The sequence below is a fragment of the Sminthopsis crassicaudata genome, chromosome 2, assembly GCF_048593235.1.
Source record: "Sminthopsis crassicaudata isolate SCR6 chromosome 2, ASM4859323v1, whole genome shotgun sequence".
Lineage (NCBI taxonomy): Eukaryota > Metazoa > Chordata > Mammalia > Dasyuromorphia > Dasyuridae > Sminthopsis > Sminthopsis crassicaudata.
Genome location: NC_133618.1, coordinates 282,923,658 through 282,995,746, shown reverse-complemented (window position 1 = coordinate 282,995,746; position 72,089 = coordinate 282,923,658). Strand labels below are relative to the sequence as shown.

At 35.7% G+C, this 72,089-nt stretch overlaps 1 protein-coding gene across 5 annotated transcripts; it reads left to right on the top strand.

Annotated features, from left to right (window-relative positions):
* Positions 1–28,984: 28,984 nt before the first annotated feature.
* On the top strand, positions 28,985–61,647 carry FOXG1 (forkhead box G1). 5 transcript variants are annotated; one of them, XM_074289597.1, is made up of 3 exons: positions 28,985–36,113; positions 55,814–55,892; positions 57,028–61,647. In XM_074289597.1, the coding sequence occupies exon 1, from the start codon at positions 29,253–29,255 to the stop codon at positions 30,762–30,764; it is 1,512 nt and encodes a 503-aa protein (XP_074145698.1). In that variant the 5' UTR covers positions 28,985–29,252; the 3' UTR covers positions 30,765–36,113; positions 55,814–55,892; positions 57,028–61,647. The 5 variants fall into 5 exon arrangements, 4 of the variants coding, with proteins under 4 accessions (XP_074145698.1, XP_074145696.1, XP_074145697.1 ...); XM_074289595.1 differs by having other exon boundaries at positions 55,814–55,982; XM_074289596.1 differs by having other exon boundaries at positions 55,814–56,013.
* Positions 61,648–72,089: the final 10,442 nt, after the last annotated feature.

Sequence of the window (72,089 nt, the reverse complement as noted above, 5' to 3'; positions counted from 1 at the left end):
GGTGATGTGGAGAGACCCATAAAGTGGTGAATGGAAGGGACCAGATAGGTTAACTGCCTGGGGGAGAGGATTTGCTTGTATGTCTTCAGATGAGAAGGAATCAGATGGGTGCCAATGAGTCGTATTTGCCTTGTCTATTGGAGAGAGACAGAAAAAGAAAAAGACCTCAAAACAAAGGAGAAAATCTAAGAAACATCTGACACTGAAAGAGCATGGCTAATAAGAAGACTGTTAAAGAACTTTAAAAACCAGCAGGAATCATTGGATTTCCTAACACAAGATGAGATTAATGGACAATGGACTTATGACATTTATAAATTCTCAATTTATGATTATTTGATCATGTTATTTGTTACATACTTCTAGCATGTGTTATGTTACTATGTTACTATGTTACTATGTGTTTATGTAATCTATGTAATTATGTGTAATGCCTCCCATATTGATGGATTTATATTTCAAGGTCATGACCACCCTATGTTCTAAATCAAAAGAAAGGGGGAGATGTTAGGTTCTTACTAAGTGCTAATGAGATCATGAGATATTAGGTTCTTACTAAGTGCTAAGTCGGTACTTGACAATTCTCTAGTTCCGGCCTTTACTGGGGAGGAGCTTGCATGCTTAGGAGGAGCAAGTTCATTGGTTGAAGTAATTTTTCCCAGAAGCCCTTGCATTATCCCATGCCCATTCTCTGGGAGGATAAAAGAAGGCAGCTCTGGAGGAAAAGGGAGTCTCTGATCTAGACCAGACTTGAGGCAGCTCTCTGTAGGAAGGGAAATCACTTCTCTGGACCAGAGTTAACAGCAACTATCTGGAGACAACGGTTCTCTACAGGAAGAAGAATCTGTCTGAGAGATTTGAGTTGACACAGCAGATCTCCTCCAAGAGAGCAATCGGCAGCTTCTGGAGACAACAGCACATTACAAGAACTGGAAAGTGAAAGATGCCCATCAATTGGGGATTGGCTAAACAAGTTGTGGTATGTGATCATAATAGTACCACTACTATAGTATAATAAATGATGAATTGGTTGATTTTTTTAAAATAGTAAGATTTGCATGAAATAATGAAGAGTAAAATGAGTATAACTTAGAGGCCATTGTATAATGTAGCATCAAAATTGTTCTAAGACTCCAAGAAAATTACCATTACAGGGGAGGGAGCCAGAGTCAGAAATCAAACAACAGTAAAAAGGGGAGGAATTAAAATTTTCAAAGATTTCAAGGGGAAAATATGCTCAAAACCTTTTAACATAAGCATATTGTTTAACAAGAAAAACATTAACAACAGAAGGAAATATGGCCTCCAGATCTAGTGAGAGTTCAGGCAACTATGAATAAATACTGAAAAACAAAGGAAAATTATTCCATACTTGACAAGACAGAGGGTCTTGTGGAATTTGAAAGGCACATGAGACTACAGCATGTGTTCCTTTGTGATTTAAAAGAGAAATGAGAATTCCCAGAGCAGAATTTATTTATTATCTACACTACAAAAATAATGGGCAAAATAGAAAGAGTAAAATCTGTATTGGCAAATCTCTCCAAAGAAACAAAAAAAGAGAACAATTGATTGGAAATGCAAGTACATAGAAAAGAAATCTAGAACAAGAGAAGTAAAAATCAATTATATTTTTAAAATATGTTTAAACATAGTAAAGTAAATAAAATATCCTGATCCCTAAGACAAAAGGTAGATGAATAAAGATCATAGTTTTCCCATAAGAACTTTACAGGGCGAAAACTTTAACACCAAAAATACAGGAAATAATAACAAGGAAACTACCCTGTGCTTCTGGATACAGAAAAAGAAATATGAATTGAAAGAATTCATAGATTTCCTTTTAGGACAGGGTGAATTTTGGGAGAGGATCACAAAGTTGCAAACTCCAAGATGCACAAAGACAATTTAACACAGAAATAATAGGTTCCATAATCAATCAGGAGAAAGACCTTCAAATATAAAGGAAAGAAAAATTAAATAACACAAAACTATTTTGCAGTCACCACAAAATGCAGGGGGGGGGGGGAAATGGAATAGTATGTTCTAAAGAGCAATGGAGCTCAGAATACAACTCAGTCACCCACCTTGCAAATCTGAGCTTAATCACACAGGAAAAGCAGAAAGACATCTAGTAAGAAAGATTTGAAATATTCTTAGAAAAAAAATCCAACTTGAAGAGATTATTTGCCTCGCATATATCCCAAACAACAGAAATATAGGTAGGGTAAATGAATGCAATGGTCAAGGAAAGTTACAGTAACAAAGTGACAGCAAAGAGACCAGTAACCAACTTCTTTCTAAATGTACATAAAGAGGTAAAGGTGGAAGCAGAAGTCAAGTGGAGGCACAATGAAGAAATAAGCCTACTGGACCATGGGCAGAAATTCTAGCTATACTTGAATCTGTGTGTGTGTGTGTGTGTGTGTGTGTGTGTGTGTGTGTGTGTGTGTGTGTGTGTGTGTAATGAATGAAAGGGTAAATAAAAGAGGAGTGAGGTCACCAGAGAAATAGGGATGAAGGTGTGATGTTCATGGGTCAATTAAAGAAAGGTGACCTCATAAAAATCTGAATAAGAGTGGTTGAAGAGGAGAAGAGAAGGATTGAAAGGGGGGAGAGAAATAAGAGAGACTTTTCTTAAGAGGATTTCACTGATGCAGACTTCTATGAGAGAAGAGAGATTTTTGTCAAAAGAAATGTGGCTTTTTGCTAGTTGTGGACTTAGGGATTTGGCATTTGGAAAGATCACTTGTCTTATCTCAGGAGGTAAGGAGTTGCATCTTTCAGGAGCAACTGATATTTAGGAGAATGGGAGAACATGAACTCAGAGAGATTTTGAGACAAATGGAAGAATGGAATTAGGAAGAAGGTATCAGTGGTGGGCTGCACAATCAGGAGAGAATATCCAATCTGCAGACAGTTTCTCTGTAACCTAAAGGAATTAGCTTTGTTCTATGTGGAAGCACAAAAGAAAAGGAAAATCCTAGAGACAAACTCCACAAGGCAGAAAGCAGAAACCTCCAAGAAGGGAGAGCCCAGAAGGAATACCTTGGAAGTTATACTTTCATAAGTTCACAGAATACAGGCAAAATAATTAGAGGGGTCAAGAGCTACAGAATGATAGTCTAAAATAATATATTAAAGAAGATAGATAATAAAGAGAGCAAGATAAACCCTTTTTGGAAGGGTATCAAATAATGAAACAAAAATGAAACCAACGTAGAAGACTACTCAAAGGAGAGAAGAAGAAATCTGCATCATTGAGAGGGGGAAAATGGGCAAAGAACTACATAGTCAATATTTTTTGTGCAACATGATAAATGCAGAAATATGTTTGAAAGAATTGCTTGGTGTCTAGAGGAGAGTGATGTGGGGAAGAGAGGAAGAAAAATTAGAGATACATAATAGTCAGAAAGACAAATCCCATGTGAGGCATTTAATAGTTAAGTGATCATGGGAACTTGATTTAGAAAGCATGGATTTCTCTCTGAGTCAAGTGACTTAGACACTGGATCATATGGATCAAGCTGTTCTTGTGCATTATGGCCCTTGTGAAAGGAGATGTATACCTTTTTTAGAAAGCATAATCTGTCATTAGATAACCAAGTTCTGTATATTTTAATAGTCTAGTTAGAAGAGTCTTTCCATGATGTAAGACAGAGAATAGATAGATATGTATATACATATATATATATTAATATGTGTGTATGAGGCAGTATAGGAACTATGATGGAGAACAGTGAACTGTTATTATTAGGGATCAGATTATAGGTTTGATGGCCTTAGGGATTTGGCACTTGAAAAAAATCATTTGTCTTACGTCAGGAGGTAATTCCTCAGGAAGCTCATGGCAGTTCATAAATAAGTGGATGAAGGAGATATCATAATTATGTCACTAAGATGCTTACTATCTAGCTTCAAAACACATTAAATTAGCTATCTGCCCTTTGGAAAATCATTTAATACTTATATCTTCTAGTACCTCATATAGAGGTAATTTTTACTTGTATGGTGAGCATATTTTTATATCTTGCTCTAGATTGTCTTTCATTTCCACATATTTGCATTTCTAATCAATTGTTCTCTTTTTTTATTTCTTTGGAGATTTCCATTGCAGATTTCCCTAGATCTTTGGCCATATTTCCTTCTGTTGTTAATGTTTCACCCACTGAACAATATGTTTATATTCAAAGGTTTGGGGTATATTTTTAATTAAAATATCCATTTCTCTCCCTAAAAGATTATATTCAGTTTTGCTAGGCAGGTGATTCTTGCTTGTAATCCTAACTCCTTTGCCTTCAGGTATATAATATTACAAACCCTCTAGTTCTTTATGTAGAAGCTGCTAAATACTATGTAATCCTGACTGTAGCTCCATAATTTTTGAATTGTTTCTTTTTATCTGCTTGCAATACTTTTTCCTTGATCTGTAAGCTCTGGGATTTGGCTATGATGTTCCTGGGAATTTTTATTTTAGGATCTCTTTCAGGCAGTGATAGGTAGATTCGTTCAATTTCTATTTTGCCCTCTTATTCTACTATATCAGGGAAATTTTCTTTTATAATTCTGGTGAGAGTTCAGTCATGTATGAATAAATACTGAAAAACAAAGGAAAATTATTAAGTACTTGACAAGACAGAGGATTTTGTAGAATTTGAAGGGAACATGGGACTACAACATGTTTTCTTGTGTGGTTTAAAAAAGAAATGAGAATTACCAGAGCAGAACTATTACCTACACTGCAAAAATAATGAGCAAAATAGGATAGAATTAAATAATCTCCTAGGTTTGTTTCAAAATTTAAGATCCATGATTGTGGGGTTCCATCATGCTCTTTGAGCACTTGTTACTTGCTAATTCTTACCATGTCATAATAGAAAGAACACAGAATTAGATTCAGGAGACCAGCTTAAGTTCTAATCATGACTCTGAAACTATGACTTTGGGCTTCAATTTCCTTCTAAAATGAAAAGATTGGATTAGAACATCTCATGTTCCTTATTATGCTAATTTTATATAGTTCTAGTCCAAACTTAACTTGTTCTCTAAATATGGGAGCTAGTACTGCAAGGATTCTTAACCTAGAATCCATGGTTACATTTCAGGGGGGTTGTGTACTTGAATGGTGAAAAAATAGATACATTTGCTTGGTTTCTTTTATAATTTCATGGATTCAAATTTCCAATTTTATGCATCTAAAACTGATATTCTAGAAAGGGTTCTATAGTTGGCACCTGACTAACAAAGGGATTTATTACACACACACACATACACACACACACACACACACACACACACACACACACACACACACACAGATTAAGAATCACTGTTGAACAGGGACCTTAGTATACATTAATATACTTCACATTTTTAGGAAATTGGTGTTTGTATTAAGCCAAAAATTGCTTTCCTGAAACTTTTACCTACAATTCTTCCCTCCTATTAGAGGGTATAGGGGAAATAAAAGGGAAAAGAAAAAAGAATCTGTACAAATTTGTTCAACCAAGGCTAAAATTAAGCACAGGTAAATTCCTCCACATGCTAAGACCCTACGCTATATATTGGATAATAGATGTTGTTTTTAAAATACAAAATGGAATTGAATCTGAATTATATTGTCAACCAATTTCCCTGAAGACAAAATATCAGTTTAGCTATAACTGGTTCAATGACAGAGTAGTAACTATGTAAGGAAGATAGAGCAAATGGTGGAGAAGGAAGCAGGATTACCAAGGGAATACAGATTTTTCATATTCAGAACAGTTTGATTCTGCCCATTAAGGCAGTTCCACTGTTTCTATCATTTTGGGGATTTGAATAGTGGTAAGATTCTCCCCCTTCTTATCATTTTGCCATTTGCTTTGTGAAGAAACAAATATTCCTTTATTTTAAGTAGGGGAAATTGCCATATAATATCACTCTTATTAGTTAAGAATTCATGATATGACTTTTTCTAAGGTGATTTCACTTTAAGTAGGTTGAACTAAGCAAATGTGACAAAATCTTAGCTACAACTTGATCATAGAGAAAGGTAAAAGGAATAGGATGGGGGTGTGAGTAACATAGGGAAAGGCTCTTAGGAGTAAAAATTACTTATTCCTAAGACATAGAAAAGGGAGGAAGGAATATTCTTACACATATGTCTGTAACACAAGATGACCTTTTTTATATGGACCCAAATCTTCGAAGATGAGAATGGTGAGGATTTAGTCATTAAATCAACAGATGAATATGTATAAATGGATTAAATTGCCCTAAAATGTGCTCTTAGTATATTTTATTATCTGCAATCACACAATTGATTTATCTGTTTGAATTAAGAATCAAATTCATGTCTTTCCCACTGAAGTCCAAATATTTATTGACTAATATTTGGATTTAATTTTTTTCTTTTTCCCTCTTAATTGTTAATATGTTTTACTGAAATCCACATTTGGTTGAAGTATATTAACAGGAGTTTTTAAGGAGAAAATGTTTGGATTGGTATGTGTGGCAGCACAACACTGAATATAGTGTTATACTTAGAAAGTCTACATTGTAGCTCTCCCTAATGAGCAGTATATCTTTGAATAAGTCATTTAACTTCTCTCTGTCTCTGTTTCCTCACTTTTAAGATGAGGATGATAATAATACTTTCATCACAGAGCTGTTGTGAACATGAAATAAAACCATACACATAAAGTACTTTAAAAATTTATTTAGATTTAGCCCTTATGAGTTGATGGAAATAAATGGTAAAGTGTGCATGTAGGTATGGACATGCTTGGGGTTACTTACCAATAACTTTTGAATTTCCTGTTAGCACTGATAAAGATTACAGAGCAAAATAGCAGCCAACTGATTCCAGGTGGGATTTAAAACTGTAGTCCAATCTTCTTTTCTTCTCAAAGCTGATAGACGATTTCTTTCCAGGTTTATATTGGATACTTTGTATTCTTCAATGAATTTTGTTCTCAAATTTAAATAAACAACTCTGCACTTGCTCAGAGACAGAGAACTTGAAAGATCTTTCTCAAGAGAGAATGTAGGCTATTTGAAGCCAAAATACCCTGGCTCTGTTTCCACAGAAGACTATGTTCACAGTGGTTGTGAAAATAATAATAACAAATAATCATCATCATGAGGAGATGGGAACATGTTAGAGAAACTCAAATACAGCTGGTTCAGCTTTGTGTTCAGTTTATTCCCTTCCCCACACTATGATTTTCCTGGAAGAACAGCAAGAGAGAGCTGAGTGCTTGCCAATGAGTAAAGAGTCTGAGTTTTCATTTGCATTGAAACCAAATACAGAGAAAGAGGGACAAAACATTGAAATGAATAAGGACTTCTTGTGTCCTTTTAGGACACCTAGCAAGTTGGCTATGACACGCTGATGAGACATCAATCATGAAAATGCAAAAGAAGACTACAATGGAGGTATGTAGGTTTGAGGAGGCCTTTGGAGTGAAGATAATAGAATGGAAGTTCCTTGAGGGCAACCATTTCATTATTCTTTGTATTCCCAGTGGCTGGCTTATAGTAGCTTTTGTTGAATATTAAATAATACATAAGTTAGCCCTTTCTTCAGTAGGAAGAAAGAAATAAAAATAGTAGTGAATGATTTAACACTCAAAAATAAAACAATACAAAAATTCATTTACTCTTACCAAAACTAGTTCTATATTTTTTCACCAATGCAGAGATTCTTAACTCATGTATGTATCTATATGTATATACATGTTCTGTGGCTGCCTTTGACAATCTGCTAAAATCTATAAATACCTTCTCAGAATAATGATTTTAAAACAATGGAAGAAAATACACATATTACGAAAGAAACCAATTATATATACATATATATTGTGTACAGTAGTTGTATGTAATAATATAAAAAGAAATATAATTACCAAATAATTAAATTCATGAACTTAGAATCCCTGCACTCATGACTTCTGGTCCCTCATCTTTCTTCTTCAGATACTTATTCATTAGAATTTTGTCACACAAAAAGGAAATAGACCACAGTTCATTCAATGTCCATTTGTTCTGTCTTTTTGTAGTATTACTGCCATTGAGAAACTCTTGAGTTCTTGCCTTGAAAAGAATGTATTTTGCCCTCTGCCTCTATAGCATCTGCAAAATGGATATAAAAACAGATTGTAGTAGAGTATTATAGAGTTGACTTTAGGATCAAATGTAAGCTGTAAAGTGGATAATCTTTATACTTTGTATAAATTCCATCTATAATTATACAAACATAATATGTACACATGTTTATGTAATATAGAATTATTATTATGTGAATTAGATTCATGTAGAAGATTAGGATGTGTTGAATTAGGGAAACTTCCCAGTATTTCTGATGACCAATTTTCTCACAGAATGAAAGACCCATTTTTTAACACCAATATTCTTTCAGTGCTGTTATATGGCTCTTATGTAATACCAATTTCTGAAAGAACTAAGTTATAGATCATCCAAAATACTAAGTGGCTTAGCAAGCTACAAAGGAGAAGCTGTGTAAAAAGATTTTGTAATGAAGATGTCAAAACATAAAAAGAAGTCAACCTTTCATTTATGCATAGTGAAGTAGGACTGATGATTTACTGTTATTCACATAATGTTAAAAGTTCTAGAAGAACCTTCCCTGGAACTTTCTCTGAATAACTGACACATTGAGTCAAATAAGATGAGAAGGAATGGGTGAATTGTGATCTTCATTGCTCAAAGGAACACATAAATTGATAGATTTAAGATGAATTAAAGTATAAAAATATTATTTTAACAGAATCAACCAATTTTCCTCTCAAAGCTTACACATGGAGATGATTTTTGGGGGGAAGGGGAAATATAAGCCATCTAGACCATATTTCTGGATTCTTCTGGACAGCTAAATTTGGCGATATAAAACATTTTAAAGGAAATATATTAACAGAGTTGCTGCAACCATTTATCTGTAGGTTTCTTCTATCTTGTGTTATGAAGAATAATATCCCTCTTAAATTTACCCAAAGATGGTTCTCTGGGAGGGCTGGATTCATTGGAAGATTAAGGAAAAATCAGCATCAACAAACTATCTTCCAATGCTTTTCAGCTCTTCGTTATATGTTGTCTTTTCCTTGATTTTTCCCATTATAATTAAAGACCCTGGAAGATAAAATGTATTCTTTTTGCTCATATCTCTAGTGCTTAGGTAAAAATTTGGCATATGGTAAGTGCTTAATAAATGCTCTATCTCTGTCATCATAATCTGTGTATCTCCATCATTTTTGTCTACTACTTTTATCATTACATCATGTATTCATTTGGAAATTCACTAGTAAAATTATTTTGTGCAAATATAATCACAAAATAAATGATACCAAAATTCTCTCTCTTAAAATAATAAAGCCATCATTGTTTTCTGTTTGCCCCCTCTGAAAACAATTATTTGAAAAGGCAGGCTACTAGAATGTTTCTCATCTTCTTATTTATTCACATTCTCTACACTTCTGACCTACTACTGCCTAGATATGTAGAAATGAAATTGCTTAGGATAGTGGAAAGGAGAATGTCAATCTTCATGCAAGCGAAGACCCAGCTTCCTTAGAAAACAAGGCCAAATCTCTGGTCAAATGCTCGGCCTTTTAACAAGAATCAAATGTCTTTACTTCTGCTATTGAGTAGAATGAACACTAGATGGCACTGCTGCCATTCTAATGAGATTCTGAAGTGGTGCTGAGGATTCTATTCAGAGTTAACAAAAAAACTTTACAAGTATTTTGTGTGTAACTGTCATCTCTCTAAATTTATCTGTCTGTCTGTCTATCCATCCATTCATCCAGCTATCTATCTACATCTATTTATTTATTTATAAATAGATATGTACATATATATATAGATAAGTATGTGCATATGTATGAATATTTTTGTCTACAACATGCATATATCACATGCACAAGCAGTTAGAATTACATGTGTATGTTTAAATGTATACATACATACATGTATACATACATATGTATTATTTTATTCACTATTGTGGAAATTATTTTGTATTCTCTCCTGGTCTGAATTTGGTCTTTTTCTTTGAAATAAGATTTCCTTTTAAGTTTAAAGAGTCTTTATCATTTTTTCTGGGTTTGACATGGAAATATAAGATTTTTGACAAAGGTCACCACTAATGTTTAAATATTGACTGATCAGCGAGTTGATAGAAAAGAAAAACTAATGGCCCTTTACCACCAACACATTTCCACAAAATGTAAAATAAGTGCTTCCCCCCAAAAAAGCAACCCAAATAGAACCCACAAAACCTATTATTCCAACAAAAAAAAGAGAAAAAAAGTGTGTTCTCCTTCAGAAATATTGAAGTGAAGTAAATTCCAAGGCTGCTTCTACAGGCTCAAGTTGAGGTCTGCATACAGAGGAAGGAAAGAAATAGGAAAAGTAAAGAGTTAGGGCTAGACTTCCGATGCCAAGATGGTGCATTGAAGAAGGAATCCTCTGAAGCCCTCTCAAATTCCCCTCCAAACAACTTGAAAATTGCCTCAGACTTGATGTAGGTGCAGGGTAGTAGCTTTCCAGCATAGCAGGAATGGTCTGTCACACTGGGATAGAAAGGAACAAGATAAGAGCAACAGCAACAGTTGCCAGCCTCACAGCACAAAGTCTGTAACAGAAGATTGATCCTGGGGCAATCCACTAGTGAGGTCCTACTCTCTGCAAACCAGCAGATTCCAGGCAAGTGAATAGTCTGTACAGCATAGTAAGGTCCCACCCCCAGCATAAACCACCAGCAAGACCTTGACTCATTGCTGAGCAGAAGTAAATCTCCACTATGTGGTTAGCCAATTGCAAATCTTTTCCCTGGGGACTACAAGCAGAGAGACGCTGTTTCCGTAGCAAACCAACAATAGGTCAACAACAACAAGCCCCTCAGACAGATCAGCAACAAAATTACTGCTCCAAGGCTGGTAGCTTAGTGACCCAGTCCCAGGGTCCCAGCTTTGGGACAAATCAGCAACAAGATAACCTTGTCTAGGACTACTGCCATTGTAAGCCCCCACCCCTGAAACAACTAATCTCCAAATCCAGGGAGGCCAACTAGGAGGTCCCAACCTACAGTACAGGACAGAAGGGAATCCTATTCTTCCAGAGAAAGCAAGCAGCTAAGATCTGAAGTGCAACTAGCAATAAAATCCAAAGCCCAGCACAAAAAGCTTGGGACAATGCTGCTATCACATTAAAATATCAGGTCACAATAAAGGTAGGAAAAATGAGCAAAAAACAGAAAAGGAGCTTTACTAAAGAAAGTTACTATCATGATGGGGAAGTGGTGTCAACGCATAAACTTAGCAAACGACAATAGTATCAGAATGGCTACATGTGAATCCTAAAAGAAAAATTCAATTTGATCTCAGGCCCAGAAAGAATTTCTGGAAGAGCTTAAAAAGAATTTTAAAGAGCAAACTGAAGAAGAAAAATTGGAGAAAGAAATGTAATGTAAGAGAATGACAAGAAAAGAATCAATAGCATGGGAAAAGATATACAAAAATTTGCTGAAGCAAGTAACTCCCTAAAAAATAGAATTGGTAAATGGAAAAAGAAATACAAAAGCTTATTGAAGGAATTAGAACTTGAACAAGTAGAAACTAATGACTCTATGAGATGATAAAATACATGAAAATCCTCTAAAACAAAATCAAAAAAGTAAAAGAAAATAATAGAAGAAAATATAAAGTCTCTCAAAAAAACAATAGACCTAGAAAATGGATCCAAAAGAGATAATATAAGAATTAATGGACTGTCTGGAAATCAGTATAAGAAAAAAACAAAAACAAAACCTAAATAGCATCTTTCAAGAAATCAAGAAAAACTACCCTATTACATTAAAATCAGCGGGCAAAATAGAAATTGAAAGAATCTACCAATCACTGAAAATATATAACACAATGAAAACTCAAAGGAATGTCAAATCCAAATTCCAGAGCTCACAGATCAAGGAAAAAGTATTGAAAGTAATCAAAAAGAAACACAAATATTATGGAGCTACAGCTAGGATTACTCATAATTTGGCAGTTTCTACATTAAAAAATTGGCAGACTTATAATATATACCAGAAGGCAAAGGAGTTAGGATTACAAGCAAGAATCACCTGCCCAGCAAAATTGAATATAATTTTTTGGTGGGGGTGGATGGATATTTAATAAAATAGGGGATGTTCAAGCATTTCCAATTAAAAGACCAAAGTTGAATTTTAAAAATGATCTCTAAATACAAGTGTCAAGGAAAACTTGAAAAGTTTAAAAAAAAAAAAGAAAGAAACAGAAAAAGAAAAAGAATACATAAAAAATTTATTAAGGTTAAACTATATTTCTATATTACAAGATAATATTTGTAATTCTTAACAACTTTATTACTAAAAGCGCAATTAGAAACAGTATATGTAGACAGAAGATGTAGATAGAAGAAGTAGACTGAAGATAGAAGATAGAAGACATTGATGACATGATACCCCCAAAAAACAAAATAAAGGAAAAAGAAAATTGCACTAGAAGAAGAATGGGGGAGAAATTGAATGGGGTAAATTGCCCAACATAAAAAAGACATGAAAGAGCTACAATGATAAAGAGGAAGATGAGGGATGGGAAGGGAGGAGTGGTGACAGGTAAAGCTTAAACCTTACTCTCATCAACATTGACTCAAAAAGGAAATAAAATACACAATCACTTGGATATAGAAATCTATCTTATCCTATAAAGAAGTAAAAAGGGAGGGGTAGCTAGATGATGCAGTGGATAGAGCACCAACACTGAAGTCAGGAGGACCTGAGTTCAAATCTGGCCTCAGACACTTAACATTTTCTAGCTGTGTGATCCTGGGCAAGTCAATTAACCCCAATTGAGAAGAGAGAGGGAAAAAAATGAAGTAAAAAGGGATAGGGAATAGGGATAATAGGCTATGATCAAAAGGAAAACACTTGTAAAGAGAAAAAAGTAGGGGATAAGAGAGAGGGAAAGTATCATGGAGAGAAATACACAATTATCATAACTACAAATGCAAACAGGATGACCTCTACCATAAAACAGAAATAAATAGCAGAATGGATTAAAAATCAAAGTCCTATAACACGTTGTTTATAAAAAATATATTTAAAGCAAAGAGATACACTCAAAATAAAGGAAAGGGACTACAACAGAATTTGTCATGCTTCGGCTGAAACAAAGTCGTGATCTTAAAACAAAAGCAAAAGTAGATATAATTAAAAGAGATAAGCTATATCTTGCTGAAAGGTATGATAGACAATGAAGTCATATCAGTTCTAAACATATATGCACCCAATGGTATAGTATCTAAATTTTTGAAGAAGTTGAATGAATTACAGGAAATGGATAGTAAAACTATATTAACAGAGGACCTTTCCCTTCTCAGAACTAGATAAATCTAACCAAAAATAAATATATCAGAAAAAATTAAGGAGGTGAATAAAATTCTGGAAAAGTTAGATATGATAAATCTCTGAAGAAAATTGAATGAGAATAGGAAGTAATATACCTTTTTGTCCACAGCACATTCTCCCAACACAAATAAAAACATCACATACAACTAAAGAAAAACAGAAATAGTAAATACATTTCAGATCATAATGCAATACAAATTACATATAATAATGGACAATAAAAATAGATTAAAATTAATTGAAAATTAAATAATCTAATCCTCAAAAAAAAAAACCAAACCCAAATTATAGAAACAGTTGATAATTTCATTAAAGAAAATGACAACAATGGGACTAGATACCAAAATATATGGGATGCAACTAAAGTAGTACTTAGGGGGAAAATTATATTGCTAATTGCTTACATCAATAATTTTTTTAAAAAGCAGATCAACGAATTGGGCAACTGGGGCAGCTAGGTGGCGCAGTGGATAGAGCACCAGCCCTGAATTCAGGAGGACTGGAGTTCAAATTTGATCTCAGACACTTAACACTTCCTAGCTGTGTGACCCTGCACAAACCACTTAACCCCACCCTCAAAAAAAAAAAATGAATTGGACAACTAAAGAAATTAGAAAAGAACTTCCTAACAAAAAATTCACCATGACTGGATGGATTTACATTTAAAGAACACTTCATCTCAATATTATAAAAACTATTTGGAAATATAGGCAAAGAAGGATTCTTACCAAATTCCTTTATCACCAAAAATATGGTGCTGATGTCCAATCAGGAAAAGCCAAAACAGAGAAAAAAATTATTCACCAATTTCCCCAGTGAATAATGATGCAAAACTTTTAAATAAAATGCTAGCAAAGAGATCACAGCAATATATCACAAGGATCATACACAATGACTAAGTGGGATTTATACTAAGAATACAGAGCTATTCAATATTAGGGAAACTATTAGGACAATTGATAATATCATTAACAAAACCAATAGAAGTCATATGATTATCTTAACAGATGCAGAAAAAAAAACTGTGATAAAATACAGCACCCATTCCTATTTTAAACACATAAATGCAGCTTACTTAAAATGATAAGTAATACTTATCTAAAGTCATCTGCAAGCATTATCATAATGGGGATAAACTAGAAGCCTTTTCAATATAATCAGTGGTAAAGCAAGCACTGTTTTTCAACATCTTAGCTATAGCAATATAAGTCAAAGAAGTCAAAGAAATTAGAATAGGTAATGAGGAAACAAAACCATCACTTTTTTTGCTGATGATAAGATGATACACTTAGAAAATTTCAGATAATCAACTAAGAAACACTTGAAATTGTAGACAACTTTAGCAAAGTTTCAGAATATAAAATAAATTCACATACATAATCAGCATTTATATGTTATCAACAAAGTCTAATAGCAAAAGATTAAAAAGAGAAATTCCATTTAAAATAAATGTAGACAACATATAATACTTCAGAATCCATCTCCTAAGACCAACCTAGAAATTAGATGGACATAACTATAAACAGTTTTCACACAAATAAAATCAAATAAAGTAACTGGAAAATTATTAATTGCTTTTGAATAGGCCAAGCTTAATATAATAGAAATTGCAGTGCCTTCCAGTCAGATTACTAAAAAAAGTATCTTATAGAGCTAGAAGAAAATAATAAAATTCATTTGAAAGAACAAAAAATCAAGCAAAACAAGGGAATCAATGATTTTTTTTAATAGTGAAAGAAAATAGTCTAACTGTACGAGATCTCAAACTTATGATGGATTGGTGGGATAGATCAGTTACAAATTACATTATAGTAAATTACCATGATAGCATATGATAAATCCAAAGATCCAAGTTTTTGGAACAAAACCATACTATTTGACAAAAACTGCTGGGAAAAATGGAAAGCAGCATGGCAGATATAGACCAAGTACAGACCAACATCTATCATATACCAAGATAAGTTCAAAATGGGTATGATTTAGACATAAAGGGTTATAACATAATCACATTAAAAGAGCATGGAATAGTTTATCTTCCAGACTTATGAATAAGGAAAAGATCTAGGGTGAAAGAAAATATAGAGAGCATTACAAAGTGAAAAATGGATAATTTAAATTACATTAAATTTAAAAGATTTTACACAAACAAAACCAATGAGGCAAAATTATTAGAAAAACTCTCAGAAAACTTGGGGGGGGGAGGGGAATTTTGCAGCAAGTAAGGCCTCATTTCTCAAACACATAAAGTACTGAGTCAAATTTATGAAAAATACAACCCATTTTCAAAGTGATAGTCAAGGATATGAAAAGACACATTTCAGACAAATTAAAGCTACTTATAGTCATAAAAATGTTCTAAATCACTATTGATCAGAGAAAATGAATCAAGACATCTCTGAGGTAGCACCTCACACATATCAGAATGGCTAATATGATTAAAAAGGAAAATGTTGGGTATTGGAGGTAATGTGGGAAAACTGGGACACTAATGCATTGTTAGTGGAACTGTGAACTAATCCAACCATTATGGAAAGTGATCTTGGAACTATGCCCAAAGGGCTATAAAACTATGTACATCCTTTGATCCAATACTACTAAATCCACTCCTAGATTTATATCTCAAGAAATCCCCCAAAATAGAAAAGAATCTGTTAGTATGAAAATATTTATAACAGCTTTTTTGTGGTAGCTAAGAATTGGAAATCAAAGAAATGTCCATGAATTGGGAAATGGCTAAACAAGTTGTGGTATATAATTATAATGGGATATTATTGTGCTATAAGAAATGACAAACATGATGATATCAGAAAAATCTGAAAAGACTTACATGAACTGATGCATAGGGAAGTAAATAGAACCTGGAGAAAGTTTTACAGAGTAACAGCTGTATGGTGAAGAATTGCATGGTGAAGAATTGTGAATGACTTAGCTACTCACACTAATACAATGATTCAAGACAATCCCAAAGGACTAATGATGAAGCATACTAACTGCCTCCAGAGAAAGAGCTGATAATGATTGAATACAGACTGAAACATGCTATTTTCACTAGCTTTCTTTTTCTTTTATTCAAGTCTTCTTTTACAAAATGACTAATATGGAAATGTGTTACATGATTGCACATGTATAAATTATATCTGATTGCTTATCATCTGTGGTGGGGAGAATTTGGAACTCAAAACTTTAAATAAAAAGATTTTTTAAAAATCAAAAATAATAAAAAAAAGAAGTAGTGGCAAGAAATAGAAAAATCTACCTTCCAAGAACACTTGCATCTAAGCTCAGGTCTAAAATTCAAATTGATATTGCTCAGTATGGCTTGACAAAAGAGGGAAAGTTATTTGCACCAGAACCACCTTACATACTTTTCTTTGTCCTACCCTCCTTTCCCAGTTTCCTCCTCAAGAAAAGTGGGGAATGAGAGATCATTGAAGTACCCTGCAAAGAAAGAAAAATGATACCCAAATCCATGGTTGGCCTTGGGAAAAACTCCAAAGATGAGCATTTTTGTTGTGTTAAGTGGTTTGCATTAGCAGCCTAAACACGTAGAAAAGGGCTAACATCTGCCGTTTAATATAATGCGGGAGGGAAATGATAGACCTGTTAGTTACAATTGGAAACACTCATTTTTGCATATAACAAAATGAAACATTGGAGAGAAAGGAATTAGATTCTGGGGGGTTGGAATGCATAGATTAGAGAAGAGGAGGTGGTGTTGGTAGAAGGGTGATTTGGGAATGGAGCATCATTCTTGGAGATTTTGTCAATGCTCCCAAAATTCTTTCCTTCCTTAAAACGCACACACACACACACACACACACACACACACACACACACACACGTCAGGATTACCCATGAAATAAGTGTTTTTTTTTTCTTTTCTTTTTTTTTTTCTTTAGACAAGACAGGAAAATTCATTTATAAGAAGTCTTCCATTATGTTCATTTTAAACAAATCCTAGGCTTCAGGAAACAAAAGTTTTGAAATTCTTCTAGAAAATAAATTACCTCCTGCCTTCACAGCATCTTTCTTTTTCTTCTACATTCAGGGATGTGGAAGGGAGAACTTCATTGAGTTCTGACAACATTCAGGGATACATACACATATTCAAACTTTTTTTCATTCCTCATATTTTCAGTACACTTCAGCCCTAAATAAAATTATGTGTATATAAAAGAGGACATTAAGCAAATCATAGACACATGGGGACTTAGTGATATGAGTACTTGCTGGAGGATATATTTGTAAACACTGTCAGCAGATTGCCTGCTGTTGATGCAGGCATTAGCTATCATTGTCATTAATGTTATTTATCTTTTGAAATTCCACTGGACACTCCACTTATTCAATACTTCCAACTGCCAACAACATCTACCTTAATCAGAAATATAAGTACTCTGCCTTTAAGGAGAGAATCTAGACTAGACTCTCTAGAAAGAACAGACCAGAGGATTGGCCTGCATATCCAAGAAGCTAAAAATGGGTAAACTAGCAAAATAAGAGTTTTCTCTTCCCAGTGGTAGGCTAAAGATATAAGATGGTAGAAACCCAGGAAAAGTCATCCCTGTCTGTCCTCCGTTTCTTAAAAAAGCAAATGTTTCTCATCCAAGGAATTAACAATGAGTTAACTAATTACCAGCTAAACTGGACAAATAGGGTTCTTTTTCTCCTGCCAAGACTGTATTTATTCAGGAATTCATTCAATCCATTTTAGAAAATTAAAAGAATAACTTATCTCTTAGGAAGGGCATAGTGGGGAAGGTGGGTGGATGGTAAATGAATCAGTTATCATTTAACTCTAAATCTCTCTCTCTCTCTCTCTCTCTCTCTCTCTCTCTCTCTCTCTCTCTCTCTCTCTCTCTCTCTCTCTCTTTCTCGCCCCTCTATTTTCCCTCTCCACTTACTTCCACTCCCACCCTCCATCCCGCCCTGTGGGGAAGGAAAGGGGTATAAATCACTATTTGGCAAAGTCCAGGCATGGACTGATACTAAAATCAGTAATCGCTTCTCTAAAACCAGATTCTTGGGGGGTGGAGGGGTGGAGGGAAGGAGAGCACCCATGATGAAGGGGCAGAGATGATTGTAGTCTAGCATGAATAGTGTTTAAATCCAAGTTTTCCCTCTCCTACTCTCCTAACCTTCTTTTTCGAGCTTCCTGGTGAATGTCTTGCAGACGCACGGAGCTGATGAAAGATGCTGATGTTTTCTCAATTGCCAACGAGATGGAATCGCACAAAGCAATTACCAGGAAAATATTGTGACGACGGTTGGAGGACGTTGGGGGCTGGTGGGGGTGGGGATCTTAGTAGGAAAGCAATTTGCAAAGGAATATTAACTTTGATTTCCGAGGTCACCTCCCGGCAATGCAATTGGCATAAAGGATATGCTTAGATTTCCCTCTAGGTGGCGCACCCTGGGTACAGAACCAAACGACAGTCGGGAAGCTGACTCCAGAGACTTTATTAAGCTTCTTGGTGGTTAAAAATAATAATAGTAATAATATCGAGGTGTGGGGTTGTTTTTCCCCTTTTGGATATTTATTTATTGCAGGGAAAAGTCATTGATTTTCCTCGGCAAACTGTGTTTCTCCTTCACTTAGTGGAAAATAAAAACTGTTTGAATAAATAAGTTATTTCTGAACATTTTGTTGTCAAAGTGTTAAATGTTCCCGTCATTTTTATTCAAACACTAACATGATTACAGCCAATTATATATTCACCAGTGTTCTTTATTTTAGAGTAATTGTACTTGTCACTAATAAAACACAGGCATAATGGATCGCTACTGTTCTGGATTTTCAAGCAATTTTGTATAATTTGATTGAATTATACATCTTATCTGCTACTTTTTATTTTTATATTGGGGATCCTATTTTCTTGAAAATTGCAGCTCTGTGCTTGTTTTGTTGTTTCTTCAGTAACGTACACTTCGGTAACATTGATAAATAGAGTCCCTTTGAAATGTCGAAAATCAGCTGCTTTCCATTGCCTCCCCCTACACATGAACTCACACAAACATACACATACATATACACACCCATGCACAAGCACACGCGGTATCCTACCACACCCAATGAAGACAGCAATGCGGAGAGGCTAGGACTTGAACTGCGAGATGAGATGGACCGCGGAAGAGCTTCAGAGGGTGCGTGTGTGTGCACACCCGGGTAAGCTTTTGCTTTGCAAAATAGGAAGAAAGGTAACAAACATCCCAGACGCAACAACTTCCCTGACTTGAGTGGTGGGACTTTATCATTTTCCTTTAATGATTTTATGTCCGTCTTGGGTGTTCAACATGTTGGAACTAGTTGACCACAGATTTGCAGGAGGGGAGCTGGGCTCAGAAGGGAGGAGTGAAGTGTCATATTTATCAAGGGAGAAAGAGTATAGATAATGTAGTGCAAATGAAATATGCATTGTGTGTGTACCTGTGTGTACAACACAGTTACATAATTTCTAACATCCTAACCCTTCTTTCTTCAGATACACACACACACACACACACACACACACACACATACACACACACACACACACTATACTAATGCTATATTGTTTGTGGTGTGGTTTATATGATTTATACAAAGAAAACCATATCCCCCAAAGTATCTAGAAAGCTTCGAGGGAGACAGAAAAAGTGGTTACAGAAACACCAAAACACAGAAAACAAATTAGCAGGCTTGAAGATTACAATAGGCATGAAACAATTTATTAAAGAATGCCTCCTTCCTTCACCAAGGACTCCAAAACAAAGTGGGAAACTTGCTCCCAACAGAAACTCTCAGCATCCTACACTGTGACTTAAGTCACTTATCTGGCAGTTGTACCTGCAAGACAAGTGTCTTGAGTATGGAACAATATTTATGGATTACAACTACAAAATCCATGTGGAAAAGTACTGAAGATTCTAAACTACAGTTGAAATTCAGACTTGAGATGCAAATAGGTGAGAGGAGAGGAAGTGGCTTCACTTTTGTGCTTTCGGGAAAAATCTAATGTTAATTGTTCTCCAGCACTAAGACAGAGTTAAGTTGTTGTTGTTTGTTTGTTGTTGTTTTTTTTTAACAGATGAAAGATAACGGAAATGTACCCATGTACTCAGACTGAGCCTTTCCAGCCAAAGGGAAGTAATTTTTGTGTACATACAAACGGAGAGTTAGAGAAATATTCGGCTATAAAGTAAATAAATAAATAAAACTCTTAGTGTTTGGTCTGTGACTCTTTTACTACCGAATCTCAGTAATTCATAGGTTAGCTTTGTCTAACTTGGATACCGTACCTCACTGAGTGGGCCATGCTTTCTACTGGGACTCGGTGTAGCAGACATTATATTATCCAGTCTAAGTAACTCTCTTCTTATTCCAATGTTTAGTTAAGCAATAAAGAGCTCCTCTCTTGTTCACTGACTCTCTAGTGATGGGCCAAAGACCTCAACATTTGAAAAAAGTGAAATGGGTGTTGGACTAGAGCTCAAAGAAATCTGGGCATCAGACAGCTCACTGAGACGGGAGGTCTTAATTCTAAAGACGAGAGCCAACACAGGACTTTCTTTCTCCCTCTTCTGCTTTGTAATTGGAAAAGAAGAAAAGTAGTAATATTCAAGATTCTTCAATTAAGGATCAAATTGAGCAGGGATAAATTCTCTCCCATATTTAAATTATGACAGATCCAAAAGAGAAATGACAAAATCAAGGGGAAAGTCATTTAGGCTTTTTTTTTTAAGGAAAAATTAAATCATTATTATGAAATAAATGTTTTTTATTGTTGTTGTTGTTGTTGTTGTTTAAAAAGGCTATCATCAAAAAGTTACTAGTCTCTTTCTCCTCTAGTGTCCAACCCACTGCTTACTCAAAGCCCCTTTCCTCAAGGGCAGATAGAGAGGAAAACACCAGTAGGGTTGAGATGTTTTTGACAAGTTGGGATGCAAAGCCATTTCAAACATTATTGTGCCTGCCTGCTGATATCATTTTCAACTAGAATTAACAATTTTTCCTTAAAAAAACAAAACAAAACAAAAAGCTTCCATTTAGCTAAAAAGAAAAAGAAGTATCATTTATGCTCTGATCTAAGACATCTAGAGTGAAGAATAATTTTTGGAGGGGGAGGGGAGAAGAGAAGGAGAAAGCTAGGAAAAGAACCTGAAACAAGGCCCTCTGTTTCAGTTCAACTTGGTAGGCAATCTGAGACAAAGAGACAGAAGAGCCCAGTTCCATCTCTACTTCTCCAGAGGGAGCTGGAAAGGAGTAGCATTTAAAGTACTTTATAGGATATAGGCCAACAAATTTAGCCATGGGGCAAGTATAGCTCTTCTGAAGTGGGTAAGAGAGAAGTAGTATCTCTGGAAATGCTGCCTTCACATGATTCAAAATTTTCAGTATGTAAGAATAAGGAATGGAGGGAGAGAAGGAAAAGAAGGAAAAGAAAAAGAAGAGAAGAGGAAAGGAGTGAATAACGTGAAAAAGATGAAAGAGGAAGAAATAATTTGCTTATTGTCACCTAATACCTCCCCCAAGTAACTTTTTAAAAATCCATCTGGAAATATTCAATAACATTAATGTTATTTTATAAGTAGTAAATATGTATCCTGAGTCAACCCCATAGGATATGTATTTTTCTCTGTATTCTGATTTTTGTCACATAGAAAATGAAGATGAAGGCAAAGAGCTCTCTGTACTGAAAAAAAGAAGTGGGTCACAATGGACATTCATCAAATCTGGTAGCTATGATGGAGTTTGAATGGAATGCCAAGGATGAATAAGAGTTGAACAACATTCTAACAAAAATCTACCCAAACTTGGAGATTTGCTATAACCCATTCATGTGGTTTACCCTTCTTCCTAACACCTGCATAGGTTTCTCAAACATTTTGATAAGTTGTAAGGAATTAGAGACTTGAAAGGAACTCCTCTGTGTGTGTGTCTGTCAGTCTGTCTTTGTCTCTCTCTCTTCCTCCTCTCTCCTCTCTCCCTTCTTCCTTCTTTCTTCACTCCCTCCCTCAACATCTTTCCAAAATTAATGTTCATATATACCAACTGGAAATTAGATGGAAGTTCCAAGTCATTAAAAATTAATGCAAGGGAAACATCTCTGAATCTGATGAACATAAAAGTTTTGCTTTCAGTATCCTTTATTTAAGATTTGTTTTTCCCTCACTACTCCTGCGGAGGAAAATTTATAGTAGTACTTTCTTAAATTGTTTTTGTTTGTTTTTGCTAATCCTCATTTCTTCCTATCTCTGGTTTACAACCACAGAAAAATCTTCTATAGCTTTGCCTGTGATCTAAAGCAACATTTCTTTTCCTGTCTGTCTTGGGTTCTTATTTTGATCTCTCTAAAAGGCAAGATGGAAGCTAGTCTTGAACTAAGAAGATCAAATCTGGGAATCTTTGAGATGTATTAGTTTATTTCAAGAAGGCTTAGAAAGAGGCTCTTTGCCTCCTAGAGGGATTTTTTTTTTCATATAAACCTAGCAGAGATCTAGATGGCATCTACCTGATACAGAGCTGCAGGAGAAGAAGAAGGAAGAGGAGAAAGAGAAAAAGGAGGAGGAGGAGGAGAAGAAGAAGGAGGAGGAGGAAGAGGAAGAGGAAGAAGAGGAAGAAGAAGAAGAAGAAGAAGAAGAAGAAGAAGAAGAAGAAGAAGAAGAAGAAGAAGAAGAAGAAGAAGAAGAAGAAGAAGAAGAAGAAGAAGAAGAAGAAGAAGAAGAAGAAGAAGAATTTGTTTTACAAGGTCTTGTTTAAAAAAAGGAAATTAGAAATTTATAAAAGGTAGAGGTTATATTATCAGGGGATTTTCTCAAAAAGAGTCTTAAAAAGAACCCCACAATCAAGGTACATTAGTTACTGGATTGGAGTTATTAACTTGAGAATTTTACAGTAACTGGTGTTTGCCTTCTATTTCTTCCCCCACGGTACTTGCTCCCCAAGGTCTTCGAGTGAATTCTATTTCATGCCTACATACCTGCCTTCTGGAAGTGCAAAGATTCAAGTCAGCAGGAGAGAGTACTGCCCAGGAAGCCCCATTGGTCTTTGACGTGCCCCTTTTCTTTTCTTTTTTAATCTTTGCCTCTTTTGCTTCCAAAATGTTTTCCCAGTCTATACAAGTTAAACATTTCTCCTATCTCAAATAGGAGGCTCTCCCATAGATTTTTTTTTTTTTTCCCAAGCAAATTTGCCGGTGCCACAATGTTATGATGGAAGGATGCTGAAATGACAGGCCTCGTAGACGCTTGTCTTAATCATCGGCTTCTTAATTTAGTTTTAGTGCAGTGGGTTTGTGTGTGTGAGTGTGTGAGTGTGTGTGCGCGCTGAGAGCAGCCGCTGACAACCTGCAGCTCCCTAATGAGTGACGAGGCAGGGCTGCTGCAGCAAAGTAACACTCCCCTGGTGTGAAGACCTCTTACTGGGAAGTTTAGTTCACTACTGTTCTCGCAAACCTAATCGTATAACCTGTAACCCAAAACCCACAGAAGAAGGATACAACACGCTAAAGAGTAACTTCTAATCACTAATGTTAGCTTTGTACCCAGCTGTTAGGGATTAGAAAGGAGTTGGCTAGAGAGAGATCTCTATTCACTGATGTATCTGGAGGGAAAGGAAGGAAAAGGCAAAACAGAACAAAACAAACAAACAAAAAATAAAACAAAACAAATAAACAAACAAACAAACAAACAAAAAACCCTGGATGTCCATGCAGGTCTACTTCCCACCCCGGGGAGATAGCATCTCGAGCTTCGTCTTTGCAGGGGGACAGCTTTCTCTCCAAGGACGGAGTCTAGCTTTGAACTAAGGCTTCTTTCTGCATTCTTCAGGTAACAGAAATCAAAAAAGGAAAGCCCAGAACTAACGCGACAAAAAACAGCCCCTAAGGTATTTAATATGTCATCTCTGAGGGTAAAAATGAAATCTGCTGGTTCCTTGCATGAACGCATAATGTTATCAAAGCCTGGTCTTTAAATACCAGATACTCATGGCTGGTGAAACGTAAATTTCTGAAGGATTTCTTATATTAGAACAGTTTTGCAAGGCCTGGAGAATATTCCGAGAGGAGGGAGGTTGAGGGAAGAGACAAGAGGGGAGAAAGTAAGGATGGGAGAGAAATTGGCCTCAGTCTTGGTTTGTGCTGTCCTCTGTTTTTATTTAATATAAGAGAACTTCATGTGATTCCTGAAAGGGGAGGGGGGTTCTGAAAGGGGGCGGGATTAAGGCAAGATAATTTTTAAAAGTCAAATCAAAAGGAATTGTGTTCAAACTAAGGTCTGAGTTAACTGGACAACGATGCTTTCTCTGTTTTCTCAGGCTAATCACCGCAAGGACTTAATACCACCACTACGGGTTAAAGAGCTCGGCCTAATAGATACAGTGAGGTGAAGAGAATGCTCCTCTACCCTTTGTCATATCGCTGAATCTTGTTTGAGGTAGAGAATAGATTCTGAGACCCACAGTTCCTGACCCAGCACTTTAAATTTGGACAGTGCCCGGGTTTCAGTGTCCTTTTGGTAAATCTCTCTGAAGTACTTTGAGAAAAAAGCGCTTATACATTTGAATCCTTGCAAACTATGAATTTTTTACTGGAAAAAAAAAAAAACTCCATGTATAAATGGAAATGCTATCAATATCCCCTCTACTATATCTAAGAATAAATTGTAATTGTAATTTAAAATAATTAGATACTATTCAACTGGGCATATTCGAAGAAACTAGCCATTATTAGTTTGATAAGATAGATTTCATAAGGTGAATAAAATGCCTATTATGTAAATCCAAACATAATACACTTTTTGTTATATATGTATAAATACATATATATTTATATGTGTGTACGTATGAAATATATCCAAAACTAAAACTAGTGTTTCATTTTTATTGGGGAGACTAAAATAAAATTACATGTTGCCAATAATGCCTTTCTATCATTTTATTATCAGCTTCCCCTTTTCTAAAATGAAAAAAATTAATAAATTAGACAACCATTCCCTCCAACTCATCCTCTTCAACTTCCTCCAGCATTGAAAAGTTAATGTAAATGCTGCTTTGATCCTAGAAACACCTTAAAGCATTAAAAATTCAGTAGGCAGTACTATATCTACATTCAAGGAGAAGCTCTCCCTGTTTGCTGCTGAGCTTGGATTTGAATAAAATGTCCAATGTTAACAAACAATACCCACGTTTGGCACTTTGTGTATTAAATTGATCAAACAGATTTTAGGAGGCACAATGCACAATTTGTACAGACCTGATTGAGTTAATATAATATCAGCAAATTTTACATCGAAATGATTCTGTTTCTTTTCTTTGTGTTTAAAACCAGCACAGATTACAAATTTTAATGATCTGAAAATGTTTGGTATACAAAATCATGCTTATTTCAGTATTAGCAAAAACACAAGAAATTTTTCAACACAAACACCCAGCTGTGTCTATTTTAAAAGCAGTTCAATGACAGCTTGCACTTATGAGCATGCAATCAGCTAATTTCGCTTTTTTTTTTCTTCTGTGTTAATCAACACTTTCCTTCCTGCATATCAGAGTACAAATAGTATAGTTACTCCACATCAGTAAATGTTTACGTAACCTGTCCTTTCCCAAGAATCCGGTTACACCGAATCATTTCACGCTAGACCGACTACGAAAACGTACCGGGCCTGTCCACCTCAGAGAGAGCCCTGTGTACCATTATAAGTGATGAAGAGAAGAGAGATGGGGGAGGGGTAAAGGAGAGGGGGAAAGGGAGGAGTGGAGGGAGAAATGGGAGAATGAAGTAGAAAGGAGAAGGGAGTAATAAGAGTTGGGGAGGGATAAATGTGGGGGAAGGGAGGAGTAGAGAAAGGAGGTAGGAATTCGGAAGGAGTTGGGGAAAGAGAGCACTGGGGAAGTAGGAAGGAAGAAGATAGTGAAAAGGAAGCACACTGATCTTACCAGTCCCCGCCACTATATCAATAATTCGGAAGAACTTAAAATCTTGGAGGCAATATACAGTGTAATGCTAGTGCCAACACTGACTTAAATAAACTATATGAAGTATTTTATTAATTAGGAACTTTAAAAATGTATTACTACTAATTTTTTTTTTTATTTTTTAAAGTAGGGGGCACATAGAAGAAGTAGGATAATTACATTAAAATGGTATGAAGTCATTTAAGATTAGCCCAATATTTAGTGCTAACTCATTGTATTCTGGATGGCAAATGTTCATCATTGAGCAGGTATAATTGTTCTTTTTTATCATTCCGCTGAGGAGCTCTCTCTTTCCCTCCCTCCCCCTCCCTTTCTCTCTCTCTCACACACACAGACACACACACAATCACACAATTACATGGAGTTGGAGATTGCGGTAAGGAAACAATTCTTTGATCCCTTGTACATTTAATTTCCATTAAATGCATCCTTTATATTAGAGATGAGTTCAACGTTTAGTCACCAAATAAACTTACCTGTTTTCTTTAGACATTTTCTCTTCACCCTAATCCACGACTTTATCAAGGTGAAGAAATTTTCACACTACAGGATTTATTGGGTGCATATATATATATATATATATATATATATATATATATGACAGAGAAAAATATCCTTTCCATTCATGACTTTTCCCTCACTCTCCTCCTTTCCTACTTTCTCAGTGAGTTGCCTGTCAGCGCAGGGGTTTGTGTGTTTGTGTGTGTGTGGATATAGATAATTAATAGATAATTAACTCTAAAATCCAGAGCCTGGGAAATAGTGGGCCCTAATCTTGATTTTTTATCTTTGGGTGAGAGCAAAGTCCCTCTAGTAATTTCCACAGTGACTCGGTCTTCCAAAGCAACCTTCGGGGAATTTAAAATGCAAGTAATTGGATCTGAAGGGCCAAGATTTCCATATCCTGGATATAAATTCCAACATGAATTGATTGTTGATGGGGATCGTACTTAAGAGGGTTAAATTAAGTTATTAGACCACTGAGAAATGGAATATAGGGAAATGGTGAAGGAAAGAAAAGGGGAGTTCTTCCCAGGAAACATACTCGTTCTTTTGGTTCAATTTAAAACAAAAACAAAAGAAACAGGGAAAATAGAAAACTCCAGGGTAAATAGTTCCTGGACAACCCGGTCCCAACCCGATTACAAACTGAATCCTTATAGAGCCATGAGAAGGAAAAAAGAATTAAGGCAACTCCCAGAGTAGGCAGAAGCCTGCAGGGTGGGGACTCGCAGGCTACACATACACACACAAACACACATTTGTTGCTATTGTTATTTTTTTTTACCTGGTTTATTTTGAGATTGTTTGTTTTGCTTTCTTTCTCTGAACCCCTCATTTCGGAAGACCCATGAAAGACGTCTAATTCTGAGCTCCCCAACCCTCCAATGCCCCCGAGGACGCCTTCCCAGGAAAAGTGGCTGCGTGTCGGACCCGTTGGCCCCACAGAGTTGCTCTGCGCTTCCCCGGCTGCCTGGCAAAGCGCAAGGACTTAAGGCGCAGGAGCTGAGGAAGTAACCTTTCCCTAGCCCCTGTCTGTCCTTCCTCACTTCCTCCTCCCCCTCTCCTCCTTCAAAACTTCACTCATATCCCCAGTCACACTCAGGCGACAGGTCTACCCCTTTCCTAAATCACCCATGGTCTCTTTATAGTGTTACCTACGGCGGGTGGGGGGGGGGGGGGAGTGTTAGGAGGGAGAATGCTAGGGTCTCAGAAATACATGACACCGTCAGGCAGGGCTGTCTCTGGAAAGTAGTGCCTCGTCTCTCCCTCCATTTCCTGCTTTCCTCTAGTATCCACTCGCTCCACTTTCACTCTCCACTCCCCTCCCTTTTTTAAAATGTTGGGGGAAAAAAGGTACAAACTTTAATCAAGACGAGAAAATATTGACGTGCAAAATGAACATGATCCAATACAGTGCGAAGGAAACCGGAAATGTGATATATTTACTTTAAGAGGGGAATTTGGGATAAAAAGAGCTAGTGGGTTGGGAGGGGGCGTGAGAGGTGGTAGAAAGAATAAGGTGCCGCGGTGATGCGTCCTCCTGCCTGTATCCCTGCGCATGCAATAGCACTGGGTGGAGTGGGGGAGGAGAAGAGAGCAAGAAGGGGGAGGAAAGGAGGAAAGGAGGAAAGAAGGGAGGGTGAGAGGTGTGGGTGAAGAGAGAGGGGAAGGAATCTCGGGATTGGACGACCAAGAAAGAGACGCTCCCGCACGCCGCCGGCTCTGATTGGCCGACCGGTAGGAAAGGTTAAACCAAAAATTTTTTTACAGCCCTAGTGTGCGCCTGTAGCTCGGAAAATTAATTGTGGCTATAGCCGCCTCGATCGCTGTCTCCCTAGCCTCACCGCCGCCGTTCCGGGACGCGCCCGCCTGGTCTCCCCCCCTTTGGGCTGCTGCTGCTGCTGTTACTGCTGCTGCTGCAGCAGGAGGAGGAGGAGGAGAAGGAGGAGGAGGAAGAGGAGGAGGAAGCAGCAAAAGGGGGGGGCGGGGTGGGGGGAAGACCATGAAGTAGAGTTGGGAGCGAGAGAGCTTCACCCCCGGGGCGGTGGTTGTTTCTTTTTTCTTTCTTTCTTTCTTTCCTTTTTTTTTTTTTTTTTTTTTTTTTTTTTTTTAAATTTCCTGAGGGGTGGTTGCTGCTTTTGCTACATGACTTGCCAGCGCCCGAGATTGCGGTCCAACTGCGCTGCTGCCGGTGCGCTCAGTGCTACTGCCGCTGCCGCCGCAAGTGCCACCCGCGCCCCGCTCGGCACCCTTCCGTCGCTACTGCCGCCGTCGCCGGTCCTCTCCCGCGCCCCCGCCGCTACTGCTACCACCGCTACCGGTCCCGCGGGCGCAGCCGCCGCCGCCGCTTCCCCCCCAGAGTAGTGGGTGATGTTGGACATGGGAGATAGGAAAGAGGTGAAAATGATCCCAAAGTCCTCCTTCAGCATTAACAGCCTGGTACCTGAGGCAGTGCAGAGCGACAACCACCATGCGGGCCACGGCCACCACAACAGCCACCACCCTCCGCCCCACCATCACCACCACCACGGCCACCACCACCACCATCACCCGCCGCCTCCACCTCCTCCCCAGCAGCAACAGCCTCCTCAGCAACAGCAACAGCAGCAGCACCCCCCGCCACCCCAACCCCCTCAAGCCCCCCAAGCGCGCAGCACCCCAGCCGATGACGATGAGGATAAGGGACCCCAGCAGCTCCTGCTTCCTCCACCCCCTCAGGGGGCCGCCTCGGCTGCTACCGCATCGGCAGCCCTAGACGGGGCCAAAGCTGATGGTCTTGGGGGCAAGGGTGAGCCCGGCGGCGGAGGTGGCGGTGGGGCCGGAGACCTGGCCCCAGTTGGGCAAGAAGAGAAAGAAAAAGGGTCTGGGGGGGAGGAGAAGAAGGGGGCGGGCGAGGGCGGCAAGGACGGGGAGGGGGGCAAGGAAGGTGAGAAGAAGAACGGCAAGTACGAAAAGCCGCCCTTCAGTTATAATGCCCTCATCATGATGGCCATCCGCCAGAGCCCAGAGAAGCGCCTCACCCTCAATGGCATCTACGAGTTTATCATGAAGAACTTTCCTTACTACCGGGAGAATAAGCAGGGCTGGCAAAACTCCATCCGCCACAACCTGTCCCTGAACAAGTGCTTCGTCAAGGTACCCCGCCACTACGACGACCCGGGCAAAGGGAACTATTGGATGCTGGACCCTTCAAGCGACGACGTATTCATCGGGGGCACGACTGGCAAATTGCGCCGGAGATCTACGACGTCCCGGGCTAAGCTGGCCTTCAAACGTGGCGCTAGGCTTACGTCCACCGGACTGACCTTCATGGATCGGGCGGGCTCTTTGTATTGGCCCATGTCTCCCTTCCTTTCCCTGCACCACCCCCGAGCTAGCAGCACTTTGAGTTACAATGGAACCACGTCCGCTTACCCCAGCCATCCCATGCCCTACAGCTCCGTGTTGACTCAGAACTCGCTGGGCAACAACCACTCCTTTTCCACTTCCAATGGGTTAAGTGTTGATAGACTCGTCAACGGAGAGATTCCTTATGCCACGCATCACCTTACGGCCGCTGCTTTGGCAGCCTCTGTACCCTGCGGGCTGTCTGTCCCCTGCTCCGGGACCTATTCCTTAAACCCTTGCTCCGTCAATCTGCTGGCGGGACAGACAAGTTACTTTTTCCCCCATGTCCCTCACCCTTCAATGACTTCTCAAAGCAGCACTTCAATGACCGCCCGGGCCGCTTCCTCCTCCACGTCTCCGCAGGCGCCCTCCACCCTGCCCTGTGAGTCTTTAAGACCCTCTTTGCCAAGTTTTACCACGGGACTGTCTGGAGGACTTTCTGATTATTTCACACATCAAAATCAGGGGTCTTCTTCCAACCCTTTAATACATTAACATCCCTGGGACCAGACTGTAAGTGAACATTTTACACACATTTGCATTGTAAATGATAATTAAAAAATAAGTCCAGGTATTTTTTATTAAGTCCCCCATTTTCTGTACGTTTGTTCAGTCTTTAGGGTTGTTCATTATTCTAACAAGGTGTGGAGTGTCAGCGAGGTGCAATGTGGGGAGAATACATTGTAGACTATGAAGTTTGAAAGTCAAAATTATAGTAGAATGTGTATCTAAATAGTGACTGCTTTGCAATTTTTATTCAGACATGACAAGTCTATCACTAATTACCACCAAGATTTCCATGTTTGCAGTATTATAAGTTATCATGGATATACATGGTGGATGGAGACCTTGGAAAAAAAAACACTAAATTATGGGGAAAGTGGGGGGAAAAGTTTAAACTGTAATTTGTATTTTAAAAGAATTAATAGTAAAGATACCCAAGAAACAACATTTGGGCCATTTATTGTTTTGTCCTTTTCATTAAGAAACTGGTTTTTGTTTACTTTTAGACCAAAGATTGGGTTTTAGAAAATGCACTCGGTGAACTAAGTATTTCAAAGAGAAGCAAAAACAAAATGTAACAAAACAAACAAAAAAGCACGTTTCAGTTCGCAGCACTGCCCGTTCAAATGAGTCAGAAGGGGACAAAATTAATGATTGCCTTCAGTTTGTGTTGTGTATATTTTGATGTATGTGGTCACTAACAGGTCACTTTTATTTTTCCTAAATGTAGTGAAATGTTAATACCTATTGTACTTATAGGTAAACCTTGCAAATATGTAACCTGTGTTGCGCCAATGCCGCATAAATTTGAGTGATTGTTAATGTCGTCTTAAAATTTCTTGATTGTGATACTGTGGTCATATGCCCGTGTTTGTCACTTACAAAAATGTTTACTATGAACACACAGAAATAAAACATAGGCTAAATTCATATATACCTTGATAGTTTTGTCTCTTTTATTATGTAGAGCTAATCTAAAAAAGATTAAAGTTATAAATAAATCAAAAGGATGGCTCTACACAAGCCAGCCTTGGATTTAAATAGCTCCTTAGATTTAAATGGAAACTTTTTATACAAAATAAATAAATAAATAAATAAAAATAAATAAAAAATAGTATTTTCTCCAAATGGAATTAAGCTTTTGGAAAAAAAAAAAAAAAGAAGGAGCAGCAGGTTATTTGATTAATGCTAGTTATTTTTACTATAGACTTTTTCAGCGGATCTCTTTAAATTTCTATGTATACACAGCAATTAATTTATCTAGTGATAATGTGTGCATAGATATTTACTGTTTATTTTCCATTCAATTGACAGAATGCTTACTTTTCTATTCACCTTGTTTCAGGCTTCAAAAAATATTTATGGCCTCTGGCTGACTATATATATGTATGTATATGTATATGGCTAGATAGCAATGACTATAATACACATACATTATACATATGCATATGTAGGTATATGTATATATATATGTGTGTGTGTGTGTGTGTGTGTGTGTGTGTGTGTGTGTGTGTACACAGAGAGATCCCTACAGTTCAGGGAGTATTTGCGCTTTTGATGCTGCAAACATTTTGTTTAATAATATTTGTATTTATAGTTTCTAAGTCAGCATTTATTTTTGTGGTTGTTTACCCACAGTGAGAGTTCTAATAAAGATGTGCTGAAGTTGAAATACAATTTTGCTGGAAGTGATCGCCTGATGTAATGACTTTACAGATCAATGCTTATATTTTATTTCCAAATTCTAAGTTTTAATCTCTACTTGTTCAGGTGCAGAAAGATGCCTCTCTTTTTATACCCGTAAAATAAATATTTATTAGTTGACTATAAATATGTTAGCAATTTCAGCTGGAAGTTTGTCCTACTTGCTTACATGGAGCCATATTTCTGTTTTAATTTGTTATGGAACCAAAAACAAACAAAAAAGTTTCTTGATGAATGTCACACCTCCCAAAAACAATTTAAAAACTTGAGCAAGAGGTTTACTATAACTAATTGGATCCCATGGTGATTCTGTGGAGGACAAGCTGTTCATTTGTTACAATTGTATAGTTTGAAATGCGTTCTACAGTAATGCAATAAGCCAGCTATTTCTTACAATAGGCCCAATGAAAAATAATCTGTTCTAGAGATCTTATCTGGAAACACTTAAAGAGTTGAACTAACACAAAAAGGGGGGGGGGCCTTTGAAAATTCAAATTTGAAATGCAGACTACTTGAATATTTAATATTGTTTGTGGGATGTAGAAAAACAGAGGAGAGAGAAAGAGAGAGAGAGAGAGAGAGAGAGAGAGAGAGAGAGAGAGAGAGAGAGAGAGAGAGAGAGAAAATTTTTTTTTCTATTGGAAATAAATAATGTCTCTTCCCCAGAAGATTTGAGAAGTATTTTGTTTTGAATTTAATGAGAGCTTGAAATAGTGAAGAAGAAATTCAAATCAAATAGTTTAGGGAAAAATGTTTTATTTTAAATCTAGATAAGTCTAAATTCCTGTTTTTAGGGATTCTGTTTCTTAATGAGTTGATCATTGGTAAACACTATTCAATTCTATAAATACCCCAGAAAATAATGTGATAGGAAAACATGTAAATATGTAATAAAACAATAGTTTTATTGATATACCAACAATAAAACATTAAATATATTAAAATTTTCAATTTTACTTTAAAGTACTAAAGAAACCCCAAATTCTAGAGGTAGGCAATAAGGGAGTCTCATTTATATATTTGTGACCTAAACAAACTTAAAGAATTGTGTCTGCTTTTTTATAGGATTGGCATAATGGATTATTTAGCACTTTGCAATGGGTTTTATTGTTGAGAACTCTAGATGCATAAAGGAAATGTGTTTGGGCTGGAAAACATTTCAACGATGAAACTGAGGTCTTGTACTTAAGTAAAGAGATCTTAATATGATGAGAAAGGTTTTATCATCACTGATGGCATTTTTTTGTTTTGTTTTGATAAATACTTACTTATTTAAGAAAAAAAAATTATATTGCTGGGGTTTTGTATTGTTTTATGTTCTTTTTCAAATGCAATTAGTGAATGAGATTTCAATGCCAAACACTGTGCTTTGAGATCGGTAGTAAACTGCTATCTAAGAAATTCAGGTGTTATTGACTTCTTTATACTAATGGGAATTGAGGGCTGGGTGATGTTGATCCATACACATATATCCTAAGCACCTTTATGGATATTTCATTTGAAACAATTTGTGATTTTCAAATAGAAATTGAGGAAAATATACACACATATATGTAAATGCATATATGTATTTATATACATATAAACAATATAAGTAGATGATTTCATAGGTGGCTTGTTAAGGCCTTAATGTAAATTTCACTTACCTGGGTCTTTTCCTCTATTTCTAGAGCTTTTGTTCTTTAGATATCTTTTCACACATAGGCAAGACAGTCGGGTGAGGAATTTAAGACACTTTTTACTTCAAACAATTCACAATATAATAATGCTGATCTTTATTTCCATCAACTTTTGTTGAGTAAAAGCTTCAAGAAAAATTTGGGGAATAGTTATTTAGCTATTTTTTAATTAATGTGTTAGAGAAAAAATTAAAATGTTTCTTAGAGAAATGAGATCGTTACAAATATTCTTCAAAATATGGACTCAATAAATTCATTCAGATACTAGTTTATATGGAAATATAAAATGTAAAATTGTATTTTTTAGTTAAAATATTTAATTGGTCTTAATTTAAGGTTGATAGGTTAAAACAGCACAATCATTAAATAAATATTAGTTTAATCAAGCCCAATTTTTATATTTAAAAATAGTTTAAATACTCTGAGGTGGGCTCTCCCAAATAATCTTTCATGTATCATGACGGGAATGATATAAAAATGACTATAAAAGCCTTGATTCTTCACTGCATTCAACTGCCTTATGGAGAATTTTTTTTTTTACAGTTATGAGCATCTTATAGAAAATCAAGAAGAAGATAAAAATGATTTTTTTGGGCAATTCTTTGTTGTTAATTCTGCATTTTATAATTATTTTTTGCTCATTGATATTACTTCCTTGAGCTGGTTGTTTAACTAATCTTTCATAAATAAAATTTTATATATAATATGTATATATATGTGTGTGTGTAAACATATATATGCATATATATGTATAGAACTATGCAAAAATGGTGTTTTCCCCAGCATAATTAGAGAAAAATGCTAAATCCAAATGCTTTGCTTCAGAAGAAAATTATTGCATGGAAGCTGCATGGTTTAAGTACTAGGTTCTTGGGACTCGAGAACAGTTGATGATGAACTGGAAGAGCAAAGGGTGAAGGTGAAGATCATTAGAGGTTCCAGCGCTGGCGGAGACTGTTGGGGTTGTGTAACTGTGCCTGGAGGGCGGGGTTCCTGTGCATTCCTACCCAACTGGATAACCTGCGCTCAACTGTACTCCACCTTACTTACAGACAGACTGGACCCTTCAACAAGAAAACGAACCCAGCATCTCACCTGGCAGCAGGGTAGGTGAAATATAAAAGAAAACCATCTCTTTTTCGTACCCTGTTTTTGATGTGGAAAGAAAATAAGACGGCCACATCGAGCTCACACACACAATTTCATTCCCCTTCTCTAATAATTCTCTGTATAGCAAGGTGTTGATGTCTTCACGGCCATAGCTTCCTATTATGTTCGCGTGTGATAAATGTTTTCCCTTTTTCCAGAGCCTCACTCCTTGTTCCACAGTCCTTGTAGCCTTCAATCCCTGGTATAGTGATGTAGCGCTTTCTTTTTCTTCCATAAAATCTAGCTTTTCACTACATTGACGGTCAGTTCTAGCTTTTGATATAGTGGGTGATTATAGGCTCCCGGGAAAGAAGGGAGTGTAACTCGAATTGAATAGGTGTCTGTGTGTGTGTGTGTGTGTGTGTGTGTGTGTGTGTGTGTGTGTGTGTGGTGTGTGTGTGTGTGTGTGGTGTGTGTGTGTGTGTGAGAGAGAGACAGAGAGACAGAGAGAGAGAGAGAGACAGAGAGAGAGACAGAGACAGAGACAGAGAGAGAGAGACACAGAGACACAGAGACACAGAGAGAGAGAGAGAGACAGAGAGAGAGAGAGAGAGAGAGAGAGAGAGAGAGAGAGAGAGAGAGAGAGAGAGAGAGAGACAGAGAGACAGAGAGACAGAGAGAGACAGAGAGAGACAGAGAGAGACAGAGAGAGACAGAGAGAAAGAAAGTGTACGCGCGCGGGCGCGCCTGTTATTTTCCCACCCTTCCCATTTCTATTTATCTTTCCAAGACGCTGCGAAATATGGATTGTAAATCACTGGCGTAAAAGTTCCTGGCGCAGAGTGTGTCCCTCCACCCACCAGAATCGGTAAGTGGAAGGGCTTTTTTAGAAGGGGGGGGCTACTTTAAAATTTGAGTGTTATATTTGTGTTATAAGTTAATATTTTGTGGCCTGGGGCGGATCTGGTGAATATCAGGACAAATTCAGGATAAGAGCAATAAGCAGAAAGATACCTGCAATCCACCACCCCCTTTATTTTCTTCTCCTTTGTGAAAAAATCATTGCGGGTTTCTAAAAGAATATATTCCTAACCTAATAAGGAGGGGAAATCGAGACGGAAGTAGTTGACTTTTGATCAAGTGGTGCTTGAATCTTTACTTTATCTATATAAAGAAGTGTGTTTAGTGTGAAGAATTTATTATCTCGGATCTCAGGTCTCTATCCTTGGAGTAATTGCTGCTAGCCCCAAGAGTTAACCCACTCCTCAACACACCTTTAAAAAACAAAAACAACAACAATAACCACAAAACGCGAACAAGTTTTCTATTCCACCCCCTTACCCACCTATCTACACTAATTAGCCACAGCTGACCCACAACTATTTCTAACCTTCCCAATCCCGCCGCTTCTTCATTTCTACATTAGAAAAGTGAACTTTCTAGTTAAAGCCGAGATAGATTTTATTGGCTATTGTACACTTTATGTGTGTGTGTGGGGAAAGGATATGGTTTGCAGATGGTTTCTACGTAGAAACATTTGTTCTTTGCCTTCGAAGTACTTGAAGAAAATGAGCACCAGGAGATTTGAGTTTGATTTCGGCCCTGTTGGGAATATTCCAGGTCTCGGCTTTGGGAATCTCAAGCAAATAATTGATTCTTAATACATTCTTAGGAAGCAGCAGCGCATACTTGAGGCCGTGGAGTTAAAGAGAGACTGGGATGTAAAGAAATAGAGCCGTAAAAAGGCATAATAAGAAGAGAGTTGGGGGAGCGATTAGATCAAAATTTGATTTTTCTTCAGATCTAGGTATTGAATAAAATCACAGATTTAGAGAGAGGCAAGATGGGGTCTCATCACAGTTAAGGACCCCCACCGTATCTCCCTTGCGTAAGAGAGTGGAAAAGATTGGTCGAGTAGACTGCGACTGTTTCTTTAGCTTCCGAGTCTGGTGTTAGACTGCGCTCTTCCTCGAGTCTAAATGATCAGGGGGCAGGATTGCATTGGGCCGCTGCGCTGGGAGCAGCAAGGTGAGGGCGCTCTTGCCCAGGAGAAGCCAAGCTCTGTGGTTTGGTCATTCGCACAGGCTCGATTTTCAGGTGGCAGAAAAATTGACTCTATAGAGCTGTGTAGGTTGGTGTCTGTGTGTGTGTGTGTGTGTGTGTGTGTGTGTGTGTGTGTGTGTGTGTGTGTGTGTGTGTGTGTGTGTGTGTGTTTTAGTCTATCTTCATTGTTTACACGGTGCCTATTTCAGATCTCTGCACTTATCTGCCAGTTGATAAAACTGTTTTCTCAGTGATAGACATCTACTTCTCTCCTCCCCACTCCCCACCTTTTCTGCCTTTTCGATTTCCACCCCATTTCCCTTTTCTAAGCTAACCTCTAGCAGTTCCAGCCCGGGACCTTATGGAAAAGAGAAGTTTCCCAGGGTTGCCCTGAGGTAGATTTCGTGCGTGACCGGGCTGGGGGCTGGGTGTAGATTGAAGGACCAGAGGGAGGGGGTGCCGGAGTTGGGGGGCGGGATTGCATTAAGAAGCTCTGCAGATAAGCAAACTGAGATAAGCAAAAAGCACTCCACTCCTAGCGTCCCCTGATCCTCCCCCGTCCTCTCAGTTTTTGAGTTTTGCTTTCACAGATTCGGCATCAATCAATAACCCATATGAGCTAGGGAAAGGGAACTAGAGTACCCTTAATAAACCTCAAAAATTCGTCTTGTAGAGTGGCCTTTCCCCCAGATTATAATGCGGGAGAAATCAGAAACTAGGGATGGTAGCCATGGACGGGTTTTTAGAAGAGAAGCATAGCAATGATTATTATTAAAACCAACAACGACAAAGCACTGAAAATAATATTTCGAGGGGTGCAGGGTTTTTTTTGGGGGGAGAGGAGTTCTGTGTTTTGGTTTGTTGCTACTATTGTTTTTAAATCCTAGAGCTCTCCGTTGCCTTTTGCTGAATGCGGGTCAGTGATATCCTTTTTGTCTTGCCTGTGGCCTTACTCAATGATCCTTCCAGGTTGGAAAAAAAAGTCAGGACGGGTAGAAAGTATGAGGTGAGAATTGGCTTTTTGCTCTATCTGATTGCTCCGAGGCTCAGTTACAGGATCAAATAAAATTTTGATTTTGGCTTAGGTTTGATTTTCAGTTTTACCTGGCATGAACTTGCAGTGTTTATAAGAAGTAAATTTCCTTGGGTCTGTGCGGTTGATGCTTCCAATGCCTTTAATTCTATTTCTTACATCTTTGAAATCGAGAATACTTTTCCGAGGCCGCGTACCTTTCTTTCTGGGATCTACTGTCTGGGCGGAGCATATTTTCCATCCTTTTGACCGATCTGGATACTGGGAAGCTTAGTAACATTAGGGAGAGATTTCTTGGGGTTGTTTGATTTCACTCACTCTGGGGTGAACTTTAATGATGTGATAGTTTGCATTGGAAGTTAAATTAGCTGTTACATTAACAGCAGACAATGACTAATCATATTCTCCTTTGGGCCTCGCTCCTCCCTCCTCCTCAAATCTTTCACTGTTTGGAAAATAGAGGAACCATGGGAGCTTGACTCTTCGGTTCCCCAATATGAGTGGGATTATCCCAATAAATATATAGGTGAAACATGTGGAGATCACGTTCAGAAAAATTCTATTTTAAATAGCAACTATGCTTTTAGTTAACTTTAGGTCTGGATTCCTAAGGGATAATGGTGTAAAATAGTATTGTTATGAACCAACATCTTCATTTGGAGTCGCTCAAGTTGACACAAAATGTTAATTTGCAGTGATCTGAGTTAAACAAGACCCATACTTTTTTTTTTTTTTTTTTTTTCTCTTGTGCATACACACATTACTTATGTGAAGAACCGGAAAGAATTTTGCACAGAAAGAAACATCTAATGTTTAATTTTTTTAAAAATCTGTAAATTTAACTTGAATCTTACTTTCTCGAGCCTGACACTTGTTTTGCGTCCAGAAAAGGGATGATTTGCAGTATATTTAAAATGCTTTGGGGGGAAGGAGGGAGAAGAGACCTTTTTCTAAATGTAGATTGCCTACTCGCTACATGTCTAGAAGCAAAACGTTCTCTAGTAAGGAGGAAATTATATTTCTCTCATTTGCTTGAACAAAAGCCCCAAAGAAGCTTTAAATCTGATGATACTACAGTAGTTGCAAATCGTATAAAATACTGAGCACTATTTTTAGAAGGTCAATTATGTGTTTTATTTTTTTCTACGTAAAGCACACTGAATGAATAATTATGGGCTTCAGTGAAAGCCGAAAATTTTCTAGGCAAAGAAAAAGGTGCTAATTTTATTATTTGATAATTTTATTATTTTTATCATTAGTAATGTAGCTTGGCAAGCCTTTCTTGGGGGAAAAAAGTAGAATATCCAATTTTACTCTTTGGAAATGCTGCAGGATGAATACTTTATAATCAACTAAAAGTGACATCAAGAGTATTTTTTTTAAGGGAATACTATTTAGAGGAGTTGAAAATATCTTAAAATTATGTAGCGACATCTTTGATTGTAGACTGGAGTGCTAGTATCGATCATTTCCTCATCAATAGTGTTGTCTATCTCTTTATTGATTTGTGTCTTTATTTATGCAGAGCTTCGAGTATTTACTTACATATTTTGGTATCTCTATCTTGATGATAATACCAGGTGGAATTTTGTGGAAAATATACACTAGGAAACATCTTTGACAGAAGCATTTTGCCTAAACCTGAGAGAGCAAATTAATGACACTACAATGCGTTTGTCACTATAATTAAACTGGAGATCTAAAAGATCAATTAATAAACTTTCTAATTAGGAACTCATATCACAAATATCTTGTAAATGCATTTTAACCAGCTTATTTATGATCTTCTCTAGGAATTAAAACGTGATATAATTTTATGAATAGATATGTTGTTGGAAGGGCATGGATTTGTAGGATAAGCCATGCATTTTTCCCATTTCCTATTCTAACAACACAGGAGTCTCTGAAATGTACTAGGTTTGGAAGTAGAAAGGGTCCAAAATGACAGGAATATAGAAAATAAAAAGTCATCGAAGTGCCTTTGTATATTCATAAAGATATTCCTGCACTACTTATTTCAAGCAAGAAGTTTCAATGTCTTTAGTTGAAGTGAATGGGTACATATATGATGCTAAAAAAGGAAGAATATATAACTAATTTTAAAGGTATAAATATAAATTTCCTGTTGGTCCAGGAATGCCTATTTTTAAAAACCCAGTTGGACTATCAAATGCTTCTATCTGTGAATGCTAGAGAGTAATGGTAACACCGTATCGATGTAAAGCCCTTTACAGCTTACAGAGCACTTTCACACGCATAATCTCATTTGGTCTTCACAACAACCCTGTGAAGTAGGCAAAAAGAGATGTGTTTGTGTTCTTTTGTTTTTGTAAGATGACTTGAAAATTAAATAGCAGTCTTTTAATTTATTAGTGTTTTTTTTTTTTTTTAATATATCAGAATATTTCACTCCCCAGGATAGATTCTTCCCTTTCTAATATTTTGGAAGAAATCTGCTAAATAAGGTTATTATTCTTATTCAAATCATACATATTCATAGCCTCTCTTCTTCTCTTCAAGTAATTTTTTTTGTTGTTGGAGTAGTCCTCCCTGCACCGAATTCTTAGGAATGAAAGAATCAAGGGGGGAAGAAAGTGACTTTAAGTCTCTTTCCACCAACACCTAGGAGCTAAGAAGCTTTTGCTTAAGCCTCCCAGTGGTTGTTGGTGAAAGGGAGGAGAGCTAGAGAGCACAAAGTCAAGCTGTTAATAAGGTTGAGAGAATGTGCTAAGGGATAAGGTTTGTTTATAAGTCCGAAATGATGTCGAGGTCCGGAGAAAGTTCAAATCAGAAGATCTTGCGTCGGCCAAGCATTTCTTTGCAACCTGTAGATGTTGAGATTCCAGAGCATCGAATGAGCAGCTAGAGAAGTCTTCTTTAACCCCTCTCTCTTCCTTATACACACACACACACACACACACACACACACACACACACACACACACACACCCTTCGCCCTCTGCCTTATGTCTTATGTTCTGTGGTAGTGGACCGTCTGAGGTTGATTCACTTTCCCTCCAAGTCTTTCCTGTGAATGAACCCGAAAACACTCGACAGATCGTAAATAATCGTTTTAATGAGTGTGCAAAGCGTGCGACGGGGTGTACCGAGCTGTCGGGTTAAACAAACAACTTGTACCCTGACAAAATCCGATTGTTAAAGTGCAAAGTGGTGTCAGTACAATTTTTATCACCGTTTGGGAAACCACAGATCTGACACCCTGGAGTCCAATTTTTCCCACTAAAGAAAAATAACAATATTTTCTGAGCGTGAATGTGATCTTCTTTAATGTTAGCCATGGCTCAACTGAAACCGGTATTTTCTAACTAGGAAGGTACTAGTGTTAGGTTCCTCCCCCTCCCTTCCCCCCTCCTCCCAAACATTCCCTTAAGGGGGAAAAAAAAAAGTAAGAATCTTGTAGGAACAAAATTTATTTTTAAAAAATATATCTTGATATTTTCAAATGTATTTTACCCTTATATATTTGTCCATAAATTACCAGAAATTAGTCTTGATTTAACTGCATGTGAAAAAAAGTTGGTAATGTCTCCTAGATCGAATGTATCAATCTTTACAGTGTTTTGCAATTCAGAAGTTATTTTCTAGCTAAAATCTTCATATTAAAATATTCAGCTATAGAGAGAAGAGATTGAAATGTAGGATTGGTGTGACATTGAACATTCATTAATCTAGCTGGATTGTAAGAAATCATTTTAGCCTCTACTATCAAGGAAAATAATATTAAGAAACTGATGAAGAAAGAAATCTGAGGAGAAAAAAAAATTGATTTCTCTAAGAAAACATGGTTTAATCCTTCAGTTCTTAAAAAAAAAATAATCACTACCCAATTTATTTTCAGATACACTGGAGAAATTGTTTTGCTCTATTTTTTTCTTTTCTTTTTCATCCAGTGACACAATTTGCTTGAAATAAGAAATAGGGACTCTAGAACTCTGTCTCAATCACCCACCCCAAACTCTAAAACAGGAAGAAGAAATGAGCAAAAATTATATTTAAAAGTCCATTTACATATCTTCATTTAACACTTTGAAATAGAAATGTGCAAAATAATGTGCAGGAATACATAGAGCCCATATATAAACCCCCTCAAAAGTTTATGCATACATAGTAACAATTTGATGAGGACTCTAGTAAATAAGTTATTCTCTTGTTAATATCATCAACAAAATAGAATCAGAAGTTCTGAATGCAAAGTATGTTTTCTCTCCCTAAAATAAATAACACAGATTTCACTTTTCTGAAGTGGAGAGGAAAAAAAAACCTTACAAATCATTGTCCCTATCTTAGAGACTCCAGTTCCTCTTTTCTATCTAGTTGGGTAAGAGAAAATAATAGGTATCTGATAGTCCATGTTATGGAACAAAATCACTACTGTACTCTACTAGGCTAGACCATGATTTCCTTCTTTCCTTCCTTCTTCCCTCCCTAGCTCTTTCTCTCCTTTTTTTCCTTCCTTCCATCCTTCTAGCCTCTCTCCCTTTCCTTTTTTTCTTCCTTCTTCCTCCCTTCCTGCCCTCCTCCATTCCTCCTTCATTTCCTCCCTTCTTTTCTTCATTCTTTTTCTTTGTGTCTTTTTCTTTCTTTGTTTCTTTTTTCCTTTCCCATTGAACTTTCCTACCTATATACCTACAGAGAAAACACCTGTAGACATCTTCCTAGTCTCAGAAGAAAAAATTTCAAATATTAATATTTAAACCTTCAACCCCAGAAGGGATTCAGGAGAAATGATCTAGAGTCTGGAACCTACTCTTCTTGATTTAGGATATAAACGAATGTAAATGTAGCCAAATGGAGATAGGAAGAGGCATAAGTTTTTCTTAAATGTAACTCCCCCAAGCTGACAGTACATTTAGGGTTTAGAGATGTATGCAATAAGAAAAAACAACATTCCTTTCTTACTGACTTAAAATATCCTTCTGCATACCGCAAATTATATTGTTAGGACTTAAATAGATTTGACTCTTTTGCCCTGATTTAGTTGTAAAGTTGTTAAAATCATTGAAAGTCTTCATCCCTTCTTTTTAGATGCACAAACATCAATGCTAAGATGGTGCGTCTGTTTTTATGTGTATATGTACTTAAAGAAATTCACTATCAAAACATTAATTATATTTGAAAGTGAGCAGAACGCTTGTTGCTGAAAGAACTGCATTATTGAATTTATATTCTACAGAAATCTGTTGGCAGAAAGGGTTGAAATTGTAGACCTGTCTCCACTGATCTATCCTATGCAATGAGGTGGGCAATATTTTAGAGGAAGAGAGATAGGGGAGGTAAATTTGCCTGGAAGTGATCTCAAATGTTTGAATGTTCATGAGTAGATGGAATACACATGAAAATGTAAATTATGTGAAGAACATACATGGCACCTTTGTTCTCTGACAACAGAAACAAATAGCAACACCCCCCATCCCCACCCACCCCCCAGCAAATAAATCATAGAATGAATTCTTAGCTGAATGTTTGGCCTCGTGATTGACTCACTAAGAACATTTCAATTAAGAGTTCTTCCTCTTTGCTCCTAAGTCCTGTTTATTACACAGCTGCCACATTTTGAATTCAAAATTTATTTTTTTTTCCCTCACTGGTACTCAGACTCCCATGCTTGTATGAATCATCACTGATCATTTTTAGTTTTTAGTGTAATTACTGGTTTTGCCTTTAAATTACCAATAAACTAATTAAACCGACTTACTAATCTTCCCAAACTTTTGTTGATGGCGATAATAGCTATAGCTGCAATACCAACACTAATAAAATAGAAGAAGCAATAATAACACCATCACCAATAATATAAAATCTTCAAAAAGAGTTTCTTGGGGAGATAGGATTCCCTCAAAATTTCTTTCCCCTCTTAAATCTCTTTTAAGGCAGTCTGCCATTTTTCATCTGATTCCCTCGTCCCACTTCCCAGGAGCTTAGGCCGAAGATCTGCAGTATGTCCCCAACATATTGTAATTTACACTTTACCAGAAATATAGGACGCTGTTCATAAGCTTCAGTATATGGTTTTTCTTTTGTCTGAATATTGCAAGTCTCAGACTACCTCTCTCCTCTACCCCTCACACATAAAAATCAAATCTTAGCTTTTTTCTCCTGTTCATTTAAACACACACACACACACACACACACACACACACACACACACACACACACACACACACAAACTCTTTCCCTCCCCCAGCTCCCCGACTTCCTTTTTCCCAAATTAATTGATGGGATGTTAACAGACTTGAACTACGAACAGAAGAGAAGCTAAGGAGATGGGTAGGGGAGATCTCCAGGTGGGAGGTGCTGGTGCTAACTTAGATGGAGATAGTGGCGGTATTGAATACCTGGAGAGTTATTATGGCTACAATTTGTGTGGGATTGGGTGTCCTAGAAGGAAGTGAAAGGTCCAGGGGTTCCTTACAACCAAAGTAGGTGAGTGGGGAAGAGGGGGTGGAGAGAGGGTCGCGCGCGCGCGCGCATGGGAGCAGAGGACCGGTTGGATAAATGAACAGGAGTTCTTCCTTACCTCCTTTCCACCATTGGTCAAGGCAGAGAGGGTTGGGACTAGAGGACCCAAGAATTTGGGATTCTAAAGGTAGATGGGCTAGAAAGAAGATGTTAAAAGAGAGGAAGTGTTAGTTTTCGGGGAGATGGGTGGTAAGGCGCATGTCCTGGGAGAAAGTAGTTGGTGGCAGTCTACATAGTAAATAGGAGTCTATCTCCCCGGGAGAAAGGAGGAATGCTTTTTGTCAACTGTCAAACCTATAGGGCGTATTATTCTAAATGATAGAAAAGCAACCAGTTCCCTAGACTAGTCCGCAATGAATTTGCTTGTTTTTGGAACTGAAGGGATTCAAAGGGCTTCTTTTCCACAAGCCCTTCCCCCCTTCCAGGGGGGGAAAAAGGTGGAGGAGAGAGAGAATGGGAATTAGACCTAACGTCTTCCAGGCAGATGTCCGGGGTTAAAACAGGTTGTTTGATAATTGCCTTCCTTTTGTGGGAGAAAACCTGTTGTTGGGGAAGTGTGTGGAGGAAAAAAATAACACGAGAGAACAGAAGAAGAAGAAGAGGAGGAGGATGAAAAAAGAGGGGGGAGAAAGGAGGAGGGGGAGGAGGAAAAGAAAGAAGAGAAAGAGAAGAAGAAAGAAGAGGAGGAAAAAAATTCCATTGCTGTTCAGTTGCTATGAGGCAGAGAATATGTTACCTGTCAGTGTGGAAAAGACAGGAGTGGGATAATGAAAGAGAAAGGAGGTGAAGTGAAAACAGTGAAAACTATCTTTTCCCCTTACATATTTCTGGTGGATACGGGATCATTGAATGAATAAATGACTTGCTTCATGCAAGTTCCAAAAGGAAATCTAGAACGGTGGTTTGTTTAATATAAAACTTGATTACAAATAATTTTTGCTTCCTGAAAACATTGGCTCTAAATAATAGTGTCTAACTCCTCTTATTTTTATTAGTATTGTTATTATTGACAACAACAAATCGACTGATTAAAAAGTAGAACCCACCCAAGTAAACAAAAAGAAAAACAAAAACTCTCCTCTGTAGTCACTACAGTCTCTCAGCGTTTTGGTACCCCACTGATTGAGGAATGTGTAACGGTTATTATTTTTGTATAAAAAATGTGTTCTTTCATCAAAGGCAAGCAAGGAGAGAACTATGCAACCTATTGTAATAAATACAAGGAGTTTGTACAGTAAGAATCTTATCTCGGCCAATTCTACTGTTCAGCAACTCCAAAAAATCGCAGCTCAGGCTCCAACTGTATCATTCAGCTATTCAAATTCCCCTCCTCCCCGCCAAGTTTCTCTTGCACTGATATCTGCTAGTAGTTTTTTTCTTTGGAAAAAGCTTTAGCCCCTTGTCATCATATAGTGACCTCCCTCTTCTGATTTTTTTCTTTTGAATGGAAAAATCATTTCCACATAATTCTCTGGCCTTTTCCCCTTTGTCTAAATTAAGCAGAGATTTTTAAAAGGTTGATTGTAGTAGAAAAACAGTTAACATTTCTGCCTATTGGTCTTTTCTCATATGTACATACTTCTTACTTTAAATCATATTTCCAAACAGCGTTTAACTCAAGCAGAAAACTCCAGAGTTAAACAGGAAAGTAATATTTCTTAAATATCTAACTAGAAAAATGTAATGATGATGACAAAACATAAATAAGACAGCAGTCACATATTCTAAACATCTAAATACCTGAATATTTGTAAAAGTTTCTTTCCTTTCTCATTTTCAAATCAGAGACTTCGAGAGAGTCAGGGATATTGAAATATAATATGAAATATTTTGCCAAGGAAACGCTACCCATACACATGCATGTACATATGTATGTCAATTTGTCCAAAAGATTTAGTGCTTGAGGCTATAGACAATTTTATATTTATACATAACTTTACACAGCATCAAAATACATGTACGTTTATAATATGGTCATAACATAAGTAAAAAGAAAGAAAATATGCTTAAAATCTATATAAATTCCCTTAAATTAGAAAAAGTTTGCATATACTTGTAATCTAAGTAGAAAATAAGAAAAATAGAATTAAAAACCATAATTGATATGCTTTTCAAAATTGCTTGAAACCTTCTTCAGTCTCTTTTCTATGAATAATGGGAGTGAGGAGCCACATTTTTTTTTTTTTATTGTAGATATTATCGTGTGTTTAGGGTCTTTTTCAAAGCTCCCAATAAATTGAGATTTGATAAATTCATCCCTTCAAATTCATCTCCACGTTACAATAAAAAATGAAATATAATTATAAATAGAAAGAGCACAGTGGATTTTTATGTTCCCGTTACTCAATTAAAAAAAAAAAAACAAACTTTGAAAGAGAACTTTTAAAAGTAACACTGACGGTTTCTCGATGCAAATATGGCAAAGACGAAAAAAAAGTTGCACTAATCCTATCTTATGATGCTAGTGGTAATGTGAAGAGTCTTAAAAGACTGATACCCCAGAGAGGAGATGGGAAAACGCCAAGTAAAGTTAGAATAGTATTTACTATGTTCAACAACTAAGCCTCCTTTAAAGAGGATTAGTGTTCCTCCACCCACCTACCCACTCAATTTGTTTTAGAATAGGAGAGTTTGAGGAAGGTATAACCAAAAGAGTGTCAGAGGAGGCGAGGATGAGATGGGGGAGTGAGAGAGTGGCATTTCTTGTGTATCTGTAAGAGCCTATGATTAACTTGTACCCTAGAGTATTACTACATAAGTTTAGTTATGAAATGTCTATTTCAAAAGCAAATGGGAATCTTACAGTTTCAGTTCCCAAACAACTAAAACATAACCTTAAGCTACAGCTCCAAGAATTAATTCAGGTTTACAAACAAAATGTGAACGGGAGTGAGGGGGAGGGGAGAGGGAGGAGTTAGAAGGCGGGAAGAGGAGTCCTGGTGAGGTTGAATGATATTTCTACTGGAGTCTTCCTCCTGGAGGTTTGTGCAGAGCAGAGCTCTGAAAATAGGAAGAAAAAAAAAAAAACCATAATCTTTGTTGAGTCATGGGAAATTCGATTCAAATTTAACAAACTTCTATTGAGTGCTTACTATGTGCTATGCATGGTCATGGGGAGAGAGGGTTAGATAAAATTCTGCTCAGGGGTTGGGACTAAAGGAGCAGTTTCAAAACAAATCTGCCGGAAATCGAGCTTCCTAGGAATGAAAATGAAGGAATTTATGCATATTCTAATCTCTCCTCTTCGACTGCTATTTTGGAGGAAGAGACTTCTTTTGCTGATGGTGGGACTTTTTTGTTCCACACAGGAAACGTGTACATGAACACAACTGAGTTTTGTTTATTTGTTTCTTTTCTACCCTCACCCCCAACCTGGTTCTCTAAACCTAGTCTAAATTCAGATTTGATTCTTAATATTTTCAGGTTTCTTTGATGTTTATTTTGTGAATGTGGGTGTTTAGGGGGGAGGACTAGGATTTGCGTGGGTGAAGCTATCCTAGATTAAACCCTGGAAAATTGCACTGAAGTCTTTATTCCATCCTTAGTTCCTTATAGGGGAATCTGTATCCGTGAGTGCAGTGCTAGGAGAGAGTGTGGAGAACGGGAATAAACTCACGAATTCCTTTCCTTGATACATAGAGGCTCATTTTTTCTTGGTGCCACAGTCCAATCTCCACCCCCACCCCCCAGCCCCAGCAACGGTCAACGATCTGGTGGGGAAGAAGGGAGATAAAAATGATCACACAAAACATGTTGTCAAGATCTATTTACTGTCAGCGCCAAACCCAAACATTTTTCCTCCCACGCCTTTGGGAGAAAATCTGAACAAGAGGGATGTTTTAAAATTTTATTTTAAAATCAACAAGAAATTCTGTTTCTTTCACCTCTTAAAGTAAACCTTTTTCCTCTTAACAACATTCTCCATCCTTCCTTTCTCCCCCTCACCCCCCCCCCCCCAGTATAACCTAAAGGGAAGATGGCTTTTCTTGATTGATGCTGGGATTCTTAACCAGTTTACTGTAGGAATTTGGGAAGAGAAGGGAAAGGAAGGAGAGAGAAGAGTAGGCCAGGAAGTGTGAATATATGTGTGTGTGTGTGTGTGTGTGTGTGTGTGTGTGTGTGTGTGTGTGTGTGTGTGTGTGTTTTGGGGGGAGGATACTGGAGGGAGAAAGACAGAGAAAGATAGAGACACAGAATCAGACTTTTCTTTAGACTTTCCAGTCCTGCCCCATCTAAGATTTATATCTCCTTTACACAGAAGTGAAAATTGCGGACACTTTCCCTTCCTCAGTCTCTTTCTGAACGCCGGATTCCGGCTGCAACCATCCTCCAGCCCCGCGCTCCTCCTCACGCTCCCCGGCCCTCCCGGCCCCCAAGTACTCTGGATTCTCTGTGACTGATAATATGTATGCTGAACCTTGGGTGTCTCTGAAAGAACCAGATCCAAACAAAGATTTTTAATTCAAGTCCAAAGGCTTGGCGCTCCGGACTGTCGGGACAAATGTTTTTAATGATCTCCCAGGGAATAAGAAGGGTACTAGGGTAGCCCCAGCATAAAGAGCTGTGCCCACAGAAACACGTCTAACAAGAAACAGACTGTTATTAAAGAGTGGCTCCCCATTCGCATAGCTCATCCCCCCCCCCAAAAAAAAACCACCCAAAATATAACAAAAGCAAAAACCTTCAAATAAGCAGCAACAAGAAAGGATACGTTTTAGATCTCCTTAAGTTCTTGAACTTTTTGATGTCCAGCTTGCACTACATTCTCTTGTGATCCCCTATCCGCTTTACGTTAAGTTAACAGTATGTGTTTCCCTGTGTGTATGTATCCGTGCACACTGTAGGTATATTTGGGGAAGGTTGGGGCCAGTGGAGAATTACAGGTAAAATAAAACTAATCAATATAGGAATATACCTTCTAGGTTCCACCAGGGAATGGCTAGCTTTGATTTTCTCTCCAAGCAAAAAGCCTGAGACAGATCTGGAAGGCTAATGTGGAGGGAAAGGAAACTCAAAAGTTAAAGATAGGATTTGATCCACCCATCAGCTGGTCAGTTCATTAGGGTCACTCCAAAGTCTATAGGCAATCTTTTTATCTTGGGCTGGCAACCCCTCCTTTCACATATCCACTCAAGGAATGTTTTTATAAATTTTGTAAAAAGTGGTTTGCTTGAAGAAGCTCTTGAACCTGAGAGAGTTTGGACTTCATTTTCCAATTTCTCAGCATCCTTAGTGCTTCTTTTCCTGAAGAATTAAACTTATTATTAAATGGATATATTTGTGTATAAAAACATCATTGTGTTATGGGGTAAGGAATGTAAGCCACAGAGATTGAAATTTGGAGCTTGCCATCTGTACAATCATGGAAAACCCTAAATTCTCTGAATATGAATTTCCTCATTTTAAAAAATGGAAATAATAATAGCACTGGTACCTATCTCAGGATAGTTATAAAGGTCAAATGACAAACGATATACTTTTTATAGCACTTTGTAAATCTTTAAAATGCTATAGGTGTATTAGCTGTTGTTTTTGTCTTTATGTAGCCTATTCCACTCTAGCTGTGCCTTCCTATGAGTACTGTTAATGGAGAGCTCACTAGCTAGAGAATATTTTAACATGGTGTTTTTTACAAATAAACAAAAATGTCCTGGGCCTCCAATCCTATTATTTGTCCATCAAGGAGGGTGGAGGAGTGGAAGAATACTATTTTGGAGCTGTTCATTTTCTGAGGTTCAGGATACAATTTGAAATAAAGACTTCAACAAAAATGGCCTCCTTTTAATCAGCTGGCCATTGTAGAAGACACTACAAATCAATATCATATAGTCTTTTGGTGCAAGGTACCAGAGATAGGTATTAGCCAGAGGCAAATCTGTACTCTTTTGCTTATGAGAGGATTTTTTCATTTGATACTTTAATTATTTCTTTGTTCTAGGAAATTCAGAGAGGAAAAAATGAAAACATTTGACATTTTGATGATTTAATCATAGGATTGATAATTTAGAAACCTTAGACACCATCTTAAACCAACTCCCTCATTTTTTTATTGATAAGGAAAATGAAACCTAGTTGAAGGTCATATTTTATGGAACAATTGAGATTCCAACCCACATACCCTAATTCCAAATCCCCAAATCTTCCATTATATCTTTTAGTAAAATGTTCATAGATTGGAATCTGGGAAATTATCAGCAAGTTGTAGTCCTTGGGATGCCTTTTTATGCTTACTTCAATTTAAATGCCCTGATTTATTATACTGCTAGTTCGGTACCCTCTAATACAGAAAATATTTGTTCTGAAATGTCCTTTTCCAGAGGCCAATTAGTCCAAGAAATAGTTGACCAACTCTTACTTTCCTCTCTCTTTTTTTCACCTTCCTTATTCTAAATTCATCTATACAACTCATTCATTGTAATTAAACATTTATATTTTCATTGGAACTTTCTAACAGCTAGGAAATTTCTGGCTTATATGCATATACATATACATATTTACACATACAGACATATATATGAGTATGTATATGTGCTAGATTTAGTGAGCCAGCATTACAGCATATTGAGTAAGTATAGCACATGTTAACTATAATAAATTAAACTTGGTCTTTGCTTTTTCTCATAGTAAAATGACAATAATAAAGTAATCTATATGCCTCCTAGGATTGTTGTATGAAGACAAAATGAGGTACTAGATTGATTAATTGACCAACAGGTGTAAAAACAGTTTGAATTTCATAAAAGATGTTGAAATGGAAAGTATATTATTATTGTTGTTATTGTACTTATTCTTCTTCATGGTAGTAGTAGGTAGTATTAGAGAGAGAAAACAAATTTACACAGTCTCTTCTTAAAGCTAGCTGTGATCTAGAAGGCATATATAAAAGACAAATACTTTTTGGAAATGGATGGGAAAGTGACTAGAAATTAAAATATCTAGTGAATATAATAATTCTGAGGTAGTTCAAAGTATATAATTGATCAAGGAAGAGGGTGAAATTAATTATCATGGGCTTATGATTTTGGTGTGGGTTTTGAAGGAAGAGACATATGGGTAAAAGGAGGTGAGGAATTGTGAGAATGGTTATTGGTAACTTTGGGTCATGAGACCCTTAAATATCAGCTAGAGACATCACTTATTAAGTAGAATGTTGAATTAGGACCATAAATTTAGAACTGGAAGGGAACTCAGAGATTATTTAATGAAACTCCTTCATTTGCAGATGAAGAAACTTTAACATAACTTTAACAAAAGTTAAAGAATTTTCTCAATGTCATATGCCTTACTAAATAGAAAAACCCTGAGCCCTAGTCTTTAAACTCAAATTCCTCAATCTTTCTTTTATATGATAATATCTGTAATGATTCTAATCATTTTGATGGTGGTTCTAATACTGGCATAGGAGATGAACTGGAGCAGAGACTGGAAACTGACTGGAATCCCTGACTGGAAAATAGAAGATTGTATGGTCTAAAGATGAGACAGTGAGACTCTGTATTAGAGAATTAGCTGCTGTCTGAGCCATCCCTAGGAAGTATAGAATTCTGAGTTAAATCATACTTTTTTTTTTCTCCTCCCCATATATTTTTATATGGATGAACTTGACATAAAATAAAAATAAATGACATCTTTAAATGGGAAAAGATATTATAAAAAGGTAGACTAAAACAAGTATTTTAGAAATAGGTGAGGAAGTACCAAAAGAATAATGGTACTGTGGTTATGGGGATGAATGGAGGATTTAGGGATTGATTGTATGATTATGAACCCTAGTACATTTTTCCCACATCATTTGACCCTGATACCTCATTTTCCCTTGTTTGCTGCTTCTGTGAACAACTATCATGTAAGAAGTGCAAAGCTGTCCAAATTTTAGGGTATATAAGAATATCCTTGATTTACTACTCCATCATAGAGAGAATACTATGACTACAGAAATGCAAAAAGAAAGGGTAAAATTGAGAGATATTTCAGAGAAATAATGAGATGTTAAATTTTGGACTGGACATGAGAGACATAGTAAGAGAAACATGGGAAAAAAGATTCCAAACATTTAGCCTAGGGAATTGGGATATGTTAGTAGAATTTATAATACTAGGAAATGATAAAGGTGTTCATGTTTGATAGATATTGCCCTCAATTTTTGGACATATTAAATTTCTTATGATGTCTTATTGTTGAGAAATATGTCACCAGAAGCTCTAAGAAATGAAGTAATATTTAGGGGGAAAGGTGCTTTGACTGAGGAAATAATTTTGTTAAGAGAAAATATGTATTCAGGGAAACATTTTCTTATTGTAGGTATCTTTGGAAGTTTTCTGTGGATAGTTCCATAGAAATTTTCCCTAAGATGGTGGAAGACTGTTCAGTAGAACTCTGGTGTGGCATGTTAATGGTTGCCTATTTTCCATGAGAATTATGGGTATTTATGAGTCAGAAAGAGAAAGGTGAAAGGTAGTGTGAGTGACTGCAAGTTATTATAAACAATACCATAGCATTATTTTTAAAATGAGAACATTCTTCTGTTAGTATTATGACCATGGAGTTTAGAAATAGAAGCGACTTTCGAAAAAAATCTAATTTAACATCCTAATTTCACAGATGAAGAAACTGAGATCCAGAAAGTTTAATTAACTTTTCCAAAGCCACACAGGTAGTAACAGATACATCATTAAAATATGGACTCTTTGGATGCAAAAGCAACTTTCTTCCAATGTACCATACTATCTTATACTTGAACAGAGATTATCCAAGGCAGTTCTTATCTCTATATGGTATAGGGGTTAATTCTCTAAATAAAAAAGGAGGGGGATAAGTAAAATTTTTGATTATATTGAAGTTTTCTTAATTTAATACTTACTTTTACCTTTATCTCTAGGATGCCAAGTAGTGAAATGAAAAAAAAAATCTCCATGTTAAGTTCTTTTATTTCTTACTACTGTTTTCCAAATCTTTTGGGATTGTAGAATCATGTCCTATTTTGTGTTCTGCCTGGCACTGTATTCTCTGCTTGCTAGTTGTATTGAACCAGAAAGTCAATGACCAAACACAACTTAAAAATTTCTTCCTTCCACAACTGCCCACCTCAACTCCCATGAATCTTTAGACATAAACTGTGGAATTCTTAGGTTCCATGAAACAGATGAAGAAACACTGATTTAGAGTGCTAGGCATTCAGAAAATAGAGTTTTTAAATAAAAAGAACATGAATATTTTTATTGCTAACAAAACACAGTGATTTGGGCAAATGGGTTACTTATTAGAGAAAAATTATACATAGATAATGTAGCAATAGCTTTTCAAGTAGTTTAAGAACCAATCATAATTTTCACCATATCATCCATGCCTAAGGACATCTTATATAAATTCCATTGGTTATTGTAATTGAAGAATATTTGAACAAAGAGTTGTATATTACAATAATGGAATGCAATTATGCCATAAGAAACTGAGTATAACTCAGTGAACTAAAGGAAGAATGATATGAACTGATCCAGAGAAAAGTAAAAAGAATCAAAAGAACAATATCCACAATGATTGCAATAATGTAATAATATGAAACAATGGCAAAGGGAAGTCAAACTTTGATTAATTGAAATGATGATTTTTGGTGGCTGGATGAAACATTGCCTATGATGTTGATGAAATTATTGCTTTAGTTGATTTTGAATTTTTTTCATTACAAGAAAATGTTCACTGGTGATACTAAGGGGAAGAATATATTAAAAATCATGGTAATTATTTTTTTAAAGACATTATAAAATTTTGTATGTAGGTATATATAAATATGTGTGTTTTTTATGAGAAAATGTGGCTATGTGGCTACTGTTCACATTTAAAGTTTTCTTATTTTATATACTGAATTTATCTGTCAGATGGTTATGTGACTGAGGGTTTAAGAATAGCCTAAGCTCAATGATAACTGTATAGTCTGAAACTGTGAATGGAACACATTCAAGTTAAAGTTAAGAGAACTGGAGTCTACAATGGCAAATTCATTCATTCATCCTCCAAGAGGTCTGCAATAATAAATCATTGACTCAGTAGAACCAAGATATAACTGAAAGTTGTAGTAACTCTTTTGGGCTTTTAAGACTTCATAAAAAGTAGAATTTCATATGATAATTCTTTCCATTTGATAGGTCTGTGTTTCCATTAGGTATTTTCTAGAGAAGTCCTTATCATCTAAGCACTATTTCTTAATGTAATAAATTGTGCCTTCAGAGTTGCTAAGCAACTTATGGAAGGCTTGCTTTGTAAAGTTCATTTGTTTGTTTAAAATCAGGGTAGGTTGCATATTATTAGCTGTATTACATAAATCAACAAAGAAATGTACACTGAGGATGGAATAAGATGTTTCAACACATTTTCTGCTCTCTGTGTTTGGCAATTAAAACACTCTAATTGTCTGGTGGAATTTCATCAAGTATTCGACAAACGTTATTTATGTATAAAACTTCAACATATTATTGAGAATGTAAGAGAACGAAAGGCGAAAAATTAAGCAGGTCTGTCATATGGTATGTGTTTATCTTAACCTCTCTTCTTCAAAAATCTTATCTACTAAGTACTTTTATCAGACACTAATTATACTCTTTCTGAAAAGAATTTCTCCAACACCCTTCAGTGCTTGCACCCTTTAATCATATCTCATTACATCTACCTAATCCATCTCTTTTTCACATTGCCAGGGCTCATTAACAGTTTTAAAAGCCAGTCCTGGACGTTATCATTTCTAGCAATGGAAATGAAAATAATGCCAATAATATTTTATCTCTGAAATGTAATGGATTATTGAAACTTGTTCTGAAAGCATTTCTTTAAATATTAATGAGAAATTAACTTTCAAACATGCATTAAGCCAGCAGGAATGGTGAGATATATTTGAAAACTGTGTAGCACCTTTTCTAAAGAGAAGTTATTTTTATAAGCTGTTTTAGCAGTGGATCATCAATCACTTTGAAGGGAAATGATCCTTGACTAACAGTTGGCTGATACTGTGTGCTTCACAGATGTTTTGCAGGCAATACAGGTGCTACCTGGCAAACTGGATGGAAGTCCACAAGAGTTCCTTGATTGGAAGCACCAAAGGCAAGACATGGAAAAGCTTTTAATTTTTTGCTTTAATTTATATCATTGCTCCTGAAAAAATAAACCAGTGCTCTGTTGAAGAAATGAAAAGTAGGTATCGTATTTTTACATCTTCCTTAAGGTCAGTGAAAAATGACTAGTACCTTATTCCCCTGAGTTTCCTACTATTAAAAATGAAAACTTCCAAATTTTAAGTTTATTCAAACTTAAATTTTTTTATCCCTACAAATTAATAAAAACTACAAACATGGTACAGACTATATTTTTCCCTCTGATACAGAACTTCTTTTAAAAAATTTAAGAATTGTTGTGCAGTTATTTTTTAGTCATGTTTGAATCTTCATAATCAAAATTCCTCTTATTAGCCAAAGTTATCAACAGAAAGGAGTTCCAAAATCACATCAGTTCCTTTCCTTGAAATATAAATCATGGGCCAATCTCTGATTATACAAAATTTATCTTTGCACTGTGTTCAGTTTTATTTTTGCTTCATTATATTATTCTTATCCACACTTTTGTTTTCTTTCTTGATCTAAGCTGCTCTTTTGCTATGACAGTAGGAAAGAGGCAACTAAACCAAGATATGACAGAACTAACCACTTACTTGGGTTTTCTATGGCCTGTCCATTTTAAGTGACCCAGATGATTCATTAAGAAACCCAATTGGAAGAAATTTTTTTTTCAGCTTTAAGAATTTTCCCTCATAATATTTGCTTTTATCCTTCCCTTTAATTCTATTTCTATCATATTGGTCTTTATGCCTTTCAGTATTTTCATAGGACAATTTAGAAATAATTAGTTTCATATGTGTTTACTTCTTTAAAATACTGCAGATTTTGAGATAATACTGCTTTCTAAAAGTCACTAATTCAGGTCTTATTGTAGTGATCTTTTTATTTACATTATTTTTACTTCATGTAATTATAGTTATGACAATAAAACAAAAGTAATTATTTTAACCAATATTATTTATTAACAATATGACTACACATTATGCATCCTTTTATTCTAGTTTTTCTTTTTGCCTAATTTTAACAAATTATTTCCATTTTAATGATGTTTTAGTAAATCTTCTTTGTATTGATTTGTGCGTTGTTTTTTTTTTTTTTTTTTTTTTTTTTTTTTTTATTCTCAGAGATTCTCCATTGGTCAGAACTATGATGGATGATGGTATAATTATTCACTTCCCATCAAAGGATACCTCTTCTTCACATTGGTTCTCCTCATGAGTCAAAGGTATGGACAGATAGGAACTTCAACACAGAAGAAACTACTTGGATGCAGACAGAAAGTTCATTCAGGGAATAAAAGAAACTTCCTCCATTCCTGTTGCACATGCACCTGAGAAAACCTATTCAACATTATTTTACTAGGTGGCCTGAATGTTTTTCTCTGAATAATTTTCTCCCTTGATCATTTTTCAGAGTCTCTTTATTAAACTGTGTGGTCCACTACTATCATTGTTTCAATTTGTTGTATGTCATAAATTCATTGTACTTTCCTCACTGTTTTCAAAGATGAGATAATTAAAAAAAAAAAAGCAAAAGGTGCTTGTTTCTGTCTCTCTGAACTTGGGTTTTGGAACACTTTTCAAAGTTATTACAGTTATGGAGTCTTTCTTCTATAGTTTTACTATACACTCATTATTGCATTTGGTACCTCCCATGCTGCATGCAGTTGGTCTTCTTGATTTTGTCTAGAAGAAAGAAATTACTTTTGGGCTCTTGTCCCAGATCCTATTCTGAATTTAGAATAGTATATGAATGATGAAAAATCTTGAGAGAGCCCATATTGATCTTGAAGTGAGCTTAAATAGTTTATTTGGTGGTAGCCTCTTCCTTCACGATCTTACCTTAGTTATATCTTGGGGCCCATGTGTTTTGATGAACTATATGCTACTACTAAGTATTAGTTTAATAATTTTATACAGAGATTGGCCTCTGTGAATATTAAGATCATCACTCTCTCAGTTGAAGGATAGGCTAAGATGTATTACTCAGTAATGTGGTTATCCTATTCCTATTTCATATTTAATTCAAAGAAACTTTTATTTCACTTGTATGGTTACTCCCTTCAGTGATATAGGTCATGATTCTCCCATACATGAGTATACAATTCTTTAGTTATGCAGTCAAAAAAGATCAGAAAAGAGAATCACTTAGTAGTCTATTTTCTGAAAATGAACCCTTTCTGAATTGAACTAATCTGGATAAGTGATACATAGTCTAACTCTGCCTGAGTCCAAAGTTAACACCTTTCTAGCTTGCTAGAATATGTACTCTAATTGCATAATCTTCAAAAATCCAGAATCACCCAATTTCAAGTTAGGCATTAGAGTATAACTTAATCTTCTCCAAGTCATTTGCTTCCCTCCTTGCCTCTCATATGAGGAAAGAATAATAAACATAATTTTATTTGTCAGCAGCCATTTCTAGAAAGTAACACTGGGGCAACAACATGTAAGGAGAATGGTCAGGTAAAATATTACAATAGCCAATAATGGAGTCTGTTATAGAATTCAGTTCCCTGAAATCATTCCAGTATTTCACTTTAATAACTGGGATACTAGATGTAAATGGAGAGTAGGAATTCTGTATTCAGCCATTATATTGTTTTCTATTCATTAGGACTAAATTGCCTAACCTATATTTCACTTCTCTTCAATTTTCCTTTTTTTAAAAAAAATTAAGATTTTTTTTTTCAAAAAGAGTTTTTAAAAAATAAAATTTAAGAGAACAGTTGACTGGGTTAAATGAACCATGAATCCCTCTAACTCTTATAGAGCTGTGGGTTGAGTCAAATAACATTTAAAACAGAGTTGTTTTTATGTTTTCTTCAATTAGACATATTAAACCTACATGAGCCTCAGTTTTCTTATATATTACATAGGTGCTATTGCAATTTTGAGGAACATATTTTCTAAACCATATAAATATGAAATCATCAGGAGAAAATCACATGAAATCACAAACTACATATGTATAGGAGAGAGAACATTTGCAAATTGGAGATATACAGATATTTGGCATAGAATTCTCTTTAGGGAATCTTATCTAGGAAAAAGAATATGCATAGATACATACATACACACATACACACACACATACTCTTTTTTATGACACTTCCTTGATTATTTCTTTCTGTAAACCAAGAGATGGAGTTGTGTTGATTTGACTTAAAAATCATACTTCATTTCTCCTCAAATTTAGTCTGTGAGTCAACAATTTAGTAGGAAAAAATATGATCCATATCATTATCTACTCCCTTCTAAGATGAGTCTGAACTTTTTCTGCATTATTTAGATAGGTGCTAACATTTTAATAATATCTCATAATTAAATCACATGTAAAATTAGCATCATTGGTTTTTGTATCTTTCATTAAAATAAAAATATTGCATTTAAAATAAATTTATGTTGAAGAAATAATTATATTTGGTATATGACACTCATTAAAATGTATTTTAAGTGACCATTTTAATGCACAGATGAAATTAAATGCTGGCATTCTGGAAATAATATATTCAAACACTTTCTCATTTTAGCTGTTATAAAACTAATAATCTTTGAAAAATCTCATGTTTTCAAACTACTTCTTTGTTCAGTACATAGCTGCACCTTTTGTTTATATAATGGTCTTCCTGCAAATTAGAAGATATTAAAAAGTTCAAAATAATGCATATTTGAATAATTTTGTTTTCTATGATTAGACAAATAAAGTTTTCTACTTAATAAGGAAACAAGTAAAGCACATAAAAGAAAGATTATGATTGCAAATATTTTCTTTTCTTAAAAAAAAAAAAAAACATGTCACAAGTTTAGCTGCTATTTTCTGTTTGTTACAACTCCATACTATTCCATATATTCCTTCACCTCTTCCTCCCTAAGGGTTATCCTATATGATAAATAGCATATTTTTGAAGAGGGGAAAAATCAGCACAACTGAGCAAAATATTGAGAGTCTGAAAAAATATGCAATGTATAATATCTGTGGACTTCCCACCATCACAAAGAGATAAGTTAGGAGTGTCTTCCCTTATCTCTTCATTTGAATCCCACATGACCTTTATAACATTTGGTGGGGTTTTTTTTGGTGTGTTATTAATTGCAAATATTTTTGCAAATAATTATTCTATAGCACAAAATGAAATTGCATATAAAAAGTGCATAGGAAATCACTTTTCTTATATACTTTTCCAAATTGCAATGAACAGGTAATATATTATTATCTAAAATATGAAATGTCTTAATGATGATAGATGGAAACAGGGTGTGTTTTTTGTGCTGTGTAAATAGTAGTAGCACATAGTTCATCTTCATACAGCTATTATCATTGTCTTTTTCTGTCATCACCTTTTTTGATATTTATAACATTTTGGTCAGTGCCAAGTTTGCCATGAGAACTTGCTAAATATTTATATATGTTGATCATTTTTGATGTAATTGTATTCTTTTATTTACTCTCAAGAATTAAATACAATAATTACACTTGATGATTTAAAAGGTTTTTTTAGCCTTTTTGAAATGCAGTTTCAGTGAAGTTGACTATTAAGTAACAATTCTAAAATATCCATTTTACAGCTACTCCTCTAAAAAGAAACATCTATAACAATTTCTAAGTTTTTATTTATTTAGTCATATAGGTTATTAATTAGTATATCTGGATTACTAACTAAAATGTGATTTCATTTATGTAGGAATTTAAAATAGTGGGTTAGTTATTAAAGTTCTAAGTGCTTGAGATATTCTTGAATGACCATTTTTGTTTTTGCTGTTCAATCATTTCAATAGGTACATAAATTGCATATTTCTCTCCTTAAATTTCCCCCCCCCCCCACATAAAGTGGACAGTATATCTACATTTTGGAATAAGATTTTGTGTCTATGCCAAAATAACTTGTTTTTAACCATTGGTAATATACAAGTCAAAACAGAAAACTTTTTCCTAAGCATTTGAAATCAAGTGATAATACAACTTACATACTAATTAAGATTCATTGGCAAGTCACTGAAGATTTTGTGTAAGTTGACTTTAAGACATTTGCTTCCAAAACAGTTGTTGCATTTTTCCATGTTTGCTGCATGGTGGATTTTGTGCTTCACATCTGACATGTTTTCTCAACTACTAGTTTATAATGAAAACATGAAAGTACTCAGGGGAATGTGATAAAAGCAAAAATCCTATGATCCTTGCAAGGTAAATGACAGCACTGAAATTGTCACATCTGGATCAGAAATGTTTCATCTGTTTACCTAAATAAACAAATATAAACACAGATAATTGGGATCATAACAATTCAGGTTTCTTAAAATAGCTCCCTGTTCTGCTTAGGTCAGAAACTCATTTTAAAATATACATTGTTCTCACAAGTTATTAAAAGTGAGTTGATGAGATAAAATGCAGATTATTTGTGGTAAACAGAAAAATGATGCCTTCATATATGAAACTTTGCAAAATGAAATTTTATTTTTATTTCTTAGTTGACTAATGAGTTTTAAAGGATCACAGAACTTTGTTTTCATTTAATTTTAACAGTAATTCTGCCATGCAAGAATAACTAATAATTCTATTTTGTTCAATATTTTATCTGCTGAATTTGTCTCAGCATATTGTCTTATTTCAGAAAATAGGACTAATAAAGCATTTCAAGTCTGTTAACTTGTAGCTATGAAAAGCAATCAATGAAATATGCAAAATGGATGCTTTGACAAGATTACAATTGTTTATCTGAAATAAATTTCCAGCATTATAGTAAACTGCTAAATGACTTTTTAATGTTGCTTTGCTTGTCAATTAGTAATTTGAAGAAGATATTTTAATGTGAAGTAATATTCTGTATATCATATTAATTTTAAACTTATAAAAATTTATTTTTATATTTGTGAAGATAGAGACTTAAAATATTTTGTTTAAATTCTGATCACATGTCTTGCTTTTAAATTAATATAATCATACCTTCTTGTTGAGTTGAAAATGTTTTCTTTAAAACGTGGTCACATGTCTTGCTATTAAATTAATATAATCATACCCTCTTGTTCAGTTGGGAATAAAGTAGTTGTTTAATTAAACATGCCAGTTGTTTATAATATAGTGTTTCAGAAATACTTGTTTGAAACAAAGGATAAAGATTTATATCAAACATTTCAATCTGACAAGTAAATTACATTTCCTCTATCATAAAAAGGAAAGCAGAGGGAAAAATGGTTACAATATAAGTTTAACTTCAGAAGGAACAGTGAAGAAAACATTCTTGTTCTTATTACTCAGAGATATGATATGCATCAGTCTACAAAAGGTGACCTTTTCCACTTTAGAGATTAAGACAGAATGTTTTACCACCTTTAAAATAAGAATTTAGAGAAAATTTCAATTGTGAATGTTAAACTTAATTGCCACTGAGTTTTTGAGGTGTTTTAATTTTTTTTTTACTAATTTGTTTAGAATTGAAAACAATAGGAATTTTTTAAAAAAAGAAAGTATGAATAGAATGAAATGTACATGCTTTTGTATATGAAATAAGGACTTACAATTAAGACTATATTAGTTTCAATAAAACAAAGCTAGAAGAAACTCCTACTAAAGCTTATAAACCAGAATTAGCAAAATAGCCTACATCTTTTTTTTTTTCTTGGGTAATCTCAGCTGAATTAACATTTGGTGTAATTGTGCCCTTAAATAAATGTATTTAGTAAAATAATACTGCTACTGCAGTAAGTGTTGGGTACCCAATCTTTCTCTTAAATCTAGAAAGCAGGATAAATGATCTTATAAAATCGACATTTTAAAAAATGGAGTTCCTTACCCATGAAATTGTCTATAAGAAAGTTTCTGCAGTTTCCTACTGTTCATTTTTGATTAACAGTTTAATGCATTTAAAGATTATACTAAAATTTTAAAAACCATACACTCAATTTTTTCTGAGTTAAAATATTTTTATTTCTCTCTTTAGAATTAAAACTTTTTTTTCAAGGAAAAAAAAGATATTTTAAAGTAAGGTATAAGATTGCAGTTTATAAGAAAATGACAACTTGATGACACAAACTTCAACTTCCAATCTTTATGTCATCTGTTAAATCTATAGCTCAATTTAAAGGATAACCTGGCATTACATTTGTAATTGCTCTACATTTGTAAATCTCATAAATACTATTTTCAATCTTCTGGTACATGATGCATTTACATGTATTAAATATTATGTGTGCATATGCATATATTTAAACACACACACACACATATATATGTATATATATATATACTCTCAATCCATTTTCTTCTCTATCCTTTCATAGACCCACACATGTGTGATAGATATAATTTTACACATCTCTGTGTGTGTGTGTGTGTGTGTGTATGTAGAGAGAGAGAGAGAGTATATGTGGAATCACACAAACATTTGTACTCTTGTACACATACATACCATCCCTCTAGCCCATTGAATGGATTGAAAACCAGATTTGGTGGCTGTTCTACCATAATTAATACACTAAATCAAGGAGGTTGAAGCCTGATGCCATTTTCCTTGCCTAATCAGTTGTTATTTTATGTTGGCATTTATACATTTTCTCCCCCAGTGAACCACAAAGAATGAAGATGGGTATGATTTTTGCAGGGGTGAAATAGGTTGTCTGTCAGTTGGATTTAGGCGACAGTCTGTCTGCACGTCGTAAGATGATCTGCATAGTGCCAGAGGAAAGCAGGCAGGATTTCTGGCTTGCAAGAATAGATATTGATCTACCTTAGCCACCTAGACAATGCCTCACCTGTTTGCCTTGTCCATACCTTATTTTACGCAGTCTAATGCTTGTTTTGTTTGACTTTTCTTTTATTTCTGGGGATCTGAGCTTTGATACACTTTGGGGAGTACATAAACACAGTGTTGTACTTGAACATCACCATACCTCAGAGTACTCTGGTGGCTTAAGACCACCCCTCCCTCTGCATGAATAGCACTGTTATTGAAAATTATGAGTAAGAGCTAAATTACTAGGCCACATACAAAAGTGGTTGATCCATCAAACTCGTGTCTAATAACACCGAATGTGAGATGGTGTTAATTACTACACTATGTACTTCAGTTAAAATTTCTTCTATTAGAACTACTAAAATACTTTATTATTACTATTTTTTTGTCTTCATCTCATAGTTGGAAAATAAGTTACTGTAGTGTTTAGAATTCTATCCACTCATTTTGGAGCGCAAATATGTTACTATGTACTGCCTCAAGCAGTAATGAAATAGAAAACTGCATTCAGCTCCCTAGTAAACTATAATATAAATATTTTACCACCACTTATTATTAGTTTGCCATTTCCTGCTGACAGCTATTCCAACTTTGCCAGCAGGCACTGGTCTCACAATTGTATTATGTTTTGAACAAATAGAGACAAACAAAAATTGTAGCAAAAAATAAATGAACAAGACTTCCCGAGAGGAAAAAAAAAAACCTCTTCTAATGTTAAATGGATATTCCTTTCAAATATTGACATGTAGTATTATTTAATTTGCATATTACACATTTCATTTTTTCTGGGAAAATGAAGAACTAAATTATATGTGGTCAGAGATAATTTCATATTCCTGGTTGCTGGATTTTTTAGCTCCTCAAACTTTCTGCTGTTTTGGAAGTCTACATCATAATACATCTATTTATAATGAGAAACTTTTGATCTCAAGCAACAAGGTATAAGATTGTATAGAAGGAAAAAAAACTAACAATAACTTTTCTGGAATTAATATAGTGGAAAGGTTCATATAAAGCTCTTTTCATTTTATTTGTTTTTTAGGAATTCAAAGAATTTTGTAGTGAGTAAAAATGATTTCACAGAAATCTTAAAAAGTGACTTGAGCTTAGAGTTTCATGCCTTTGCCAATTTTATAGATTTGAAATACATTTTCCCCCCATCTTTAAGAATGCTCTATGATTCTTAAAGAAACAATAAGGAACCATATGAAGGAAGGAATGAAGGGTTCCTTAGGGATTAGTAAAATATAACAATTACAGGAACTTCAAATTTCACATAGTTGATATATGGACTGTATAATATTTTATTTATTAAAGAAACACTATATTCCAAAAATTATTTTCTTTCTTTCTTTCTTTCCTTCCTTCCTTCCTTCCTTCCTTCCTTCCTTCCTTCCTTCCTTCCTTCCTTCCTTCCTTCCTTCCTTCCTTCCTTCCTTTTCCCCTTCTTTCCTTCCTTCTCCCTTTCTTTATTTTTTCCTTTCTTTATTTCTCCTTCTCTTTTTCTCTGCATCTCTCCCTTCCTTCCACTCAATCACTTTATTGGTCACAAATGGGTAAGTTTAGAGGAGAGAATACCATATAGGAAATCACTGCATAATAGTATCTCTGCAACTTAATCTTCCTAATCTTTATGTATTTTTTTATATCTTAATAGAACTAAATTAAATGAATGGCAGTTGATGTATTTGATTCTGAAAAATCTTTGAAATTTTTAATTATGTCAACACAATTATACACACACACACACACACACACACACACAGGCATACACATGCATACACAGAGACTGTACTTCAGGACTTAATTGTGCTCATTGATTTTGAGTCCCTTAAAGGATGAGAGTTCTTATGCCCAAAGGACTATAAAAACTGTACATAACCTTTGATCTATCCCTCTCATTACTGGGTCTGTATTCCAAAGAGATAATAAAAAGGGGAAAAGGATCCATATGTGCAAAAATTGCTGCTCTTTTTGTAGTGGCAAGGAACTTGAAATTGAGTGAATGCCTAGCAATTGGGGAATGGCTGAATATGTTATGGTATTTGAAGGCAATGAAATATTATTATTCTATAAGAAATGATGAGCAGAATTCTTTTGGAAAAGTCTGGAAAGACCTACATGAATTAATGCTGAGTGAAGTAAGCAGAACCAGTACATAGTAACAAGAAGATTATTTGATAATCAACTGTAATGTACTTGACTTTTCTCAACAATGTGGTGATTCAAAGCAATTCCTTTGGTGATAGAAAATGCCAATCACATTGAGAGAAAGAATTATGGGAATGAATGTGGATTGAAGCATAGTATTTTCACCTTTGTGTTTGTGTTTTTTTTTTTTGCTCATTTCCCCCCCCATTGATCTGATTTTTCTTGTACAATATGATAAATGTGGAAATTTAAGGTTTAAATTTAAAAGGTTTACCACATATTTAATCAGATTGCTTGTTGTCTTGAGAATGAGGAAGATAAGAGAAGGAGGGAGAAAGATTTGAAACACAAAGTTTTACAAGAATGAATGCTGAAAACTATCTTTGCATGAATTTGGAAAAGTAAGATACTATTGAGAAAACTACTCATAGCAATTAAAACCAAACTTTTAATTAAAAAAAGAAAGATGATAGTTCTCCATGTTAAAATTAAGTATTGTACATTTGAGTATTGAGGTGACCTGGTACATGGCTGCTGTTGAACTTGAAGTCAGCAAGCCTTGGTTTCAAACTTTGCCTTAGATACTCTCCAGCTGTGTGACTTGGAAATTCACTTAATTTTTTGAGCCCTCATATTATTCAATCTATAAAATGCAAGAACTGGATTCTAATTTACCTTCCAGGTCTAGCTCTGATCTATGATCTGTAATTCTATATATATACATGTCTATGTATAGTTATGTTTACTGTCTGCTTGGGGGCAGCCAGATAGCTCAGTGGATGGAGCATCAAGTCTGCAGTCATGAATACTTGAGTTTAAATCCAGCCTCACACACTAACTGTATGATCTTAGGTAAGTCACTTAATCTACTAAAGAAAGAAACAGCAAATCATTTTAAGTATCTTTGCCAAGAAAATTTTCTAAACAGAATTGATATGCTATAGTCTACAAGGTCGCGAAGAGACAGTCACAACTGAATAACAACAACCTCCTCCTATCAGAAATCCCCACTTCATACAGATCATTAAAAATGCCCTGAAAAGTTCATTTTGTTTTACTTTATCAAGTCAGGCCTATCTATTCCCATTGTCCTTCTCACCAGAGTATCTGAGTGGCATTCTGAGTATCTTCTTTCCTTTCTAAATACCACTGCTATTCCTTCTAGCAGATAGTCTGGACTAGACATGACTCAAGCCAGTTCTCTTGTATTTTATGATCAATGTTGAAATGAGATGAGACACCTATAGGTCAGAGATTTACTGAGTTATGTAGTAAGAGAAAGATATTTATCAGATATAGATAGTGGAACCCTGAGTTGATTCATCTGAGTGAAGCTTCCTACACCTGAGTTGCCTATCCTGGTCTACCAACCAAGCACTGGAGAGTTCTTGGAACTCTTTGTGGCTGTTTTTAACTCAGAGAATTATTCTGTTATTGTTATTCAGTAGCCTGAATCATTAGTTCCCTGAATTAATCAAGTGTTGAGGATAGTTTCAATATCTTTAAAGGATTAATCAGCCTAATTTGCATGGTATAAGATGTTAGGATATCACTCCCACAACATCAGGGTCATAGACTTTGCCCTTTTTACCTTCTTCATTGACAAAGGTATTACTGAAAGGAAGAATCTAGATTTGTCTTTTTTTGTTTCCAATGTTTTGCAACATTCGTATGAAAATTTGTTTTTGTAGGACAGATAGAAACAAGCTATTTGGTTGATTACAATCCACCTAGTGGGTCATTAGTGATTTCCCCCCTGTCTATTTGGATCCTGTTTAATTGTGCTGAGACACATAAGCACATAACTTGTCAGCACCTCCCTTGTTGAAGATAACCAGAGAGCACTTGTCATTTGACATCGTATTTGCCCAAAAGTTGGATCTCAATTCTTTTAACTCTCAAGTACTTCCCTCATTAGGAAAATACCACTGGGCTGATATCATAATAACTGGGTTTAGTGGCCCAAACACTACAGTCATATACTACAATGATGAAAACAAATATAAATCAATCTGTGTGCTCTAGATGTTGAACCAAGATGGAGGAGTAAAGACAGAAATTTGTCCAACCTCTTCCTCTAACTACTCCAAATTCCTTTAAATAAAGACTCTAAACAAATTTTAGAGCATCACAATACCAAAACATTTGGCATAGAACATTTTGCAGCTGAAGGTCATCAGAAAAGGTCTGTGACAACAGGGTGAGAGTCCAGCATATAGTCCTTCTGTGAGCCATGTCAGCACTGCCTTGACACTGGCTCCACACTAGTAAAGCAGGAATGGGACTAGCAACCTTTGAATCAGCATTAGTATTGGTGGCTTTTAGACCTCTAAGCCCAGAGATACCAAAGAAGACTTGAAAGATCAGCAGAAAAAGTCTGAGGAACCAAGATGGGAATCCAGTGCATAATCTTAGTGCAGGCTATGTCAGTACTGCCCCAACCTCAGCCCCATCCCCAGGAATAGCAAAGTAGGAGTCTGTTGCTTTAGCACACTAGATCTTATAGCTACAGTGGGGTACGAACACTCCTAACAGTACCAAGACAAAAAAAAGAGTGCTTGTGATTAAATCCCTAGAAGGATCTCTGAAAATAGCTACACAAAACCCCTGAAGTTTGAGATGGTGCACCCTTACCCTGTAACAGAGCCCTATTTTTAACAAAAAAGCCAAATAATAGGTTAGGAAAATGAGCAAATTACAAACAAAATTTCTGACCATAAAATATTATTATGGTGACAAGGAAGAAGAAAATATACACTCAGAAGAAGATAACAAATCAAAGTTTCTTCATCCAAAGCCTCCAAGAAAAGTAAGAACTGGGTTCAGACCATGGAAGAGCTCAAAAGGGATTTTGAGAATCAAGTGAGAGAAAAGGAAAAGAATTGAGAGTGGTACAAAAGGAAATACAAAAAGCTAATGAGAAGAATGTCTTAAAAAGCAAAATTGACAAATTGGGAAAGAATGTATAAAACTCACTAGCAAAAATAATCCCTTAAAAATAGAATTGAGCAAATGGAAGCTAATGACTTTATGAGCAATCAAGCTACAACAAAGCAAAAAAAAAAAAAAAAAAAAAGTGAAATATCTCATTGAAAAAAAAAAAAAACAAACCTGACCTAGAAAGTAGATTCAAGAAAGACAATTTAAAAATTCTTGGTCTACCTGAAAGTCATGATTAAGAGATTGGACATCAAGAAATTATTAAGGAACTCTGTCCTGATATTTTAGCACAAGATTTAGCAGTTTCTACATTAAAAAGGGCTTGGAATATGATTTCGGAGAGTATTGGAGCTAGAATTACAACCAAGAGTCACTTACCCAGCAACACTGAGTATAATCCTTCAGAGGAAAAGGTGGGTATTCAATGAAATAAAGGATTTTCAGACACTTGTGATGAAAAGATCAGACAGTTTGGTTTTCAAATAAAGGCTGCAGGAGAAGCATAAGATGATAATTAGTGATACCATAAAGAAATTAAGTAGGTTTATCTGTTTACATTTCTACATGGGAGGATGACACTTGTAACTTATTAGAACTTTCTCATTATTATGGCAGTTTGAGGGAATATATATACACATACACATATAAATACATACATACATACACACAGAGGCCACAGGTGTGAGTTGAATATGAAGGGATAATATCTTTTAAATTGATGAAATTAAGGGGAGAGAAAGCAATGTACTGGGAGAAAGGCTAAGGGAGAAGAGGAAGAAGGTAAATGATCTGCCATAAAAAAGAGGCAAGAAAAAGCTTTTATAAAGCAGGAGAAAAAAGGGAGGAAGTGAATGAGTGCACCTTAGTCTCATCAGAATTGGCACAAAGAAGAAATAACACATATACTCAATATAGATATAGAAACCTAACTTACTCTGCAGGAATAAGAGGGGAATGTGGGGAGAGGGTGATGAAAGAGAGGGCATATTTGGGGAAGGAGTGATCAGTAGCAAAACACTTTTGAGGAAGGACAAGGTGATAGGAGACAGAGAATAAAATACATGAAGAGAAGAGAAATACAATTAACAAAAGTAGTTGTAAAAAAGAATTTTAAAGCACATTTCTTTTATAATCAAGCCTTATTTCTCAAATATAGAGAGAAATGAGTCAAATTTATAAAAAAATTAAGAACTATGTCCCAATTGATAAATGATCAAAAGACATGATTTAATATTCAAAGAACTATAAATTCATCCATATTCTTTGTTGTAGCAATACCATTACTAGGCATGAACATTACAAGAGGTTTTTAAAAAAGGAAAATAATCTATATGTACAAAAATATTTGTAGCAGTTATTTTCTCAGACCAAAAAATTGGAAATTGAGGGGATGCGCATCAATTGGGGAATGGCTGAATAAATTGTGGCATGTGATTGTCATGGAATGTTTAATTCTATGGGAAATGATAAGCAGGATGCTCTCAGAAAACAACAACAACAACAACAACAACAACAACAACAACAACAACCTGGAACTCAAGGAAAGTGAAATGTACTATACAAAGTAATAGCAATATTCTGGGATGACCAATTGTAAGTGACTTTGCTATCCTCAACAGTACAATAATCCACAACCACTCTGAAGGATTTATGATGATAAATCCTATCCATACCCAGAGAAGAAAGTATGTCTGAATACAGATTGAACTATCTATCCATTCTCTCTCTCTCTCTCTCTCTCTCTCTCTCTCTCTCTCTCTCTCTCTCTCTCTCTCTCTCTCTCAACTTTATTTTTCTTAAGGGGTTTTTTTAATTATGGAGGATATTTATGTTTTCTTTCACGACTTTTGTGGAATTTTTTTGCATAACTTCACATGTAGTTTCTTAATAAGAGCTGGGGGTGATGATAAGGGAGAGAACCTGGAACTCAAAAGTTTTAAAAGTAAATGTTAAAAAATTGTTTTAAATGTAGCTGGGGGAAATATTAAATACATTTTAAAAAATAAATTGTTCTTTGCTTTAAAAAAAGGATAAATGGACAAACTGAAAGTGAAATAGGGATTTAAAAGAGATATTTTGGCTGAAGACTCAGTAGAAGAGATGAACACATGAACTGGGTTTTGCAGGAAAAGTAAATTTTTGATAAGTGGACAGAGGGGACATTTTAATTGGAGTATATTGTATGTGCAAAGACATAATGAGGAATAGGTATATGCTATCCTCAGATTAGTCTGACTATAATAGAAATTTTGTGTTTGAGAGCAATGGCAAATAATTTTACAAAGTTAGATTGGGAGCAAATTGGGTAGTCCTGAGTGAATGCAATAACACTCTGTGGCTTAATAGAGAATGAGTAGCTACAGGATATAGTGAACAGGATGTCAGGCATTGATTTAGGAAAAGTCATCTTGAGTTCAAACCTCATCACATACACTTAGTAGCTGTATGACCTTAGGTAAGTCATTTAATCCTATTTGTCTTTGTTTCCTCATTAAAATGAGTTGGAATTGCAAATGGTAAACTATTCCAGTATCTTTGCCAAGGAAACCTTAAAGGGGGTCACAAAGAGTTGGGCACAACTAATGATCATGAAAACAACAATTAGAGAATTCCTGAAAGTCATAGTAATGACATACCACTTCCTTTTCAGGTACAAAGTCTAATTTTTTCTATTTAAGAAAAACACCATCTGAAAATATCAAGTATCACTGATCATTGTAAATGATTTCCTATACTAAAATTCCTGTGGATGGAAGAAAAAACAAAGGTAGCTGAGTTGTTTTTGAGAAACTGTAGTGATTACTCTAAACTTTTCCCCTAAAACAAAGGCTCATTTAAAAAATAACATTATTCTTTCATTGATAAAACAAGACTGCATTTTATGTGTCTGTCTCTCTCTTTCTCTTTTGGCAAGAGGTTTGCCCAGGGTCACATAGCTAACAACTCTGAGGCCATATTTGAATACATATCCTCCTGACTCCAGGGTAGGTGCTGAATTCACTGTACTATCTCACTGCCCCATACCACACTGCATTTCATGAAGAAAGCAGTATTCAAAGAATTAAAATTTAATGCCATCCAAATGCCAATGGTAGGCAGGAATAAGCAGCATTGGAGGACATCAATGAGATCATAGATCAGCAAAAGGATCGAAGAGGCTATGCATACATTTTTATTGCCTATTTTTCAAAACTCCCCTGAACAACAGTTTTAAATTTTTTTTCTGTAATATAAAACCATTATGAAGTTTAGGAAAGTAAGACAATTAGTCATTAGGCTCAAGTTTTTATTCCACTATTTACTTTATGAGGCCATTCAGGGCAGAATGGTAATCAGAAGGCATGAACTCATTCTTAGATTATTTTA

Bases quoted from the DNA above. Each gene is read 5' to 3' on its own strand.
- FOXG1 (XM_074289597.1), top strand. From the start codon at position 29,253: ATGTTGGACATGGGAGATAGGAAAGAGGTGAAAATGATCCCAAAGTCC.